General features: G+C 41.2%; 3 protein-coding genes across 3 annotated transcripts; 1 reads left to right on the top strand and 2 right to left on the bottom strand.

Moving 5' to 3' along the window:
• The first annotated feature begins 13,889 nt into the window (after positions 1-13,889).
• Positions 13,890-29,412, top strand: st7l (suppression of tumorigenicity 7 like). The gene is made up of 15 exons (XM_070845423.1): positions 13,890-14,061; positions 14,504-14,586; positions 15,187-15,346; positions 15,431-15,485; positions 15,690-15,805; positions 16,005-16,083; positions 16,427-16,515; positions 16,943-17,043; positions 17,169-17,283; positions 17,407-17,479; positions 17,685-17,787; positions 24,605-24,755; positions 25,249-25,341; positions 25,503-25,642; positions 27,280-29,412. Exons 1-15 carry the CDS (start codon positions 13,893-13,895, stop codon positions 27,373-27,375), a joined length of 1,623 nt encoding a protein of 540 aa, XP_070701524.1. The 5' UTR covers positions 13,890-13,892; the 3' UTR covers positions 27,376-29,412.
• A 7,013-nt stretch (positions 29,413-36,425) lies between these two features.
• On the bottom strand, positions 36,426-46,238 carry LOC139208759 (protein Wnt-2b-A-like). Its single transcript, XM_070838500.1, has 5 exons — positions 45,773-46,238; positions 42,699-42,919; positions 41,579-41,856; positions 40,172-40,436; positions 36,426-37,374 (listed from the first exon to the last, which is right to left on the bottom strand). The coding sequence occupies exons 1-5, from the start codon at positions 45,949-45,951 to the stop codon at positions 37,145-37,147; spliced, it is 1,173 nt and encodes a 390-aa protein (XP_070694601.1). The 5' UTR covers positions 45,952-46,238; the 3' UTR covers positions 36,426-37,144.
• A 7,384-nt stretch (positions 46,239-53,622) lies between these two features.
• Positions 53,623-69,956, bottom strand: cttnbp2nla (CTTNBP2 N-terminal like a). Its single transcript, XM_070846330.1, has 7 exons — positions 69,887-69,956; positions 66,899-67,003; positions 57,793-58,026; positions 56,516-56,623; positions 55,853-56,041; positions 55,585-55,755; positions 53,623-55,410 (listed from the first exon to the last, which is right to left on the bottom strand). Exons 1-7 carry the CDS (start codon positions 69,923-69,925, stop codon positions 54,466-54,468), a joined length of 1,791 nt encoding a protein of 596 aa, XP_070702431.1. The 5' UTR covers positions 69,926-69,956; the 3' UTR covers positions 53,623-54,465.
• Positions 69,957-72,089: the final 2,133 nt, after the last annotated feature.

Below are 72,089 nucleotides of genomic sequence, written 5' to 3'. Positions count from 1 at the left end.
AAGTTTGATTTCTCACCTTTTATATTATTTTTAACTGACTGTACCCTTGAATAGTTTTTACAACTGGACGCATAACTGAGATATGAGGGGAACAACCTATCATTAAGCCACCCCAAACGTTTATGGCCCTGATATAAGAGACTGGAGAGGCCTTTATTCGTTGATCATATGACACTTGAATGTGAATATTTTATGATAAGGATATTTGCAATGTTATTTTTCAGAATTCAGTTGTCTCTGTCATGGACACTTATGGATGAATAGTGCATTCTGAGCACCCGTTTGTTAGGGCGATGTACTACTTTTTATGAGCAGACAAAAAAGTGACAGTGAGGTAATAATGTACCTAATTGCAAATCAGCGTGTTGCACCAATTTACTGACGGAGACACAATAAGTGGTAACTAATTAGTTATTGTTTTTGTGCCACCACCACCTTGCGCAGATTAATCAGAAAGGAAAGTTGGGAAATTTCTCAGTATGCAGATTTATTTGGCAAACATTAGACACCGGTCCATTAAAACAATATCCAACGGTTTGTTCTCAAGCAATTTATCATTATGTATTCAATGAGTCATTTAGGTTTGCTATCCATTTATTAAAATTTAGTTTAATTCCATTCCTTCATGCATCTGCTCAGGTGCAAATTTTATAAAATGCTCCAGAAATATTTTGCATGTTTGAAACGTGTAGGCTCCAAATCCTAATTGTTTTGTTGGCGGGGTCACCCATTTGTTTGCACTTGGATTAAACCTTTATGAAACACATTTGTATGTATTTCACAGGATCACTTTGAGGAGCATGTTGCATTGTTGTTGCGTTGTTACATAGTTTATTCTATCCTACTTTTTTCTCTTAGAGGGGCTTTCTCCTCAGTGAAAGTTACACCTGCACGTTGCCTCATTGATGAAAAAGATTGCAGATGAAGAGCAATGGACTCAAAAGAACTTATGTATAAATAAACCCACAGGAGGAGAAAGAAAAACATGACCAACCTTTGTTGAGCAGCCTTTCAGAAGTGAAGGGGTGAGTGTGTAATAAATTGTACATCAATGAGATATTTAGCTCTCAGCCACATCTTCGCACCAGGTTGTTGTTGGGCTGCTTGGAAATACTGAAACCAGATTTATAAGGACAAATGAATCAGACTTCTTCTTGTGTTTCATCTTGAGTTGTTGATTCTGAAAGATTAATATCGTAAACAGGCCTTTTAGCTTTATGTTTACACACACTGACTGCAGTAGGCAGATCTTTTGCGCTCTTTTTTGTAACAATCCAAGGTTGGTTGTACACACCGGTGAAAACAGTTGAATATAAATTCAAACACTGTGTCACAAGTCTTATTAATTAAAAAAAAACATCATTGAAATTGATTTTTTCATTTTTAGCCAATGCCAGTCCAAAAATATTTTCCTGAAATTCCTGAAAAGTTTTCACTATTGATTTGAAAAAGAGAGAGACCTGCATGCACAGAGAGAAAAATCTAAATCAATATATGTCTATTATAGGCTACAGCAGGAGACCTTTGAAAATCTATTTATACCAGGGAATAAGCTCCTGCCTCAGTGTGCGTCTGTGTGTGAGAGAATGGCCTTTCTTACTGTAAATCTCCAGGACATTGCACAGATCTCTCAGGCAGCCACAGCCAATCATCTTCATTCACTTGCAATGTACATCTGCCTTTGGTATGAATATGGCTGTCAGTCCCATAAAGACCATCATAATAGAACACACTCATTAGTATTGTGTTGCACTGTGCTTCAGCATCAAGCGCCTACCACCCTTGACTAATTTTCTGTTTGTATCGAGAAACAAAAGCTCTCCAAATCCCCCCGTGGGCTCCGGAGTGGCTTTACTGCACATCAAACTATGCTAATTACCTTTTGCATGATTAATTGGACCAATTAGAATTAGTAGAGGAAGAAAATGATTCTTGGCAAGGTGCAAAACATTAATTAGTCATAAAAAACGTTTATTAGTGTTCAAATTTAATCTCGCAGAACACAATGGGATTAAGAGGAAAAGACAGTTAATATGTGGCGTGTTCAATCACTCTCGGCTGCAGATGGAATAATGAGTGTCACTGCTTACATTGTACTCCATCACACACACACACACACACACACACACACACACAGAGCCTCCATCCCCTACTACAGTTACTGTACTGTTAGAAAACACCCATCTTCATCCATCATACAAAGTGGCAGTTGTAACACAAACATTCCAGCTCTGATTGATGAGTCAAGACCATACAAACGACTTATACACAGTAATCCCGTACAAGATTTATGGCCCGAAGGCGATGCATTACAAATTTGCAATAACAAAATCACCAACAATAGCAGCAGCGGCAGCACCAGCAGCTAATGGTGATTTAGCTGTGGCAGCATTTATAATGGTATGGTATGGAGTTGGTAATAACAACGGTGCATTACACTAGTTTACACACTGTGTCTGTAGCATGGGAAATGGCAGCCGCAGGGCAGCTGTTTATGATGGTGAAAAACATGCAGGTATAGTACGGGCAGTGGCAGTGAGTATGTGGGTGTTTTCTCACATTTTGCACATTCATGCAATAAAATAACACCAGGAGTGGCTTCACACTGAACAAAACCATGGCCTGTAAAAGTTAACTGCACACACACACACACACACACTCACACAGACACACTCACACAGACACATACATGCTGTGTGTGTGTGTGTGTGTGTGTGTGTGTGTGTGTGTGTGTGTGTGTGTGGTGATCACTGCTCCATGTAACATTGTTGCAGCAGATTAAGTGTATTAGAACATGGCTGCAGACATTTCTTCCTTTCCAAGTTGTTAAACAAAGTCTGTTGTAATCCTCTCTCTCTCTCTCTCTCTCTCTCTCCCTCCCTCCCTCTCTCTCGCTCAGAGTCACAGAGTTTTGTGCTTCGTTCCAGGGAAAACACCCAAACAAGAAATGAAAAACTGAGAGTTAGAGGTGAAATACGAAACTTAAAGAAAAAGAAAATCACACTTTTTTTGTTTTTCCACAACATAAACACAATCTAACAAGGCAGCTGTTTGCTGGCTTATAACCATAATGTGTTTATCAGCAGAGGTTTTGTGTGTTGCTTCACTTGTCTGCTGTATTACAGATGCATAATTTTCACACATTGATGAGGTGACAGTTGTGATGCTTTGCAGGTATGCATGCACTGTATACGTTGCTATTGGAAAAGATGCATTTTTAATCTAATTTGGCATTACAAACATGTGACCAGTCTTTTTACTGAATGTGGATATTGCAGACTTTAAATACGCCAAAGGGAAGTGGTTACTGTAAAACATCATAGAGACACTTGAAATCAGCCTCAATTTTATTATCAACTTAACAGGAACACATACGTTTTATTAATGTTAAGTCATCTTAAAAATTCAGAAATGCAACGAATGAATCAGCTGTTTTGTACTAAAATTCAATTTCTAAACAAACAAGATTAGCATATAAGCATACTTGCCAGCATGCGTGGTTTGAGGGTTAAAGCTTTCTTGGGTGCCATCTTTCTTATCGTTTGAAGAAAACAGACATGACAGAATCTTTCTGTTTTGTATTTTAATACATCTTAAGTTAAAAGCCCCCTCTACCCGAAAACATGTTTTGCTTATTGTTTCTTCGCTTGGATATTTGGACTTCACTGTGTAGAATGATGTGTGTGCAGAGTTTGACAGTTTGTCACATTGATCACCTTTAATCTGCTTTTGAGACGTGTGCGAACAATATTTTTGAGACATCACAGCTAGTTCGGAGGTCAGCCGTGGCTCAATGTGCATCATACCCATGTGTGCTGTGGAAACTCCCGACCACATTTACACTGAGAATAGACTTTTCAGTGAAGTAGAAGCAGTTACATGAGCAAATATTTGCATATTCATATATTATTCCATCTTTAGGGAGAAGGTGTAGATGTAATTTAAGGAACTTTCAGTTAAAACTCAAGGGAAAACCATATCAGACATAAATCATAATTCAAAGCAAAGTACTTTTATATCTCTTAAAACATGTCTGGAGGATATTTAAAACGTGCTTGTTTCCTCATAATGAAGGTTAACCTTCACCTCAGTCCTCACTGCTGATTTAACATGGTCACAGGCAGCAGCCTAATGTGTTTCTTCATCAGCTCGAGCACCGTTGTCTCAAAGTAAGAGCTGAGTATTCGAGCTGAGATTGTCAATGGAAAACAACTCTGGCCAAACATTTGTCATTATGAGCAAACAGTTGCCGATTGAACTTGTTTTCTCAGGTTCAGTGAACTTAACTTAGTTTGATTTGCACAGATTTTGCAATTTCAAGTTGACCCACCTTCATGTTTTATCACTTCACCACATAAGACACCTTTTCTTACCAATGGAGAAACTGTCGTGAAATCTAAATGTTCCTAAATTAATGTTAGTTTATTCTGGAATATGTTCAAAAACAGTCCAGCTACAGTGAATTTATTCTCTGAACATACCCATTATATTTTAAAACAAGACCACTCAAGTCATTTGGGTAATGTGCTGTTTCTCTGCTGTACATAAACAACCTGATTTTGAATCAATATGACAGAACCAACAGTGGCATAATTGAATACATGTACAGTTCAGAGCTTTCAGCAGAATGGATCTGAATGGTCAAATATTATTCCACACGAAGAAATCACAGGTGTAGCCAGCAAATCAGTTCTAAAATCTCATTTCTTTTTCTGTTTTATGTGACTTATATGAAAGTCTTTTAAGCAGAAGTGATATAGAAGAGCAATAATGTCCAGCACTAATTTAATACCTTATTACCATAAGCCTGGTGCAATGCATGCATAATAAATTGTTGTATCTTTTACACGGCTCAGGCATATGGTTGGGAGACCGGATTCTCTTCAAACTGCACCAAATTTGCATGATAGGATGTGAGAGTTGGATGGATTTGGGGATTATATGAAACACAGCTTCCATTTCCAGTCCATTGTACTAAGGAGAGGTATCACATTTACACAGATGGCAAGGAACTTGGAAATACAGGGCTTCCGTGAAACACAAAATGTGCATAGGAGAAAAAAAAAAACACTTCAAAGACGGAATCTATGCTGGGATTTTTTTTTTTTCCTCCAAAAGCAAATGTGTTTTTTAGCATTCTGTATTTTTTTTTTTTAAATGGGCTGCAGCCTTCTGCAGCTCAGATGGAGCTGATCAATGTTTTTAGTACTCTTTAAGCCGCATGGTCACAGTCTCACAATGTGTTTCATGGGAGGTTATAGAGACCCTGCCAGGACAATCATGATGTCTATTATAGTTAGATCATTGTAGAGGTCAGTCCAGGGAACACATTCCTACGTGGTTGACTGGCATCACTGTGGCAGCCTACAATCATCTTACTGTATTCTGACATTACAATGAACACTTATATTGCATTGTATAGGAACAGATAGCCTGGGGTGCTTCTTTAGGGTGGTCAAATTGTATGAATCCTTTTATTTTTAAGACTCTTTGGTTTGTGTTAAAACATTAAAATATAATGTAACTGTACTGTGTTTTTCAGCCACTATTTCAAATTACATAATTGCTTTGTTTGCCATTCTGCTGTCCATGTTGTCAATCATCTGATTTGAAGGAGGGGATCTGTCTTCTTATCATATGAAAAAAACACCGTCTTGTTTGTTTGCCAATCATCATGGGTTTTACTTTCAAATAGCAACTTTATTGTGGAATATGTTTTTATTACACCAAGGAAAAAGGGAGGGGAAATGGACTCAATTAGAGACTTCAAATAGATTTTTATCACTGGGCTCGAGGAGCATGATCTTTACCTTGCCCCAGATTTTAGTTTCATGTAAAAAAAAAAAGGCTCCAACAAATATGAAAGGTAACCTCTCTCCACCGTGCTGTCAGTTTGAATCTGGTTGTTCCTGACGTCTGACTCAGTATTCAACCACAAATACCAGTGGCGAGAGTAACGTTGATTTGTAGTGACGTCAGGGACGGAGGATTAGCCGTGTTAATCAGCACTGTTTTCTCCAGGTGACGCTAACATGTCTCGGTTCGCTGTAAAAGGTCAGGCACACAGCAGTGGAACTAGCTGTGGTTCAATTTAGTGTTTTGTTTTCCGTCAGTATCCAACAGCCCTTTCTTACAGTGTCCGCTGTGCTGACAATAAAGTGTCAGAGATGGTAGTGCTTTAGTTTAGCTACAATAACTAAATGAGAGAAATATATACAGCATTAACAATCTATGGTTCATCCCCCCCCTGTCTTTGTTTCTTTGTTTTTCTCTGCAGCTGGAGTCTATGGCAGCCCACAGGGGACATAATATTTTTATGAACAGTGCCACATTAAGGTCAGTCCAATAGAACATGACAATTTGTTGTCATCTGACATCTTCAGTACAAAGTTAAACTTGAGTTGTGTACCTTTAAACATTTTACCGTAAATGATAATGAATAAGTTTAATGCAGATAATGTTGGGGGTCAGCTGGTTGATTAAATCCAATTTTTCATGACTTTTTCACAACTTTTTCTTTACGGAGTCAACTGTTTGTCATTAGGAAAAAAACACATTATTATGTTGTGAGTAGACTAAAAAAGAAAACTACAACAGCCATAATATAGGTGATAGACTTTTAGATTTTAAAAGGATTCTCTGCAGAGCTGGAACAGTGTCCGTCTGTAGGCAACCCAAAAACAACGATCAGTATTTAATGTGTTTTTTTAGGATTTTGTCCTAAAAAATGTGTCTGATCACCCTAGTGAGTAGTAACTCACAGCTACAGTAGTTTAGTGTAGTAGCTGTTTATTCCTTGTGCACATTTTAGCACACACCCTTAGCTTGACTTGGTGAAACGTTTACTTTATTCAGCATGTATTTGCCTGTATAGCCTGACATGCCTAAAACAGGAACTGTGCTAAGTGTTTTTTTTTTAAACTTGTTTTTCTTTTATATAAAAATAAAGCATAAAATAAAGGCAAATTAGCCTTTATAGACAGCTTCACGATAAATCAATCACAAGTAAATGGATAGTAAACTAGCAGGTGATGTGTTACTTCATTTCTGTTTCCACTTTCAAACTTTACCTGAGATTCTTAAGCTTTGTCCTTCTCTCAGTCTGTTGTTTTGGGCAAAGCAACTCAAGAGTTTCCTGCAGCTAATAAAATGGTACTTCATGCTCAACACATGTAATTATGGTTAAATATTCACTGGTCCAGTCAACATCACAGGGATCCATAAACTGGCTCCAGATAAAAAAAACCTGTCACTTATGGGCCTCCTTATCAACATATTTACCATAATTTTAGGAATAAACTCTTAATTTTATTTTATTTTCGCTTTCAGTTATTCAAACTGCATTGTGGCTTTTTCATTTCACAGCTCCTCTACTTGCCATATGCGGTGGGGGAGGGGGTTGGTCTTTTTACATCTGTCTTGAATTACTGTCAGCAAAGGCCACACAAACCCACCAAAATCATCAAATTTCAAATTCTACATATGGGTGTAAAGTATATATAAAGTGTAGTAAAACCACTGAGCAGTCAGGAAACATGCAGTAGTGTAAATCATGTCAAACACATATAAATATTCAAAACTCACTTCGAAATTCAAGGCTGCCCCCCCCAACACACACACACACACCTTTTTTTCCACTGAGACTGAGCATGCGACTATCATTGTGTGCAGCAAGGGTCTATTTCTTTGTCTGTGTCACTCTGTTTCATGTTTTATAATTGTGTACTTCAAGGCCAATCTATAGCACAAAGCTCTCTAAAATTAGCTTGCCTATGAGTCATCTTTGAAACCATCCCATAAAGGTTACATGATTCTCAACAGCAGTGACTGCAATCAAGGTCTGTTGACTGTGATGGGGGACTTAAACCACAGAGACCTGCGTGCTGTCGTGTTCTTTCACATGTTCGAAGTCAAACCTCATCAGGTTCAGTGAATGGACTCAGGTGCCTTCAAGGAAATGTTGACGGTTTAAAATGAAAGTTTGTGAGTCGGTGTATCATTGTATCTATCATCCGATATTATTATCATTGTGATGTGTATAACATCACAGGGAAACTTCTGCAGAGGTGCCTGTTTTTAACCATGCTAGCAGCAGGGCTCTATGCGTGGCAATAATCAATCTCGACAATTGGGGAATGGATTGCTACGACATTTCGAGCAGGCATTCACGGTTCCCAGAGGATGAATCCTACTGAATTAAGTGTACCACTAACTTTTCATCTAACACCACAATTACACCACCTGACCTCACAGCCACTCACAACCTGTGGAACATTTGATGGATTGCCATGAAATTTGGTTTAGTCACTCACGTCCCCCGTAAGTTTAATTGCAATAACTTTGGTAATCCCTTAATTTTTCATCCAGCCATCAGCCATCATTTAGATTTGTTCAAAACATAACTTTATGACCAGATACAGTGGAAACCGCTTGTAGTGATAATGGTTAGAGTGATCAACTGCTTATATGGATCAAACAGCTCGGGGCAGAATCGTTGCTGTACAAATGCTGTTTAAACAATTTGCTCACAGTAATCAAGCAGTCCACTTACAGCGTTCATTTGGGGTCTCTTCATACATTAGAACATATGGAAAAACATCTTAAAACTACAGTAATTCTGTTTCTTATTTCTTTCCTCTCATGATAAGGGTCTCACAGTAACCGGTCTGTCTCTGGTTAGCTGCGTGCTGCTTGCATACTGAAAAAGTGACAAGGAAAAGAAATTTTATTTTCATGAAAAACACAGACACCTCAAAGCTTCTGACAAACTACCAAAAACAAGCCAACAAGATGAAGCAGTGAAGCCGGTTGTTCCTCATGCTACCATGTGTAGCCTTCTCAAACAACGAGAAACAGGCTGCCAGCGATTGAGACAGAAAACGAATGTTAACAGGGGGGAAAGTACCTGTGGTTGAAGCGGCCCTCGTCAAGTAGACTGATAGTGCCGGGTCACGTAATGCCCCCTTGAGCAGGCCCTCGATGAGTCAATAAGATTCAGTAAATAAATTCCTTTATATTCAATATACGAATGTCAGTCAGATATTAGTCTGCATAATACTGATGATTAACTCCCATCAGCCTCAGCTAGGTTTCATGTTTAGTGAAACCTAGGAAACACCCCATGCTAACACACTGAACAAGGTAGAACTGCCACATTACTGATGCTAGCCTTAGCATTTAGCTCAAATAGTTTCAGTAGGACTAAGTCAACTTCAGTGTTACAACAGCCCATAAAAAGACACAGACAGGGGCGAGAGGTGTCAGAGAGAGGGCAAGTAGGCTTGACAAGTTATGTTTAACTGACTCACAAAAGCCCCAATCTTGACCTTAATTATCTGTGTTTGCAATCTGAAGAGGAAACTGTTTAACTTACTGTACAGTAATTCAAAATACAGGTGTTATTCTTTTGAGAGTGTGCATTGTGTTTCTATTAACACATTGACTCATCAAGAGCTCATTTGAGGATGAAAACATGTCTCTGTGTAATGTTTTGCTTTTGATTTGTGTATTTGTGTATTGCTATTTGGGCTCCACTTTTGTTTATGTCGGGACTATGGATTTGAATGTTCGCCATGTGCCCATATCTGCTTCCTTAACACTGAAAGGCAAAACAACCATCCTATTGAGTTTAGAGAATCTATCCTTTTAAAGAAAACAGTCGGGGAAAAAACAGAAAGAATGTGAACACAGTGACTCCACTTGCCAATGACGTCAGACATGTCCTCTCACAGTACAAACACAAGCAACCAAGCTTATTATCATTAAAAGGCCGTTTTTCCTGGTGGATCCACGCAGCTGTATTTCTTTAGTGCACAAAGACGTTCTCACTCTTGTTGTTTGCAGTTACACACTATTTAACACCTTTCTGAAAGTACTGTAACACCTTTCAAGCCCCTGCAACTATTGACGTGCTGTTGTTCACTCACAATACCTGTGGTTTTTATCTGTGTACCTTGCCTCTTATTTTACTGTTACTAAAAATGATGTTCTTGCAGCAGAGGGGAGTGGAAAAAATACCCTGCATGAAGGTAATTTATATGTATTATTCATCTCTGCCTCTTCCATTTATACTTACAGTTGGCTGGAGTTGTACACGTTGAAAAGGCCAGCGTACACACTGGATGAGAGCCTGCTCGCTGCTGTTATTCCATGCTTTGCATTTTCATTCCTATGTTGCTTGTGCTTGTACCGATAACAATGACGATTACGCTTTATGTTCTGTGGGTTTAACTTGACATTCAAAGAGGCTTAAAACATTATATTTCTTACCATTAAAATGAGGACTTTGCAGCCATCATATAGGATGTTTTTTTAAAAAAAAAGGTCAAAAGAAATATTTCCTGCTGTGAGAAGACAGCACACCCATCAACAGGTGAATGTTAAGTGTTGCATGATATGCATCTTCCTTGCTGCAGTTGAAGTGGTAGATATCTTCTCTGCTTGTGCGTGATGTGGTGTTAATTAGTCATTATTGTAGTTATGAAACAGGAGCAGAACATGTCCACTCATCCTCACAGGTTTACAGAGAAAAGGGGTGAAATGTTGCTCCATGGTCTCTCAGCCTGTCATGGAGGAAGTCATTTTTCTGCGGCACCATTACTTTCAGATGTGGTCAAACGGCACGGCCTCCTGATGCAAAAAAAGAACACACATTTTCTGAAAATGAAGTGTTTTGAGAGAAATGAGTTGTGGAGGGAGAGTCCCTTCGTGGAGACAAGTAATATAAACTCACGGAGAGAAAGCAGTGTGGGAGACGAGAAGCAGTCTCATAAAGTTTGAAGTTTTCCATCAGCAAGGACCACCAAATACAGGGCTGACAAACGACCAGCCAGATAATATACACACATACATTGCGCTATAGGACACACAGCAAACTTTGTTACTTGCATTGTATTGAAACCTCTGCTCAGATTATACAAAATACTTCACTGACAAAGCAATGTAAATCAAATCTTTATGTGAAGTTATACAATGGTGCCATTAGCCTGAACAATCCAATATATGAATACATATTTTGTATACTTTTAGTTTTATAAATCCTCATTCATTTAAACAGCTGGCTTTGTGAACAATATGATCTACAGAACGCCTGGCATTTCCGAGCCTTAAAGAGCAGCCTCTTAAGTAATAATGAGAGTGAGAAATGCAGTGCATTTAAGTGAAAACCCCGTTAATTATGTATGATTAGAGGACTCTTAAAAGCTTTGGGGAGAGAAAAGAAAGAAACTACATAAACAGAACATGAAGTCCAGAATGGCTGGATGGATACCAGACGTGAAATTGTAAATGAACCTTAAGTATACAGGTGACTGCGGAATGATGAGAGATATTGCTTCTGCATGGCTGGACACCGGCTGACCGTTTGTGTACAGGTCATGTCACACTTTGTATTAGAGTAACGTCCGCCGTTCACAATTTTTATATCAAGGTTGTGTTTTATATTTGCAATACCGTATGTAAAAGTCAGCCTTTGTTAGTGGCGCTGAATTAACACTCCTGAATGATTTTTAAATTAAGTTTTGTGATTACGAGGCATACGGAATTGTACAAATGTCCTTGTCCCTTCATTTAAATGTAGATTTTGTTTGACCTCTGCAGATATTCAACTGATGTAAGTGGCGCGGTCTAGATACAAGAGAAGATAACACTGTTTACAAGGTATATTTTCGGAGGCTACATGTATGTTTTATCAAAGAATGAGTCACTGAGCAGAGGTCATTTGGAAATATCATTTCGGCTGAAAATACATTCAGACATGCAGGTCATGCTACACACTCCAGATAACTTCTACTGATCTGTTCCCCCTTCCCTCCTCTTTTATTCTTTCTGTCTTTGCCCCACTCTCCCTCCCTGTCAGTGGCATCATGCATGTTTTCACCTCTAAAGTGATTGTACCTGATTTATATGACAGGCCTTTAACCCTGCGTGTGCTTGTCCATCAGCATCAGGCAGAAAACACCCAAGGGCATGTGTGAGCAGGACCAAATCTGGCTCTCTGTCATTCAGCGGCTGTAACCTCCAACTAGAATGCGCTCCAACAAATCACATTTATTCCTGCACTGTGTGAGTCAATCACACAAGGTGAGAAGTGCTGCGGGTTGTAAACATCCAAAAAATATTCTTCTACCATATCACAACAATGTTATTGAATTGTTTCTTTTAACAAAGAATACACACCCATGGGTATGGAAACCATGGGAATAGAGAAGTACTCCGGATGTACAATGGCTGGCAGTTTGAACAAAGCCATACCATTTGGATCCACTTCTTTATCGTGTGCTGTGATTAATCTGAAGTAAATATGAAAAGAGTGCAGTTGCATGCATGAAAACACGAATTTGTTTAATATTGTAGTGAATTCAGAGACTACTAGGTGGTAAACAAAAGTGAACGCTGTCTCCACCTCCAGTCGGACGATTGCAACAGGAGTGACGGTATTAATGTTGTAATGGCCCCTCTTACTGGTCAGAAACAGTAGTACAGGCTGAAATGAACAGAGATGAGCCTGTGAAGGTCCTGGCTTCCTCACATTTTCAGCTGATATGACAAATGTTAGCAATTATCCCCAAGAGCCCAAGACCCATTATTTATCAAGCACGTGGTTTACTCGAGGGGAGATGAATACAGCTTTCGAATAATACCCTGCGTATAATTTAGATTTCATAGATAAGGTCTATTTGATTTTATTTTGAAAAAATCTAATTATTTACCATCACCTTATTAAAAACCACTCTTTGCCCACTGGAACATTACAGACCTCCATCACTGTATAAATATCATATTATATCAAGGAGTGTTGAAATAATCAGTCAATTCAATAATCAGTTCATTGTTATTTAATCAGTTATTAGTTGAACTATTTTCCTATTGTCCCGATCTGTTGTATATCTGGTATCTGTTATAGTTGCACCAAACAAAGACATCACCTAAGGCTCTGGGAAACCATTTTTAGTGATTTCTTAGATTTTACAAGCTAAATAATTACTTGTTTAATCAAAAAACAATCATGAAAAAATTGAGATAATTGTCAGTTGGAGTCTTAATAATAGAGGAGTGGTGGAAGAAGTTCTCAGTACTCTTACTCAAGTACAGCAAAAACAAAATGTAATTTCTACAACGAAAATCTTCTATTGCCAAAGTACAGGAGTACCAGCTAAAAATATTTAAAGTATCAGTAGTAAAAGTACTCATTATGGCACCATGAAATGCCACCTCCTCAGAATTTAAGAGTCATTTCAACATTGTACCAGGTAGAGGTGGGTTCATACTGCAATTATAGTTTATATCCTCTGATATTTTAATTTACACAAATGCATCATAATTTATAAGCTGATTATGATTTTTGTACACTCCATAGTATTCACAGTAACTAGTAACTATGGAGTCATAGATGTGGGGTAAAAAGTACAATACTGTACACTTTGTAGGCTATTACAGGTATAAAGTAGCACAAAATGGATCCACTCAGTCACTCAAGTGCAGCAGGCTCCTTAAATTGCCTCACTGATTAAGAGTTAGATAAATTGTTTTAATTTCGATTACTAAATCTACTATAATGGGTCCCTATGCAACTAATATCTATTTGTATGCTTATGATTTAAATGATTTTTCGCCATATTTTTTCACTCACTTAGTCTTTAAGGACAGATATGCGCTCTGATTTAAATTAAACTCAGCCGCAAGACGCCTGAATTAAACCGACTGACTATATTATAGTGTGTGTGTGTGTGTGTGTGTGTGTATATATATATATATATATATGTGTGTGTGTGTGTGTGTGTAGATATATTGCTTTTGTCTTCCCCGGAAATGGAATTTGCAGAGATTTCAAAATAGAAGTCATCTTACTTCGTGATCACGTGACCCCTCTGTTTACAGGCATCCGGAGAAACATGGAGGACACCGCTGGCAGTAATCCCCAATCTCTTGGATTTACAGAGAAATTAAAGTCTTGGCTGTCTTGGTCATGGACTTACGTGTGCTTCATTTGGTTCGGCATGGTGCTGATCATGATATACGTGCTGTGGAGCCCGCTGAAACTGCAGGAAACTCTTACCTCAGGTGCTTTAATGCAATGCTAGCTAGCTATTGTTAGCCTTCGGGTTTAGCTGGCAGCAAGCGGGAGCTGTAGGTTTGACAGTTCGTTGTCCGACTGATTCACGCGCACATTGAGGCAACTTTTAGGTTAGATTCAAGCCGGGTTTTTAAGATATCTATTGCCAGCTCCTGGTCGTGTTATTTTCCAACAGCAGCGTGTGGTGCATGTTGTAAATTCAGTAGTTTATTGCTGTGTTACCAAGTGTGCTGCTTGGTTATAGTTGGTCACATATCATAGAGGTAGTGTGTGTGGCTGCATGTCACCTGTCTGTCCTGTTTGCATGTCAGCCAGGATTTAGGGCATGGTTTCTTTTAATTGCATGGTCACATCAGAGCACAGCAACATTTCACAGCTCTGGTTGGTTTCTTGGTGCTGATCTACACTGACCGTGTCCTCTTCTTTCAGCCTCAGTGTTTTTAAACACACTGACCCCCAAATTCTACGTGGCTCTGACCGGAACCTCCTCCCTCATCTCTGGACTCATCCTGGTCAGTTACTGCTCACACTGTAAAATGCACAGCAGATAGTCACGGTATTTGATTGTAGGTCACTTTGTGGGCACAGATAGGAATAACCTTGTCCTAAAATCCAAATTCTTTTTCAGGAAACCACGATTAGATGCGCGCCTGTAAGCCTATTACATGCAATGCTGTAATGAAATATAATTCTGGTACACCTATGGATATCAGTACCAGCCCTTAAGTCTGGTGCAGCAGTTCCTAAACTACAAGTAAAGCCTTTGCAAGGGGGAATAAGATATGGAGCGTAAACAACGAGTGGATCTGATTCATTTGGGAGCAATAGACAAACAGCAGTGCTCTTATTCCAGCAAGGCTGTTAGATTCAGGTTTGCAATACAGCTGCAGACAGAAATGTCAGCCTGTCTTGCTGTCAAGTTAATTGTCATTACAGTGACAGAGCTTTTGTCAATTTGGGCTTTGAGTTTTCGTTGCATGAGTTAAGTGATTTTAATGAGTATGGCATGACAGGAAAAACCACTGTTCTACTGATAGGATACTAAGGGATACCTGAGTAATGGTTTTCTTATCGTATACTTGATATTGTCACCATATGTGTTCTCACGACAGATATTTGAGTGGTGGTATTTTCGTAAATACGGGACGTCGTTCATCGAGCAAGTGTCAGTGAGTCACCTGCGTCCTCTGCTGGGCGGGATGGAGAGCAGTTCCACGACTGGTCTGTTCGCGTCCGTCAATGGAGAGGCAGAGCCCAGGCCCAGTGTTTCAGGTACATTTGGATGTAACTCAAGCTACAACAGCAATACTTCTAAGGCAATACCACTAGCACTAATAACAATAATATTCCTTTTAGAGTGCAAGGTCTGGAGGAACCCTTTGAATCTGTTCAGAGGAGCAGAATACAACAGGTGTGTGTGGGTTTTATAGGCGTAATTCAGGTTTGGCTGTGTAGAATGGATCCAACAGTACTTTAAAAGGATGGTTCATAAATCAAAACTGTTTATATAGAAACGCATACCTTGAAAAGCATACGGTGTCTTTGGTGCGAGAAGGTTAATTCAAGTTTGATTGTATTTGATGACTTCATTTGATTCACTGTGGATCATACACAGGTACACCTGGGTAACAGGGAAGGAACCCTTAACATACTATGATATGAACCTGTCTGCTCAAGACCATCAGACCTTCTTCACAGGAGACACTCCGCAGTTAAGGCCAGAAGACGCTGGTGAGTTTTAATGATATAAAGACTGCTTGCATATTTCATATTTTTGAACATCTTTCTCTGTTTCCTTGTAAACGGTCAGATGGAAGTGCTTTTTGTTTTTTTTTTCTTGTGGAGCTTTTGACTTGGATACACGCGATTAAATATTTCAGGACTGTGAGGTCACATCTGTAATAAGCATGAGTTCATCATCTCATTACAGTGATGCAGAAAGCCTGGAGAGAGAGAAATCCTCAAGCCAGGATCAGAGCAGCTTACCAGGCAATAGAAATGAACCATGAGTGAGTCCCACTCTTACCGCAACTTTCCTCAAATACTGCATCTATAAACATAATACTGTGTCTCCTAAATAGTATCTACAGTTGTAATGCAGTTCAAATGGGAGTCCTCAAAGTCTCCATGAGTGTGCTCGCTTCAGTGAAGAGTGTGAATGCATTAATATAACCATATTATGACATTTTAATGGGCATTTTCGCACTCAAATTATTGCCCTGACTGTGTGAAGCTTTTAGTGTTCATGCAAACATAACTATTGCCTTCATTTGTATGAAGATATAATGATGATGGGCTGTTGGAAATCAGTCCCTTTGTGTCTTACATTTGTGTGTGTGTGTGTGTGTGCAGATGTGCTGCAGCCTATGTGCTCTTAGCAGAGGAAGAAGCTACAACTATCACAGAAGCTGAACGCCTCTTCAAAAAAGCACTAAGTATCGGTAAGAATGCATTTAAATATGAATAAATACTATACTCATACACTGTAAACCCTGAGGCACAGTAGCAGGAAGATACCTAACTAATTAATGAGTAACTACACCCAGTTTTTAATCCTGCTGGAGCAACAGGCTCTGCCACACAATGTGCAGCACTTCAGAATGCACTCTTGTACAACACCACATCACAGATTAACACGGTTATAAGTAGGACAGACCACATCTGTCCGCGACCACTTGTGATGATGGATGCAGTAACAAGTGCAATATTTCATCAGCGCATCAATGCTTTTTCTCTGCACAACATCACAGGACGTGGTGTGAAACTGCTCTTTAGGTCCGAAGCCTATTTATCTATCCATGTTATCCATATAGACTTAGAAGTGTTTTGTTTATTTGATGTCTCATATTTTCTGTTTGCCGTCCACAGCTGGAAAAGATATCAATTTACTGGTGTATATTAAACGCAGACTGGCAATGTGTGCACGCAAACTGGGACGGATTAAAGAAGCAGTAAAAATGATGAGAGATGTGAGTTGGTGCTTATTGTTATATTGTACTGTGTACTGCCGAGCAACCAAGGCAACATGTTTACTATTCTTACAACAGGTCGTACTAACAAATATGTTAATGTGTGATATTACATCCCTTTACAGTTAATGAAGGAGTTCCCATTGTTGGGAATGTTAAATATACACGAAAACCTCTTGGAGGCACTCCTAGAGCTTCAGGCATACGCTGATGTACAAGCAGTCCTTGCCAAATACGACGGTAAGATTGAATGCGATAAAAGTGTCATATTTCTTGAGTCATCATACTATGTTTGGACAGAAGTTATCTCCGTGCCAATTAATTAGTCTGTCACATGACCCCTGATTTCTTCTGCCATTGTAGACATCAGCTTGCCGAAGTCAGCCACTATATGCTACACATCTGCACTGTTGAAAGCACGGGCAGTATCAGATAAGTATGTTTTTTTTGTTGTGTTTTGGTTCGTATTGTTATTGATATCTTTTGAACTTTGTACACCTTTCAGTGTCAGTATCTGTTAAATCTATTTTATATTTATTTTTGTATTTATACGGCTGCACTACCCGCTTTGTGAGCAGCAGCAGCAGCAGCAGCAGCAGCAGCAGCAGCAGCAGTGTGTCATATGAGGTGTTCTGTCTCAGGTTTTCTCCAGAGGCTGCGTCAAGGCGAGGGCTCAGCACCGCAGAGATGAATGCTGTGGAGGCCATACACAGAGCTGTTGAGTTCAATCCACACGTGCCAAAGGTCAGTCATTCGACTAATGAATGTCACATAGACTCTGATTGACTGCTGTGGGCCACCATAAGCCCATTGATCAGCTAATGATCTGATGTTTTCAGTCCTCTCAGAAAACCTTCTTTTGCATGTGGCATTAACATGTTCATCTGTATTACATCCCTACATATGTGAATGTCAAATTTTGAAAGTGCTCCACTCTGGCTCTTCGTCTCTACTCGTACCGCTCCCTCTCCTGATTATTGGTGTTGTATGAAACTCAAAGTAAAGTCTTCACATGTTGTTCCTGTTCCCCAATTATTTTTGACTTTTGATTGCCTGTGCTGATGCATCCTGTCTGATTTTCACTCACTAACGGAATTTATGCGTTAAAGCACATTTTTATCCACGCAACTCTTGTTTCGCTGCAAGTGGTTTGGGCAGATTTTTTGTTCTAGATTTCATTAATTACATTTTTTTGTCTTTATTTAGCCTGATTACGTGTGTCTCACATGGCTGCTGTGTGAGAGGGTCACGCTCAAAATAAACACACAACGCAGGCAGACAGGTAAACTGTCGGACAGACAATCAGAGAGGTGGTACAACTTAGAAATGGAGCGCGTCCTCCTGCTACATACTGGCTCACCAGCAGGTGTCAGTGTAGGACTAAACAGTAGCTTTAAATTCACATGATCACATTTGTAATGTAGGATTAATACCCTAAATCTTGGTTTGTCTGTATATTTTCTCTTTCTTTCTCTATATCAGTGATTTAGGTCATTAACGTGTTTGTCATTAATCGATTCTATACAATTGAGTAGGACACTCGTATATATGATTGGCAAATGTGCACTAATCATCAACTACTGTTACAGGACTGTGCATTGTCTTTGGAATCTTTTACTGGTATTTTACTTTGAATTTCACACTTGAGAAAAACTGTAAACTCACAACAGATGGGTCACAATTTTGCATAATGGAGAACAGATCTTTAAACAGCTGAAGCAGGGTGAACATGGGACTACAACTGGAAACCTCTTTGGCCTTTCACATCAGTTCCCACAGGATTAGATGTCACACACACACAGTCATACACAACTAGTCGCAGCAGAGTTTTGTCTGAGTTTAGCCTTTGTAGTGTGGTGTTGTTTCATCTCGCGGGCTCCTTTCCTGCGAGAGAGAAAGAGAATCTGTGTGTGTGTGTGCGTGCGTGCATGTGCGTGTGTGTGTGTGCGTGAGTGTGTGTGTGTGGAAGGGCGTCAGCCAACACTTTGATCCAGCCTTTGATTTTAAAGTGAGGGCCCTCATCTTCAATGTCTTCCCAAACGCTCCCTCCCCACGGTGCCCAGAGGCAGCCGTGCTCTCTCCTCTCATCACATACCCTCATCCTGTTTCTTATCCTCTCATGTTTCCTCATCCCCTCTCACCACTGCCAGCTTTATCAAAATGACTTCTGTGAGTCTCGGCGAATAGCTTAACGACATTATGAAATTTGTAACACACCTTTCACAGAGGATTATTAGTAGGCTCATCTTTCAGCATTTGACTGTCGTCTTTGGGGAAGGAGGGTGGGTTGTTGCTTTGTGTTGTCTGGCATGTCTGAGTGATGAGTGCACCTGTGCCTGTGGCCTTTTTTAGACACAGGCTGACCTGCTGCCCCCTGAGGTAAGATCTGCAGAGGGCTTTCCCCCCAAAACTCTCTAGAGTTTAATTATCTATCAATGTGTAGATCTGACTCTAGAAACTTATGGGTGTTTTGCCAAAGCCTCTTATCCAAGAAAGTCATCAGCTGAAGAGAAGCACAATCACGTAATGATTTTTTTCATTAATGATTAATCTATTGGTATCCATCGCTTCACTGAGTATTAGATAAAATGTCGAAAATTGTGACAAATTGCAATCACAAATGATTTGAAAATGATTGAACATGGGCAACAACATAAACAGTGGTTGACTCTCAAGAGCTGTCATTAATGGATTGAGAAGGCGCTGCTTATTCTAATGAGCTACCCATAAATTGTCAATATCATGAACTGACTAACTGTTAATGTCAGTGAGAGAGTTTGACATTTTGGGAAATGCTCTTATTCGCGTTTTCCTGTTAGATAGTATTGATATCACTCTCATGTCTTTATGGTGAATATGAAGTTACTATCAGCAGCCAGTTAGCTTAGCATAAAGACCGGAACAAGATCTGAAGCTTATAAACAGCAGTGTGGGGAGGGTTTGTATGCCGGAAACTCACTACATGTTGCTTTTACACTTGATTAATTTCTAAAAGGACTGTTTAAGAAATGTATTTTACTTGTAGATGCAAAATAATAATTAAGCAAGATATTAATAAGTAAGCTCTATATGTGTTTCAGGTGGCAGGAGATGCATCAGAGGTGACTCAATAACGTGCGTGTTTGTGTTGCTATAGAGAGGCCATACCAGTGTTTCACTGAACTGGAGCAGGTGGTAGTAGTAGAGCAGCTTTGGCAAATCGGAGTCTGTGTGGATTTCACTTCATTTCTCAACCATCGTCACCAATGTACCAGTTGGCTGTAGAGGCCCAAAAGAAAAGAGAAATGAGCTTGTGACAGGATAGCCAGTTCTGTCCCTTGAACATCGAGATAAATCTGGGAATGGAAAAAGTGAAAAAAAGAAAGATTTCACTGCCCTATTACCAGCTCTGAGGTACCTTTAATTTCTCCAGTGAAACTGCTCAACAGTCGAGACTGTGGTTGTACTGGGGAGCCTCCAGCTGTGGCTGTGTGTTTCTGTGTGAGTGTTAGAACAGGGCATGTAACGTTACGTAAAAGTTGAAAGCAGCAACGCAATGGACAAATTGGACAAGTGGAGTAATGAAGGAACAATGTTAGGTCAAACACTAAGTGTGTGGGTGTGTTATCAGGCAAGCCAAGTAGATTTTATATGAATACCATGCGAGGCTACATCACATGAGTTTATTCAAACTGCTCAAACAGCCACACACACTCTAAACCCACATCCACACACACACACACACACATGCTTCAGTCTGTTTCAGTGCTGCCCTCCTCCCACATGACCCCTTTCTCTTTCCCTCAACAGCTCTCCATCTTGCCCCTATTTGCCTCCTCATCCCCTTTATTCCCTTCTAATTTCTGTTGTTTCTCCTCTATTTATCCTCCTCCTCTTCCTCCTCCTCCTCCTCCTCCTCCTCCTCCACCACCCTTTTCTCCATCTGTCTGTCCATTCCAATCAGTTTCTCTTCCAGGCAGTGGTTAAGAAACTGACAGTGCGGCGGAGGCCTGGATAGCTGATCAAGTGTTGCTGTTATGAATCTGCTGTGCATTTACATTTACCACCACTTTGGTCCATAGACGCTCATTTTGAAGCAGTCTGGGCGTCCCGATCCCATCTACCTTGCTAGTTTACTCCACTTTGGAAGGCTGTTCCTCATCTCACCCCATTCTGGTTGACATGTTCTCATCTGGATCGCCTGTCAAGGCTCAGAAATGTGGACCTTTGCTTAGTTTACCTCTGAAATTGGCTTTTTGGTTTGTAAATTGAGACAGAGCAGAGGTCCTGGGTTTGCTCTGAATTAAGATGGATGAGGTTTGATTCAGACAAGAAAAAGGAGGTAGTTAGGATTCGCCTAAGTCCACTTTGAAATACACGCTGTGAGTTTTCTGCCACTGTCCACACCCTCAGTAGAGGCAGGAGAAGCTTGTAACGGTGTTTACTGGCTGTATGAAATTCGTAATCTCTGTTTGCGTTTCGAAGCCCCAGCACCTGTTTGTCTTTATGTTCTTTCACTGTACACGTGGGTGTTTTGTCCGACCCTTTATAGAGCAACTACAAGGCTGATGTCATTGTTGCCTGTGTGTCCCATTGTGGGCGGCAAAGTGCTGCAGATTACAATCAGAAGGCAGCTTATGAGTTATGCTCTGGACTTATGACTGGCCAGGGATAAAAGGAGAACACATGAAACTCAATCCCTTCATCAAAGAGGCGACAGGGAGTGGAGAAGCAGACCGAAGAACGGAGGGGGGGGGTGGTAGGCCAGCACAGAGGACTGAGGTGTCACCAGGTCTAATGCTGTGGCATGCGAGGAGGGACAGCTGAGCAGCCAGCCTCTCTAAATGGTTAATCTTAAAACACAGAGGACCCAGACCTATGTGGGTGTCATATATTGGCCATTCATTATCAACAACAAAGGTAGAAATATGTGTGAAACTGTAAAATGAGTAAAACAAATTGTGTTGCTTCTAGATAATCAAAATGATCAAATGTGAAGTTTAAGATTGGGTCGCAAATTTGCGTAGCTTCCCTACTTCTTCATGCTGTCGTTAAGCGTTATATAAAATGATAGTATGTTATTTTATCAGTTATGGCGCTTGTGTTGGGCTGTACAACAGAGAAGTGGTTGAGAAGCTGGCGGGCTGCCTCAACACCAGTGCCGGGGGAACAGCAGATGGTGAAAGGTTTGTGCTCAGAAGAAAGGAGACCCAAATGGTGAGGAGGATGAAGGCACACAGTCAAATGTCTTGGCTGGAGCAGCGAGAGCTGATTTAAGTAAGTCAGACAGGATAAGTGAGAAGGGCGAACAAGCAGCTTCTGGGTGTCTCTAGCTGCCGGTCCTTGTAATGACTACAGAGGATGTTTGGATGGAGAGAGAAAAGTGATAGATAAAGAGATAGTCTACTGGAGTGGCCGAGTGAGGAGTAGAGGATGGTTGAAGTGGAGTGTTTACACCTTGTGGGTGGTTGTGTGCCTTTATCCATGAGGGCGAGAGGTTCGGGAGGTGCTGAGTGAGGAACAGACAACAGGCAACCAGCTAACTGCCCATGCAGTCTATAATATACCACAATATATGGTTAATATGGCTACGGTACATTGGTTAATTGTCCTGGTGTGCAAGGTTTGATTATCAGTATTCATTTGCCATGAGAATGTGCCATTGTGAGCGGAGAGGAGGAAGATGATGAGTTATTGTAGATTGGCATTAATGTAGGTTTGTTCAGCCAGTCAGGTGGGAAGTAGAGGTTGGTAGCTCTGTAAGGTTGTATGTAGGCACTGCGCAGTGCTTTGAGCTAAAGGCTAACATCAGCATGCTAACATGCTCTAAATCACATTACTAATATACTGATAAACGCAAAGTAAAGGATGATGGCTTGATATTTTTACAGGTACAGTATTTGGTCATAAAGTGAAGTATTAGACAAACTGAAATTGACCTGATGATGGTGCAAAAGGAAAAGCCAAGCGATCATCAAAGTTTTTATAATTTATTCTGAGCAGAACCTGAAACTGTGTACGAAATTTAATGGAAACACATCCGATATGTTGGGTAGAAATTTCAGGGCAATCCATCCAGTAGTCATTAAGACCGACCGACAGGCTGACATGGCCAGATAACCAGTCTGAGTCCTGGGACATGGGACCGCAGCTCATATCTTGCAAGCTAATGGAGAAAGAAAGACGGGGATGAGCCAGGTCGAGGAGCCTGGGCAGGCTGTGATCATGGGGGCGAGAGTGGAGAAAGAGGGTAAGGCAGGGGGAGATGGGCGAAGCAGCATGGTCTGGCTGGCTAGATGGATGGATGGCTGGCTGGCTGAGCCTGTGACCATGGAAGGGATTAGACAGGATTAGCTGTGGGGTAACCTTCCCAAAGTGTCAGTCTGTGATCCAGAGCGCTGTGAAGCTGGCCGCCTGGGAATCCAGCCCAGGGGGCCCCAGCCCCCCACATGGGTTTTGTTTAACACGGACCCCTGCCACACTGGGCACCACAGACATAAAATACAAAGAGTGGCAGGCTCATCAAAGGCAATATACACTTATTAATTACTTACCTATGGACAGAATTAGGCCTTAATTAAAAAATATATTGCAGAAAAGCACACTACACTCACGGTGTGATCCCTAGATGCTCGTTATCTGCTATTTCAGAAAGCACACCTTTTCTATAGGTTACAACTCTGTGATGTGGGCCTTTGTCAGAACGGTGAACCGACTGACTCGCTGGGACAAACTTACACATTAGGGAAAGAGAGGAGGGGTGAGCGGGGGATGTTACACATTCATGGAATGAATGTACTGTACTGTAACAATAACACACACTCAGAGAGCTTTGGAAAGCTTTTCCCTCCCACCTTGAACAATTGCAAAATAAGGCTGTCAACAAATACCTCACATGAAGAAAATATGTTTAAAGTCTGCAGGGAGTTAGCTAGAGGGGAATTGCACAATAGAATAGAATAAGCGAAGTGTTGACTGGGAAACAAGCCGAGGCTGCAAATGAAACCATTAGCCGCGGAACAGTTTCATACTTTGCATCAAGCACAAACAAAACATCACCCCATTTAAATTGCCTCTTTTTCACCACCTGGTGTTTTAGTTGTGGTTTGGTTTCTTTTACCTGCCAGATGTTTTGTTATTTTTTCTCCAGCATTTTATATTTATGTGATCAAATAAGTGTAAGAAGAGAGAGTAGGATGACGCGCAGCACATCTCCAAGTGGGTGCAAACAGTGTTACACTCACATGGTGATTACGAGTTTACATTCACTTACCTGTCTGTGGTTACATTATGTACGAGCTTCTCAGACTTAACCATATTGAGCTTTACTGAACTTGATAGAAATGTTCCAAAAAATTAAACGCCATCGGCTGCGGCTGACTGCTGATTTTATGAGGTCATGAATGCAGAGTTATAACAAGCAAGCAGGTAGAGCACAGATATACAGACTTTGGTACACTCTTGTTAAAATAGTTGAATCTAGACTTGACACTTGTGCTATGTTTTACCATGTTAAGGAGGTCAAGGTACTATAGCGTATACTTACTTGTCTTGTATTTCTCCTCTCTCTTCTTGTCTGTAGTACTTATTGGAGATGAAGAGCCTGATCTTGCCTCCAGAGCACATCTTGAAAAGGGGTGACAGCGAGGCAGTGGCATATGCTTTCTTCCACCTGCAGCACTGGAAGAGGGCAGAGGGAGCCTTAAACCTACTACACTGCACCTGGGAGGGCAGTACGTACCACTACTACTTGTATTCGACACCACTGCTTGGCATATGAAGTCAAATGTTTTGCTATCATTACAGTTTTGAAAAAAAAAACTTCAACTTTGTATGTGTGGTTCTGTTGAAAGTGAAAATACAGTATTTTGATAGAGCCACAGTGTCTTCCTTATGTGCTGCTCTTCAGTTTTTCCATTGTGGTGTCATAGGTCTTGTATGCACAGAACACCCACAAATACTCTCCTTGTGATTACACATGGGTGAGATCATTGCTCACATCAAGCACAGGGAGAATGTTATTGTTGTATTTTATCAGGGTGTTAGTGTCTCATCACTCTGTGTAATATTTAGCCTCTTAAATGACTTAGTGGAAATGGTGTCAGCCTCTTCTAGCCATAATTTTAAATAGCAGTTATTCTGTAAAACATTGTACTGTTAAGTCATGCTCAGTGTGTTACTCATCTTAATTCAGTTCCCTGTTGGTGCCTTTGTCTGTCTTTACAGCCTTCCGGATAATTCCCTACCCACTTGAGAAGGGGCACCTGTTTTATCCTTACCCAGGATGCACAGAAACAGCAGATAGGGAACTACTGCCCTGTAAGTACAGACTCCTGCTCACCATGAATGTACCTACTTGTCCTAATTTGTGTAATGAATCATCCTCTCACTATTTTAACCCCACGTCTCTCTTGTTTGCCCACACTGGTTATGACTTTGTCTAGCCCTCCTTTTCTGACCGTTGTCGTTTTTTGCTCCAGCATTCCACGAGGTGTCTGTGTACCCAAAGAAAGAGCTGCCCTTCTTCATCCTCTTCACAGCCGGCCTTTGCTCCTTCACTGCCATGCTGGCCATGCTCACACATCAGTTCCCTGAGCTCATGGGTGTCTTTGCCAAAGCAGTGAGTGCTTTAACCACATAATTCAATTTCATTTAAAAAATAGCTGTTTTTTTTTAAATGTATGGATGCTGAATCCGATAGTCCACTTTTTATCATTGCACAAGTTTTGACTCAGACTTGTGTAAGTGTGTGTAAATTGGCTGACCGGTAACATCTTCAGTCAATCTCTGTTTGGGTCTATTTGTGTTTTAAATGCATGTTGCTTGTAACCTGAAACTTTTAATCCCACCGGTTATTGCTGCTTTCCATCACTGTCAGTAACACTGGAGGCTCATGGGAGTCGTAGGCCCGGTTTCCCGCCAAAACAAGCTGTAGTCCAACCTAAGATATCAGTAATTACAGCTGTATTATGCAAAAGCTTATCACCACAAAAAACATAACAGTGTAGCCTACAGCCTTAAAGATTTAGAAACATGAAATGTGTGCACGACTTCCTTTTACAGTTTATTTATAACAGAAGTGTTGTGTTATCTGTTTTTAGCCCGTTTGGCAAACTCCTTACTTTGGCTAATCCTTTGTTTATGGTGATCTTGTTTATTAGGGCCTGCTTTTACACAGAAACACAGACTTGTAGCAAAAACAAGGCCACAGAGAACATCTAGTGCTGCTTCTTTTGTTATGGGAAAGATCGAGTGCAGATAGGGTTTTTACAGCAGCCCCGGCGAGCCTGGTTTGTGTAACGTTCAGATGGAGTGCATGAAAACCATTGAGGGAGGAACACGGAGGTCCTCACTGAGCAAAAACAGATTTCTCAGAATATGCTGGTCTTGAACAGAAGATCCGAGCAAGGGCAAGACAGTGATGGCGGTGGTGGCCTTTATTTATGGATACCAGACATGTTCAGCATAGCAGATGAAAATGTTTCATATATGAAATTATTATTTATTAGATACTTCCACTTATGAGACTATTAAAGTGTCAAGTGTATCAAGCACACCTCAAGCAGGAGAGAAACCGTGTTGTAATATTTTAGAGGACAGTTCACTAGTTACTAGCTTACTATCTTACTCAAATCACTAACGTGCATTTTACATGTTCTATTATACACAAACCTAATATACTGTATCCTGCATCTTGGTCTTAGATCTAAGTGATACAAGTCCTGCTGGTAATCATAAAAACAAGTGCTTTAGTTGCTCCAGTGTGTATGAGGAGTATTTGATCAGTAATTTTATAGCATCCCAAAATTGTTATTGCTCCTATTTTACCATATAACTGACAGTAGAAGATAAAAAAAAAATTTATCTCAAAAGTAAAAAAAAAAAAAATGTGTTGCATAAGTACATTGAACCATCAGCACTGCATCTACAAACAAAATTTGAAAAATCTTAATACTTGGATAATGCTGGCTTGGCTTTCACTTCCGTGGATTTATGTAGAAATATGTTTAGCTGTGGACTGCCCTGCTAACAACAGGACAACAGCCTAAGGAGTCAAATGTATGTATCTTTTAAACCAGTGTGATCGGAGTGAGCTGGAAATGAGTATATACTACAGAATATATAAATTCAATAATGTTGTTTTGGTGAAATTGTGGATTTATTGAAGTATTTTGCTAAAACATTATCTAACAATGGGTGGGAAGAGGTTTTACTGACATTCATCTGAGAGCTCATTCTGCTTTCTTTCCCTTTCAGTTCTTCAGCACACTCTTTGCACCCCTGGGTTTCTTCGCAGACAAGATGGAAAGCTTCATGCCGTCCAGTTTTTGGCACCAGCTGACTCGGATCTGACCCCAGCTCGCACACGCACACACACACACGCACGCGCACACACACACACACACACACACACACACACACACACACACACACAAACCAATACCACTCCAAACCCTGAGACAAAAAGTGTTTGCTCTCCTGTCTTCAGCATTACTGTCCACTTGCTGCATTGTTACTGATTATGTTGGCTGAAGTTGTATCAACACGGCAATACCACTGTTAAGATGCTCTCCCACACTGTTCCAGCAGAGTTTTTCCAAGACCACATTTAGTGAATACTATATGCAATGACTTCACGGGGTCATTCATCCGTCAGTATGTTAGTACTGGGCAAACTAAAGTTTTAAAGTATCCCACAAAGCCTTGCTGTTGTTTTCTTGTACAAAAATGAAATTAGGAATTTGTCAGAGGCCCTCCTCTGTTCCAATACAATAATGAAAAAGGCCAAAACTGCATGTTTTTAATGCTCCTCTGATTACCCTCTATTCAGATGAGTTTGTTTTAACCAGCGTGACTGACAACAGGAAACAGAAACAACAAGATACAGTTTGTACATGAGTGATGTCTGATATGATCCCATCCCCTGTAATCAGTTATTTATGTCTATCAAAAAGATCCCATCGGGTATTCAGAAGAGGAACCTACGTGTCCTACGTGAACCCTCAGTGCCCCGCAGACATCCCGTGGGGCAGATTTAAAAGACCTCCTAAAAACAGAGCTGTGATTTACAGCCTCGAAGTGCCTGCAGTGTATACAATGCCTCTGCAGTTCAACAGTTGTTGCCATGGCGCGACACCTCAGCACTGCATCGCTGGGGCAACCGCAGCCCCCGCAACATCGAAGTGTAAATGGGATCATCACCGGTCCCAGGTCGGACTCTCATGGCACAACTCATTTCTGCCGGTTGCACCACAGAATGTTATAAGTTAGTCAGCTTCTCTTGTCACCAAAGGGCAATGAGAGGGACGCAGACTGCAGCAGTCTCAATGAGCAGCGTCATAAGACTGCAGTAGTTCAAAATACACTGTACTAGAGTTCTTCGATGAGCGATGTTAACTCTGATTTGGCAATAAATTAACAGACATGCACAGACATATTGGACAAAATCTATCTCTCTGCTTCTGTGTCTATTCATTTTGCCAGAAATGGTACACGTGTTGATTCAACTGTAACTGGTTCGGGTCTGACGTGTATTTTTTTTCCTCTGTGAAAGATTTACTGGTTTTATCAGACTAAGTAAGCTGAGATGCCAGTATTGTTGAAAAGTATCATGTAAAAACTGGCTGATAATGTAATAACCTGTCATAAACAAATGTGCCTAGTTCATAATTGTAATAGAGCCTGTAAATGTAATATATATTCCTGTTATCCATGAAAAATGTAATAATGGAAGTTTATTAACTAAGAAAACATTTGTCTTAGTCGTGGAAGATGATCATATAAAACTACATCATCTGTTTATTACATTAACAGTTTTATTACATTTTTAAACTACTTATGGCAGACATGTTTACTGCACTTTGTCAGATCATTCTAATTGATAGTTATTACATTATCGGCAGATACAACAATGTAGAGTTCCTTCCCCCGGATGTACTGTATTGAAAATTATACTGACAACTCCCCACGCCACATGTAATAAAAATGTGACTATATAGTCCGTACATCCCAGTTGATCGCCCAATGATTAATATTATTAGACATAGTAACTAAGTAACAGTAAACATACTTGTGAAAAAGTAGAAAAGGCCAAGCTGGTTATGATGTAATGGTACAAATGTGTTTGTACAAAATGTGTTTTATGACTGGATGTGGCAAATCAGGTTTATATTTCCAGTAACCCTGAGCTACTCTAAACTACAGAGATTCTATTTCACGTTTCACTCTGGTCTGTAATACTTGTCTGTTTAAATTTGTGACACTTGAAATGTGTAATTTTGTAGTGTGCAGCCAAAATGTAAGAGTACATGCTGAAGACAGGAGAATGTTTGAAGAAATGTAACTACCATTGGATGAGTTTGAAAGCAAAACTCACAATAAATTACTCTTTCAGTGCAAGTTTTTATTCTGAGATATTCTTCAGGTCTTCAGTTTTATTGTTTGAAAAAATGCTGAATCTGTATTCCCTAAATTAAAGGGATATTTTGCTGATTTTTAACTGTCCATGTACCATTACAGTGTGGGTAGTATATGCATATGAACAATTTGAAACTTTATTCTGTGTTGCCTGCAGCCAGAGCTCCCTGCTCGTCATTCAGCTTGTTTTTGCAGGATCTAGGGAACATTTACTGGCTCTAGGGCTGTTTTTTGATTGAATAACTGACTAAACAGTAAAATAACCACTAATTTTATTGTCAAGTTATTTATTCGATTGAACAACAGCCGTACAGCCAGTAAATGACAATGAGCTGGAAGTCGAGTGGTTAGCTCTCGATTCAGGTGACAGGGAGGAGAGTTAAACGTTGTTCATTTCCTACAAAGTATCCCTTTAATGTGATCTTACTAAGAAACATAAGAACAGGAAAATGTCTGATCAAAGACTCCACAACCTTTTCTACAGGCGTGGATAGACAAGTAATCTCCAAAGCAAACTATTTTCAACATTAAGTGGAAGACATTCAAACACTTTCCTTTTGTGTGGCGGATGTCATTTCCCTGCATCTCTTTATACCACTTCTGTATTGATAGGGAGTCGGTATCTTGTTCAAGGACAAACGACTCACTCTGTCACCCTGCTGCTGCTCCTGGACTATATAAAGCCAAGAGCCATCATGCCCGTCTTTATGATTACGCCACTCCACCACCATCAGCAGACGCTATTATGTGGCATGCTCCCAGTGAACCACTGGTGCCATAATCATACTTCATACACTCATGCTGAAGTGGTGAGCAGCAGTAATGAAAATCTCTGTCAAGGACTGTTGACGGGTGCTCAAGTGTTTGCTCTCAGTGCCAGAGCAAGGTTTCATGATGCATGTCGAAACATGAATTGCTCATTGACTTCTGTAGCAGGGTGCATCAAAGTCAGGGGAACGGAGCAAAAGAAAGAGCACGGAAACATTACAGTACAGTTTATAGGAGTTTTCTTTGATCCTCCTCACGTCCATTATAATAAGATCGGAGACGCCAGAAGCATTTATAACATTTCTGACCATAGTCAGTAGCCCTGATGAGTAAAATAAAACACTAAAATGACAAATCTCAAATAAAATCTCCAGAGGAATGATGCAGTCCTCACAGTCCCACTAAATTAGAGTTGTTATGTGCTAATACTCTGCTTCCAGCCCAGTAAGCTTACCAGCACAGTGAATTAATCAACTCGTGTGGCCTGAGATTTTTGCTAAGTGTGTCCCTGAAGGTCACACACACTATGAAATAATGAGAATCTGCCTCCGATATCAACAGGACATCCCAGTGTGTGTGTTACATCTGTCCATGGGTCTCACTCAGTGTGGTCAAAGTGATCCAGCCAAGAGCACGCTGCATGACTGTATGAATTATGACATTATAAGATTATTCACATCTAGTAGGATGTTTATAATTGCTGCTAACCACCCAGTGAGTTAATAATTGGCTGGCAGGCAACATTAGACTACAATGACCAGGTCGCAGCTGTCCATTTCTCTTCCTACCACTGTCCATCATATCTGCCATGCTTCAACTCCAAAGGAAGCTCATAAATCTTGAGCACTTAGCAGTGTTGGTCTGCGCAAAATGTAATATAGAAAACAGTGTCATAAAAAAACACACTGAAAGTGGGGGTGACAAATCCAAATGGAGGGAAATTGAGCTGAGTAGGCAAGATGAGGCAGTCCTGCTGTCATGTGACTCATCTCCTGCTGTCATGTGACACATCCGTACCAGCTGGAGCATAAATGTAATGCACCCTTTGTGATGAGGCGGGCTATTTAAACCACCGGTGCCCTGCCCACACCTTTCCCAGTCTGATGCTGCACTGCAGCTTATACTGCTGCTAATGTAGCATCTAGCTAGCATGGAGCTAATGCAGCAACCTTACCTGCTAACAGTCAAATCCTGTTTGGGTTTAAATGTAAGCTAGCAAATATGATCCTGTCCTTTGTGCTGCTCCTGCTGGAATCCATGCGGCGGGCCTCGGATACCATTTTAAAGCAGAGGATGTTTTGCTGTCACAGCAATCGCTGCACCATCTCTTCCTGAAGGACTTCACTGAGGCTGCTTCACTTCTCCAAGGTAAACGCTGTGATGTTTGGCTCTGCTTTGGTCGTCTCTGTGTTTGGCACTATTGATCCATGACACTGCTGATGCTGCTGGCTGTCCTGTTGCTTCTGTGCAAGTTCGCGTAAGAACAACTTTAACATTTCTCTTTATACGCTCCTTTTATTTACCTACTTTTTGGTAGTTGTTTGGCACAGCCAGTTCTGATGTTTTCATTCAGCAGTGGTCAACCATGTCAGTGGACAGATTTGTCAACGTGATAGCAAAACAACCGTGCAAGATGCAGTCACAAACTTAGTTTTTAGTTTAGTTGAGATCACAATGAAGGCAGAGTTTGAAGATGACCGATCAGAGCAAGGCCACTGGAAGCCGGGGGGGTAGGAAGTAAAGAAGGGGCCGTTCGCTCCTCCATTTTACGCCCCTGGCCGACATTTGTTTTTAGTCATGCGTCACTGTGTCCCATTTTCAATCAATTGGTGCCAAAAAATAATCTACAGATAGATACGAAGTGCACGAGGGAGGGAGAGCCTATCAGATCAAATCAAATCAGTACTAACAGAGGTTAATACAAGGATGGTTTGGCAAATTGTATAAATCTGGCACAGTTCACCTGTTCCACCAAACTTACTTTTCTCATGTCATGTGTCCATGAGCACTTTGTCTGCTCAGGCTCATTAATATGCATAGGCTTATAATTATTTGTTGCATAGCTGAGGTCTCGCTCGTCTTAAAGAGGAGCGTGTAGGATGTAGTGGCATCTAGCGGTGAGGTTGCAGATTGCGACCGACTGAAAACACCTCGGCTCACCTCTCCCTCTCCAAGTTTGTAGGAGAAGGATTCACGTTCCGTTTCTTTTTCTTGTGCAAAATCATGCGTAGGATCCTCGATTTGTCAAAAATCGGGCTTTTAAACTCCTCACAACACAAAATCATCTTCCTCTTTTTTTTCTTCTTCTTCGTCTTTCAACTGGTGCATTTCTGCCACCAAATTCAAGCGGCCACTTCGATGTAAAAACCTGAAAGATTCTGTTCGTCTGTTGTGGTCTGCTGTGTGAACGCAGCCGTGCAACATAGCGAGCCTTTATATCAGGGGGTTACACACTACTGTAGACATTACAATGAATATTATATTTCATTTCTGCCAACTGTAGCTCCCCCTAAATCCTACACACTGCACCTTTAAGCTTCTGTGCATCAGGTGGGTTGCTCATCTCAGTTCACAGTATGTAGGCCTATTCCTTTTGTGGTCTGTGTTGCCCAGCAGGAAAGTAGCCACACTGCAGCTGGTGCTTGTGGCCTATACAGAACAGATTCCACATAATGGCTGTGTATCTAATGTGGTTTATACAGGAAATAGTTATCACCACTCTGCCGTACTAATCTTGCTCTATGATTGCAGGGAGTTGATCAGCACCTAGGTGAGATATCAGATCTGTATATACTTTGCAGTTATGAATTAAGGAATATGCATTGATTATTCAGTATTCAATATGCAGCAATAGCTGTGTGCCCTGCTGAAGTATCCTTGAGCAAAACACTGGACCGTAATTATTTATTAGCATGTCATGCAATCTTTAGTTTGTGGAAGTCTTTACTTTTGTCAACGTAATATAGAAACATCCAGTATGTGAGATTTATAGCTGGATTTTACTCTTTCCCCCCAGTAACTAATGGATATAATGTCACTTGGCAAGGACAAACACTACACTATAGTAGCTATAGTCAAGCCCAATTTCATGTTCACATAAAGCTTTTAATTACTGCTGATAGGGTTATGAGGGCCATCTCCTCTCCCAAGAAAAACAGTGAAACTTGTGGGACATTTGGCCAAACATTTTCAACACGTTTCCTAAATGGTCTACAGAGCAACAATTTCACAATGTACACATATCAACATATTGTCCATATTGCTGTATATCATAGATAACAATCATATAATTTGGTGGAGTACAGTTTTCTGGACCGGAGGACGAGTCGGACAAGTTCAAGGAGAATATTATACATGTTTAGCGTTAAACTGACACAACACTGAATCGTTTTTGACACCACTGTAATTTGTAAGCACGGATTACAACATTTCTTTCCTGGTTTCCCTTAATGTGAAACATCCATGTAGACCACACTGTTAGTCTCTCCCCTGGGCCAATTTTAGCTCTGAAATGTTGTCAAATTGAGATGCCCATTTGATATCACTATGATGGCAGAGAATGTCTGCGATGCCGCTCCTGTTATTTTTACAGTGTGTAACAGAGTGCAACAGGACCACACATTGTGGAGGACAAAGCAGCACAGATACAATGACAGATTTGAAAGTACTATTACAAAGTGTGTGTACCGTTCAGCGAATTGCTTGACAAATGTTTACTTTGTAAAGAAAGTCCCCTGATTTTAAGATTCATTAAAGATGATGTTATATTTCAACTTTCAAAGTATGTGAAGCGTTTCTATATAAGCGTGCCATCTGCCAGTCCTGTTTTGCTTATGTAAAATATGCTCTGGCATTACCTGACATTGAACTGACTGAACTTGAAAACACCAACACCAAGTGCCGGGTGCATTATCTTTATCCTCCCCCTGCCATAACTGAATCAGGGCTAAAACACAGGAGACCATATAAGCTGGAAGAGAACGGAAGACCTCTAATAGGAGTGACAGAGGGTGGATCAACAAGGTTTAATATAGAGCCTGTAAGGTATTTTGGGACCTGCATTTCAAAGGTGGAAATACCTCCCTAGACAGTAATACAAACAGGACACTAAATGCTGACCAGAGAAACGGTTGACTTGGACGTTGAAATGTGGCATCAGCCTTAACTGAACAGTAAAACATTAATGGAATAGGTAACAGATAAAAAATTCAAATAATATAGGCGAATGCAGGCTCTGTGGTTTCCAATGTGGATTTGGGCATAGTATGTTAAATTTCATAATGGGCCAAAAGTGTGCTTATTACACTCAGTAGAACTGGGGAATTGAAATATGGGTTTTTGAGGACCAGGTCAAGCCCCGCTATGTGTGAACAGCTCTCACCTTTCTAATCTTTAAGAAAAACACAGCCAACATACTTTTCATTCACAATCAGAACAGGCTCTTTTGTTTGCAATTAACTTTTGACTTGTGACCGTTTGACACGGCGTGTCATTTGGCCTTGTTCAAAGCACTTTACTTTGGCTGCCCTCCTCATTACATGGGTTTGAAAAAATTTGTTGACTCTCAGCATCCCCAGCTTGTAGTCACATTCATTTAAATCTATAAACCCCTCTGAGGGCTGTGTCTCCAATGGCCTAACATGATGTCTGGCCGCGTTACCAGATGTTGAAAAGTCAAACTCGGGGTCTGTAGCTACTTCACTGCTCTTTCTGCAACATCTTGGCCCAGTGTCATGAAATACTTCACTTCTCACAAACCAGCCAGTGAATATGTGCACATAGGACCGAAAGCGCAGTTGCATAAGATTGCATTGGAAAAGTGTTCTGTCACAATACAATAACAGAACAGAAACTTGCTCTGCTGGCCTTTTCTAATGAAGACCAAGCGATGAGAAAAGCTGCACTCACAACCTTGGGATACAACTCACCACCGAGAAGCATACGCTGGAAACGGAGTGAGTAATGACCGCTCATGAACAGATGCTCACACAAATTTAAGCTACCATGATCGCTCCTTTCTATCCAGCCACAGTCCTCCACTAGCGTTGAATTACATAAAATCACAGCTTAATAAATACATGAAAATAATGTATGAAGAAGGCATTTCTCCTCATGAAAGTAACAACAGCAATTGTCAAACCAATGAGTATTTGTTTGGACAACATTATATTGACCAACCAATCGATCAGAGGATGTCAGCCCTAGTACGTACCTTGCTGTTCAGTTTTAGTTGGGATGTATGAAAATATAGCAGCATAGAAATGTTGTGACCTGTACGTTCTCAGGCCTTCTAGTTCGAGGCGAGTAGCATTATCATTATCAGCAGCGTTGGGGACACACAGCTGTGGTGTCTTGTGAAAACAGGCAGCAATGAGTGTGACGCTCATTAAATATGAGCTCCATTATTGGTGCACCACCATATTACTGACATCGTCAGCTCTCATCACAACTTAACAGAATGGCTTTTCAGATCAGTGAAATTTGAGTGTGCTGAAGACTGAGACACAAGGAAAACAGGACACGTTTACCTGAGCGAAAAGCTCCTGGACAGTGGTCCAAGGCAAAACGCAGAGTTCATGCCATATTATAAGCAGTTGACTGTTTCTTACCAGCAGTGATCCATACATTTATAGGCTAATTAGAACTTAGAAAAGCATCAATCAGGTGGACGAAAAGAGAAAGCAATAGGAACTAAATCTTGGTGCATAACACAGGCTGCATGATTGCTAATCAGGTGTTCAGCTGTGTCGGTGGGGGCATGTTGTATAATGTACTGGTCATATAAGATCTTGTCAGTTTGAAGGCTTGTCAGACACCAAATCACTGCACAGCAGTTTGTAATTCTATGACAATGGATTTGACAACTTTGGAAAGTCATCATTTCATCCACAGTAGAATTACAGTAGAATTTTGGCTTTCATGTTGAGTAACCAACATTTAATGTGGACTGTATTTTGCATGCATCTGAACATTTTGTAGCCTAATTGCAATAAATGATGGGGCTGTGTTGCCTATGCAAGCTGTCGATGTAGCACTGAAACACAAAACGGAAACAAAGACAAAGAACCAGAGGTAGAAATTGAAACGTTTTCCATAAGGCAACACAGTCAGAGTGTGTTAGACCAATTACAGACAGTCAAACGTGGTATATTGTTTGAAAACCCTTTCAGACAGCAGCCCAACATATGCAGAAGCTTCACATTCATCATTTAAGTGTGTTCTTTTTTTTCTCCCGCGAACTTGCCAAAGTTCAGCTCCGTAGCAAGTATGTTGTCACTTGAACTGGAAGTCGTCACTTGTTCTCCTGGTCCTCTGGGTTTACCGTGTGATTATCTGGACTTGTCTGAGTTTTCACAAGTTCCCTCTGACATTTTGTTCGGTCATTAGAGTTGCGCTAAATAGCAGCAACTGTCTTTGTATCTTGAATGATTTGTCGCAGTACCATATAATGACTCTTTGATATCATTTTAAATGATACAATGTCTGCGTTTTTACAACATCTCAAGTGGTTTCTCCATCTTTTTCTTTCTGTACCTGGCTCTCTTCAGGCTAAATATTACTGTTATTGTGATCATCAACTTGTCTTTACATACTGTAAAACAAGCAGACATGACCTCATATCTCTGCCTCAACCAAGGGTGAGTTTACAACAGAATAATATTCAGCCATTTCGTATCAAAGGTTCATAGCTTGTCTTACAAAAGCTCCACAGATTGTTCTTAAAAACACGTATTAAAGCAGCGCTCGATCAGCAACTGGGCCTGATTTCCAGTTTAGCATCAAGGTCTGTGAAGTCTCTGCTTCAGGAAGTGTCAAAGGATCAAAAGCCAGAGGTATTAGAGTTAAGAGATCCCAATTATATATCTCATAATAAAATGCAGTCATTGGTGCGCAGTTAAACAAGTCATTGGTAGCTGTCATTGGTCAGGTCTCCTCGTTAGGTTACATCCAACCAGTCAGGTCGCTTGTGGGGCTTGCAGGTGTGAACGTCCACCATGTCCTCGCAGTCTTTGCACTCCACAGCGCAGCACCACCTGAACTTGCACTCACACTTGGTGACACGTTTGACGCGCATGGTGTCGTAGCCCCGCCCACAGCACATGACCTCACAGCCGTCTGTGCCGCGTGAGGACTTGTTGCACACTCTGCCTGATGTGCCCAAGGAGCCTGAAAAGAAATGTATAGACTTGTTTTACAGAGGAAGCCATCATTTGAAATAATTTACATAATAATACAAATGAAATTAAATGAAAAATCTGTCATTTTTAAAAACATTAAACAAGACAAACTACATTTATAATCTTAGTGGCTGAAGGTTGAGCCACTAATGCCTGTTAGTGCTGTGAGCTCTTATAGCTCTGTTGGCGGAACAGCAGTCATCTGGTAATCTAAAGGCACTCAGGTCAATCCTGGCTTTTATACATATTCTATTCATTGATACTGTGTTTGTTGTGGTTTATTTTATATGTTGTAAAACTGCTTTGAGTGGAAAAATGTGAATTTACGATGTGACTTTTGGCTTTTACTGACAGAATTCAAATTGAAGTAGGGCATTTTCACTTTACACACAGCTCTATGATCCGATGAAAATAGAAAAATATTGATAGGTGCAGCTTTAAAGGAATTAGAACTCACTTCTATTTTTAGCGTGGCAAATACCTTTTCTGTTGCACGTACAGTAACTCTGTAGTCACTCTTTGTTCCTCAGTGATTGGTTACTGGTCGTCTTAATCACATATCAGCTCAACTAGATTCTATGTTTGAACACCGTCAGTGATGGCACACTGTAGCTAAATGTCCAGACCTGGTAATGTTGGCAGTGGACCATCTCTGATCACAAGTGGATAATATGATGCAGAAAATGTTTTTCCAAAGCAAAATATCACTTTTCCTACACTCTTCAGTGGGGTATTGGCTTCCAGACGCGCTGACAGAATAGTCTCAGAGCCAAACACAAAGGGGTCCATGTACTCAGGTGTAAAATCTAAGCCTGAGATCAGATGCCACGTCTAATAACAGAGCATCTCTGAAGTAAAGAGAAAAGGATGAGAGGAGATATTTCCCTCAGGCTCTAGGGAGTGGAGCTTAATACTGACCAAAGGAAGGATTTGAAAAATAAGCCTGCATGTATCCTTAGGCAGTGAATTCCTATACAATGGAGATTAGTGGTGAGGAGGGTCATAAGCTTATTTTAAGATCACCTTCTCCTTTGAGTCAACACACTTTGATTAGCCCTCTGTTGTCAAACTGCAACCAAGCTAAGAGCAGGGACGAGCGCGAGAATCTGAGAAGTTAGTCCCATTGTGTCCCCGGGACTTGTGCACTATGCCGTCTTACCTTTCCTATTAACAGTGAGTTAGTGAACTCCTACACACTCCATTGAAGGGGCCGGCTTGGAGGAGAAAGACATAGAGCTTAACAAGGTAAAGCAAACACTAGGAATTAAAGAAGATCTCAAAGGTCAAATCACTGAACTTTAAGCTGTGAAAGAATGCAGGCCGTCAGTGGACAAGTCTCTGATTCCCACATGTTTTGTAAAACTGACATGGAACCAAACACCTGTTTGACTTGTCTCACAACAATATGCTCAATTGTCTTTGGAACGAAAATTGGAAATTTTGTGTTCCAGTAATTTATATTAAAATCAGTGGACAATTTTAACACAAGCTTCAAGAAAAGCCTCACTGAATGTCAGAATGTAGATGATGTTGTTTTACTGACATGAAACCTGAATAAAATATAGGTACGTGTGAGGACTACTGAATCCTTCATTCTGAATTTTTGAATGGTTGGGTGTCTCTTAATGAAATGAAATAGTTTGGCCTGGACCTGCTCTTTTATAGAAAGTGTCTGGAGATAATGTTTGGTCTGAATTGCTGCTCTATAAATAAACTGATTGACTGAATAATTGTGAAATATTCCATATACTAAGTTTTTAATATTGGGCATCTGTTGATCCAGTCCAATACTTTTATTCGCCTAAATGCTGATTAAATATCTATCTGACACATTGAGGTCACCCAATAAATCTGGCATAACTTAGTTTTCATGGGCTGCTTCTTCTCGTTCCAAGAACTTGCAGCTGTGTTTCATATTGTTCAAAATTATGTCATGGATAAGCACAAATTACAGAGATGATATAAATGAAAGTTGGAGAATGCGACTCCTGAAATTGTTGTGACTTGATCAGCTAGCTTGTTAGAGGATAATTGTGGTATTTCTAAACCTGGGCCCTATTTTTTTTACAAAAAGTTTTGGATTTGGTCCAGTAGGTCATCTGGTAAAATGGCTGCAATGTAATCTTTTGGGGTAATTGAACCCGATCAAAGTATGTCCACTAAAACCAGAAACAACTGGTACGTCGCTCAGTTCTAAGCCACCGGACTCCGCTGACAAATGAAGAATGAAACTGACATGATTCTGGTGGAAAACTCGAACATACGACGTATTTGGTGATATCAGACATACTGTATGTAACTAAATTTCAGAACAAAAAATTAGAATTAAAAAGGGAGGTCATTTCATAGTTGATCCTCAAGAGAGCCCTTACAAATATCTTGCTCTGTGCAAATTTTGTTCACAATTCTTTCAAAATGAATTTAGCCGTTCCTAATCCAAAAATGTTTGTTTATTTGATGCGTTTGTGTAACAACAACGTAAATACGGGCAGATGCATATTTATTGGATTTTTAAGCTCACAAATATCTCAATATTTCAGCAAAATACTAAAAGGAACGCACAAGAAAATGATTGTGTGTGTGATTTGGATGAATAATTATCAGTGAAAAAGGGCGATGATCTCAGAATCTGTTGTTATATAGTGTTTGTGTCCCTCTGTTTACTCATGTGCATCTAAAGTATCAATACAAATGTTCACTCTTTGAAAGGAGCTCTTATTTTATTATTTCCCCGTCTTTAAAGACTTCTCAGTGACAAAACCCCAATTCTCCACTCACTCACTCACCTGCCGAGCGGTCCGTGAGGCAGTAGTCTGGCGAGTTCTCGACGTACACTAACTCATTCTTGGTGCTTCCCTTGAAGTCCTTGTCGGCCACCATAAAGCCCGTCCCGTCCTGGTTCATGGTCACCTCGATGGCTGTGTTGTACTTCTTGCGAAGGTAGTCTCCAGTTCGCCTGAAGTCAGACATGGCCAGCCAGCATGTTCTCAGAGAGCAGGAGCCACTGACCCCGTGACACTTGCACTCCAGCTTCATAAAGCGCTTCACTGCCTAGAGCAGAAGTCAAAGGTGAGAGGGTGTTAAGCCTATGATGTTGCCCGTGGCACGATGTCGGTGTGATCAGCTCTGCTAGCACGGTTGTTACTCTGACAGGATTTAACCTTAAGACATGTTCCTCCAGAGAGCGACGCAGCCTAAAACTAAATCTACTGCTAAAATCAAATTCATCATGTTTGCTGTTCTCACTTTGCTGCCTCTTGGACCGAGAAGGATATTTTAGTCTGTTTAAAAGATGATGATGGTGTTAGCTACATTATTATTATTTTTTTTTCTTCTAGAAATTCAACTGAGATTGGAGCCACAATAATCAGTCAGTTCATTGATTAGTCAATCAAAATCCAATCAGTGAGTAATGCCTGTTCTAGCTTCTCATATTAGATTTTTTTCCCTTTGTATTGTATTTGTTTCCCCATTACTGTAAACTGAATATCTTTAAAATCTTTTAGACTGTTGCACAAAACAAAACAAATACATTTTAAAGAAATGCTTGCAAGAATTTCTGAGGTTTTATGGACCAAACAATTAATAGACTAAATAATCTAAAGATGAATGGCTTATGAAAAGAATGGTTAGCTGTAATCCTAACTAAGAAATAGGTAAAATAACTTGTGGGAAATACGTATTTTTGTCTAAAAGCTTTTTCGCACCAAGCAGGTATTTTAATCCAAAAATTCACAGGTGGATTTTCCATATACCTGCGTCATTTTTTCATATTGCACTGATGAGAAAAGCCTTAATTCTGTAAAATAATTGTATGTAATAAATGTAGTTTATCATATTGATTGCCAGCGCTTTCACCTTTCTCAGTCTACATCAGCACAATGAGTTTATCTGATGAAAGCTTCAGAAAATCCTGGTAAAATACAATGCAATTTTTTATTTTTTTGCAAGATTGTCTACTGTACAATGGTCCAAACCTAAGTATTAAACTGTGTAGAAAAATCTCACAGTATCTGTTAAAGTTAATAACTAAATAATGGATAGTGTCTATTCGATAAGGAGGTAAACTGTGGTCAGATGTCTCTCATAGTCTCTTACAGTAGGCTGTAGGTTGAAATGTCCAGAGTTTACACTCACAGTGCGACACACACTGGTCCTAAAGCTCAGGCGTTAACATTAAAGCTGCTGCTCACCATCCGACCGCACCGGTTGTTGTGCAGGTTCATCAGTGCACGAGCGTCTTTCACCATCCTCTCTCGAGCATCTACGAAGGCCTTGGCAAATTTTATGCCATAGTTAATGTTGTCGCTGCATCCACCCCAGTCGAAATAGCCCCTGTCGTCGCTAGCTCGCCCTCGCTTGTGGGCATCGCAGTTGCAGATCTTCAGCTCCCCCTGACTGCAGGCCCTGGTGATGGCGTAGACCACGCCTGCTGAGGAGATGGCGTACACGAACGCTGCCTCTCGGCTGCCTGGGCGCACAGGGAAGAGAGGTGTTGCGATTAAATCCTTTAGAAAATAATTTATTATTGTCAATAGAAAATTGTTTTAACTGCTACGCTATTTGATAAAATGACCATGTTGTAAACATTGGTGGAAACCAACTGGCTTTGTTGCTTTCTTTGGTAAGATTCAAGATGTTCTTTCAGTGCCCAAGTTCACTGTGTTACTGCTCAGTAACGCAGCCTTTCTCAAGTTTATTCCAGACAGCAGCAGCAGCACAGAAATCAGTCCATTTATGGTGGATGGCCCAGACAGAGGTAGCAGCATGTCGGCTATAACATCACAGTCCAGCCGACTCTCCTTTCACCTTTTAATTTGCACAGATGGCAGCTTTCTCAGTCACTGGGCTGTGTTTTCATTTCAGACAAGAGGAGATTTTGGGGGTTATTTGGTCTGGCTTTCCCACCCGCCTCCCGTCCTCATTCCTGCTCACGCAATGAAGCAGAACACAGGCGATATGTCAGGGAGTAACGCTTTGTCTGGCTGCCAGAAACATCTACCCAAATATTTACATCTCCTATTACTGTTTATACATCGCCAGTGTGGTGATCTGCTACTTGTTTTCGGAGAACATCCACTTTCCCAATCTTCCCTCATTCCGGAGAAGGTAAAAGAAACACTTTCTCTTTCTGTTTGTATGCTAGGGCAAAGTTGATTTAATAAGACACCTATTAATCCTCTGCTTATCCGGTAACAGCAGAGACATTTACGAGGATGATTAACTCAAGTGTCACTTGCATAAACAGCCAGCGTCACGCACATACAAAGAACCACACAGATAGAGATCCCAGTCACACATATGCAGACTCACTTCGCAGCATCACTCTGCCAAACACGGTGTGGTCCCGGTCCAGCGTGCTGCAGTTCCAGCGGTGGTGTCTGAACTGGTGCTGGCACTCTTTGATCCACTCTTTGGCTCCCTCGCCGATGGACTGCATGAGATCCGGGTGCCGCTGGCACAGCTGACGCTGCTTATTCACCAGGCCGGGAATGTTGTCGCAGATCACCCGAGCACCCAGCGCTCCGATGTACCTGCAGACACAGATCCAACACAGCACTGGTGATGACAAGTTAAAGGGGCACTTCACCAATTTCATACATAAAGTTTACTCATCAGGAGGAGCAGCTTGTTGCAAGTTATGACTCTGGAAGAGTTTTGTTAAGTCTGAGGAAATAACACTTAATGATGACATGGTGATCTCAACTCTGGCTTGTCAGCAGAATGGAAACACTGAGTAAACCTTGTGTGATTCTACTTGACTCATTCCTGCATTTTCCAAGATGAGAACCACCAGTGCTAACGTTTCTTCACACCAATAGACTAAACTAGATATTTTAGTTGTGTTGTCTATTTCTAGTGGTTCATTAAATCCAGATTCAAGTGAATCCAGATGCAAAAAAACCTGAACACCTCAATTTTAAATAGCTGCATCAATTTTGTTAGCGATAATGTTCAATATAATGTAAGTGTAAATGTCAGCATTGTGAGTGGTTTGTTTGTAGTCCTTTTCACCAAGTGGGGGATATTTTACCTATGAAATTCCCAATATCTCCAACTCAGAAGTCGGCGATTGTCGTCAAAGTTTTCTCTGACTTGCCTCCTCGTCATTATTGTCAGAACAATGCGACATGAACACACCAGTGTTCCAGAGACTATAAATGCATAACACAAAGTTTGTGCTTATTCTAAAGCCCAATGATTAAAACCTTTGTATGCTCTTTGTTGAATGTGAATAATGCTGAAGTTTAAAAATGACAAATTGCTGTTTTAATGCGGGGGTCAATCACATAACCCCTGTAAAAAAATTTAAAATTTTTTTAAAAATAGAATAAAATAAAAAAAGACATTGGGACATTTTTAATGCTTTGGTTATTGTACAGACTAAACAAACAGGATACGGTGTGGAAGTGACCATTAAGCGGTGCTGGTAGGCAAATTCTGTTATTCCCAGATTCCAGTCTTTATGCTAAACTAAATTAGCCAGCTGCTGTTTTTAACTTCATATTTAGCTTGCAGACAAGAGAGTGGTATCAATGTTCTCATCTCAACTCTTGGCAAGAAAGCGCGTGTGTTTCCCAAAATGTCGAACTTCTCCTTCAAGTCTAGATTATTGATTGGATTCCTACCAGTGTGCTTATTTTTCTTCACATCCATAGTCCTTGTCTACTTGAGACTCAGATATTCAGGATGGAGAAGAGATTATTAAATTCCTCTCGTTCAGTGAAAAGCACCTCTTTCCCTGTGACAGGCCTTCGCCTCTTGCTCTATTCAGACATAATCCCTTACTTTGTAGCAACTCTTAAAAGGGCGGATCACATGCTGGTGGTATTGTGACACTGGGGGGCCTCTTATCAACAGGACATGAGGACAGTCATCTACAGTGCAAGTGACCGCTCAGGCCTTTCCCTTCCAGCCCCACAGATCAACCATACGCAGGAGCAGCCCCCCCCCCTTCCCTCTCTAAGCCTGCACGCTCCACTCTCCATCCGGATATCATTATAGTCCCTAATCGCAGCCACATTTGTGTCGCCTGGCCACCGAGACAGAAACGGACATAGCAGGCAGTTTCCACTCCCGTTATGGCTGTCCCAGTCCCGTTCTGACTGCCACTATCTGCCTGAGCAGTAAAGCAGAGCAGAAGCACTACTTGTGTTTATTGTGTGTTGTACATACCGGCTGTGCCAAAAGACCCCTGGCTGTCTTCAAGAGGACACACACATAGAAAGAAAGAGGGAAGGGAGTCCTGCGCAGCGAGACACATGGTGCTCATCTAAATTATCGCGACAGTTAAAAATAGGCTCTAACAATACAAACCAGGATTAAAGAAGCCTTAATCATCTGGACACATCTGGACACTTCCAGGCCTCTCCTGCTCTATGTCTCTTTCTCTGGTATTTCTCAGGGATTTAATCATGATTTTGCAAGTATTTGCATAAGGCAGCAAAGGGTTTACACACTGGCAAATAGGATAACATATGCGTTCGGACCTCTTGGGAAATAACCTTCCTAACATTATTTACAAAGGGTGCATTTTTAATCTAAATCCATCCATAGAATAGAGTGTAATTGTTGAGGGGGTGCAGGGCCATAATTCTAAGATAAAGGAAGAAAATGTAGACTTAGAGCCAATTCACTGTGATTAGTCAAACATCAGATACAGTTTATTTAAGTGCAGCCTGGCACATGAGAGCAACTGTTTCAGCTGGGGGTGCATACACCCCTGCATGTTTCATTATTATTTTTTTTTTCCTTCTCTCCTCCTGAGCGTTTAAAACCTCAAGAGAAATCATCAAGGGGCATTTATTCATGCACCAGCGCCTGCACCTGCCACTTACCCTGGGCAAGATGGATGGATAGGGGAGATTCCCCCAACACCATTAATCTTCATGAACACATGACACACACTGCTGTGCTGAACATCTCACTTTTCATTGATGTTAAAAGAAAATAACATCAGCACAAAAATTCCCATGCAGAGATGAGCTGAGATGAAAGTTCTCCATGGTTAAGTTTTATTGGATGGGACATTTTATGGTACAAGTGTGGACAGAAACCAAGTTGGTTTTTGTAGGTTTGTTGACTAAAACAAAATCAAAAGAGGGCTTCGTCAAGATGAAAAGTTTCGATCTTTTTTGCCAAATGGTTTTTTGGCTTCTGTCACAAGAGAATTTTTGATCTTTATTCCTGACAGACGAGCACAAGAGTCAATAAATCAAGTTAAAAAAATGTAGGTTTTGTATTGGTCTTGTTTGCATTAGAACATTTTTCTACTCTTGCATCTATAACTTCCCCAGAACTATAAGTTTTACAGACGTTTGTTAACTATTATAGCGCGATTGGAATTAAAAGCTGATCTAAACATCAGCAAATGCACTTCAACTCACCACCACGACGAATCCACTCTGGGCGTGAAAATGAGCAGGAGCAAAATAAAAATGATGTAGATTTTAGAGATGGGCTTGGAGTGATGTTGGATTTTTGTCCCAGTTCTGATCCCCATGGCCCTGCTGCTGTCTGAGAAGCTCCGAGATTTCACCAGACAAAACATGTTTTTTCCCCTCATGTATTGGCGAAAGCTGCACAATCAGGCGTAAAAGTCCGTGACGAGTGTCTGCTGTCCATTATTAGGGAACTAAAAGAACTTCAGAAGGAGGAAAACTGGCTTTAAACTCCATCAGTAAGCTGCTGCTAGTTTGACAATGCAATACAGAGTTTCTCTCAGTAAATCCATAATCTTCACTTGGCGCACTGGCGTCGGAGGCTGCTCTCGGATGTCCTGTATTATCACTGAATTCACCTTTTCTCCTCAGCCTTTGCGCACCGACTGTATTGTCATCACAGCTGCAGGAAGTTGTAACAAGAACAAAATCACAAGCTGCAACACAGCGGCGAAAGTGGTAAAAGTCGCTTAAAATCGCACACGAGTGGAGCTGAAGAGCTGTTTCTGAGGATGGATCAGACACTGCGCGCACCTTTCCCCCTGTAGCCCGAATGAAGATGCGCACCGGCACACGCAGCGCTCCGCTGCGGCGCGTCAGCTGTCTGTGAACCCCGTCACCCCCTCTCCTCCCCCACCCCCTTTGTCACAAACTTACACACAGCGGAATGTAGACCATCAGACAGCAGGAGAGGAGGTGTGTATATTTAGTTCAATTGAAAGTGATCCCTACCTGTGGTGGGTAAAAAATCAGGACAGCTTTTTTGCCATTTCAGAACGTCATTACAGCACAGCCAGTGATATTTCTGTGATATCCTAATAGTTTGACTTGTTGCCTCTGTTAAACCTTGACATTTTGTGTAGTTTATCAGTTCATTATGAGTGGGTGGGTCATTCTAGAGAAACATTCTAGAGAAATTAGTCTAAAATGAAAACATTGTGTATAATTCCTGCCCTAAAAACCAACCTTTATGTCCGGTTATGTCATTCAGGCAGATTGAGTTCAAAACCACTAAGGACTGATGTTTGGGGGCAATGCAACTCAAGCAAAGAGCATCCTGTGGCAATCATGCTAAATAAATCATTCGTTATTATTAATAGTATTGATATGCATGATGTTTTTTTTACTGATGCTGCTCTTCATTCATCAACATTATCAGACCAAACATCAGCGTTTCCAATGGATAAAAAGGAGGCTGGTGGGTCACTCGTGATGTCCATTTGTGTCATCAGTGTGGTGGAGAAAGTCTTGCTTGGGAGCCTTCAGCTATGAGGGTCAAGCGTTCATGCTTTGACACATCATTAAACAGGAACTTGGTGTCTCCATAGAGATAGGTAATCCTTCCCAGGGGGCATCTTAGACATTGTTTCATGTGCCTGCTGCTCTCGTGTGATTGGTCTTTTGCAGAATTAAACACATAAGAAAACATCTTTGGTGTTGCATGGACCTTTCTTCACTTGCGATGTCTAAGATGTGAACTGGTTCACATTCACATTCAAGAAAAACAGCCCAAAGGGAGTTTAAGGAATGTACATATGCACAGATTTCATTACAACAAATAAAACTTGAGAAGCTGCCTAAATGTGTCATCAGGCGGTTGTAATATTACTCAATTTTATATATACAGGCGAAAAGCACAAGTTATGAATTTGTCTCAAATAGCGTCTTTGTGGAAGAAATAGCAGCACTTGTCCTCAGATCATCTGTTTGAATGAGAAAAAAAACAAACTTTTAATCTAAAAAACAAACAAAACAGCAGGAGAGATTCCAGGGCAGACACACATGCAATAGATGTCACATGAAAACACAGAAATAATTACACTATGAGGCTGAATGACAAAATACAGTTAAGAGACTGCTAACATGAATGTCATGTATGTCAAGCAGCTTCCAGGTGCCACCAAAACTGGTAAGACTTGAACCACATCATCTCCTCTCCACCACGAACACCTGGAAAGAGGACTGGAAACACACACACACACACACACACACACACACACACACACACACACACACACACACACACACACACACACAACCTAAGGATACCATTCACACAGATGGAGAGGAGACGAGGGGTGAGGCTGTGTGTCCTCGAGAAGAAACATACAGATCCAAGATGTTTGGACTGAGGAATCACATTAGACATGAAGTAAGCAAATATTTTGCACAAAGCAAATAAAAACTTCTTTGAATAAATTAAATGTCCTCCAGGTGTAGTTGACAGTGGGAAAGGGTGGAGAATTTAATTTATGTCCCAAACTTTGGTTACTTGTCATCAGTTTGAGGAGACAACTCCACATACAGTAGAAGCAGCCTCTTACCTTTGCGGTGTGCTTGACTTTGACATGGCTTATATCTGTTCTGTGCTGTAATGCTTGGTTTTTCCAAGGGCCCCAATATATTCCTTTTCTGCAAGAAAATGATTAATAAGTTCTAAAAAAAAAAAAAATTGCCCTAATGCCATACAACTCAGAGTGGGAGAGTAAATGTCTTCCTCCCAGCTTTAAGCACTTGAACCTCTCCTGTTATGCCACCGGAGTGCATGTTTGTAATTCAGCTCATATCAACAGTCCCGATCCAGAAACAGGTTGGTCTCATCGAGCCAGTGTGGAAACATATGACCCACCTCAAGGACGTCTCTGGCTTGTATTCCTGCGACTTCACTGAGTCACTTGTTGCTTGCGTGTGTCCAGCAGGTAGTGAAAGACGCCGGCGAAACACTATGTGCACGCGGCGTGTATGAGGGTGTGAGGTCATTTTAATCAGTGCAAATCCAGGGGTGTTAGTTAGAGACCCACATAAAGGTCAGGAACAATGCAGCTTGCCTAAAAATACCACAGCGCAGACAGCAAATGTAATAGTGTGTTTGTGAATGTAAACGGTCATCTTGGAGCTTAGTGGGATTTTCTAAATTACACATTTTCCTGTCAGGACTTTTTTTTTTTTTTCCAAAGCAAAACAAACAAATGCACAAAACACTGTGCATGCTTCAAGCCTGTGTCCTTTCCGTCACTGGATGTTCTCCCTTATTATTCTGCATCACACACATAGACAGAAACACACACATAGCCCAGCTGTTTGTCCTTCAGTTATGTCATATCTGGATTTGGAGCGACACTCGGATCCTCATTACATGTGACCCTGTCTTTCTTTACCCCAGGACAAGCTATGGATTTTACAGTGACAACTCTATAACAAATTGCTTTACAGGGAGCAGGTGATGGTGGCGATAACACTCGTCATCCGGCCCTCCCTCTCCTTCTGTCTCGCTTTGAGACAGCTCCAGCTGTGGTCTTTAAGAGGCTCAGTGTGGGGGCCCGAGCTCCTATTCTAGGCCCATCTCATGGTCTGGGCTAATTTTGGACGGGAGAAGAGGGGACGAGAGGGAGGAAAGAAAACGAGAGCAAGAGGATAAGAAACAGATTGAGCCTCGACAAGCTACAGCACAGATGCCAGTGATTATAGTGTTGTTGTGATGGCAGTGCGGTGATAGCAGTCATCACCGATACAGACAAGAAAATGGAGGGCTAGTCAGACTGCATTTTGCTTTTGTGCAACAGGTCTGAAACGAGAAGGTCGTAAATTTGTGGTTTAACTCCTGACAGGTTACGCGCTCCCTCCTTGACCCCCGTTTCGTCGTCTCGTTCACACAACATGACGCTGCAGCCATGAGCCCATGTGTCTTATTGTATGTCTTCTTTTTGTGCACCACAGTCATAAAGTACAGCACTTACCAGGTCCGCCCCAGGAGGGACATGTGGCTGCAGCAGTGTTTTTCAAGTTCAAGTTCAAGTTCAAGTTCATTCATTTAAATATATATATGAAGTGGTTTATCAGAAGTACGTCCTACAGAGAAGGCATCCAACAAATCAGCAACAATTTGCAACAACATAAAATTTTTATGTCCACTCCAGGAAAAAGGATTTGCCAACTTTCTGAGGTTGGGCACTTAGGAAGAAATGTAATCTACTGCTCTGAGATTTATTCTGAGAGAAAAAAAAAAAGTTAATTATTACCCCTCTTGTCATGTGGAATCCTAACAGAAGGAGAGCCAAGATCCATTTTGGGTCATGACCCATAGCTTGAATAAAAGTTTTTATACATTGTTTTCTATCATAAAGTCATGCAGCCCAAAACCTGAAGTCAGAGTTGGAATATTAATGAATGAAAAGACATTTCAGGTCAAGGCATCTATGCAAGACATCCAAGTTTTGAAAGCAAGGCGTAAGTACTGTTCAAACAAAGCCAAAAAAAAAAACAAGAATATGTGCACTGTGCAAGCTATCTTTGACGTTTATTTCACTAAATTCCAGTGGTTTTGGGATGACTCACAACAATCGCACAAGGTTTCAAAATACAGACTATTATGTCTTCTGCTCAGTGTTGTTGCTGTTCCCTCAGCAGAGGACAACAGTCAAGTACAGAGGCACAGAGGGAGCAGCCATGCTGGCAGGGACAGCAGCGAGGACGAGGCCCCTCACAGCTCATCAACCTGAGCCCGTGTTTATGGAGGCTGAGAAAGATGGGGCTTTGCTGGAGGAGCAGGCATGCCTGTGCTGGATTTGGGATGCAGCCCTGCTGTCCTGCACTGGAATGTTAATTAGGTGAGCTGAGCAGAGAAGAGATGACCCGTCCAGCCAACCCTTCCCCGACAACCAAGAGGGGGATTTACTGTGATGGAAAGCCCAGTCAGCTTGTGCTCTACATATGTCTGTTGCCCATGATGTCAGGCTGACTGATTGAGAGCGCCTGTGTGTATGAGAGACGAGACACCATACATATATACAGTGGGTACGGAAAGTATTCAGACCCCTTCACTTTTTCCACATTTTGTTATGTTACAGCCTTATTCCAAAATGGATTCAATTCTTTTTTTCCCTTATCGATCTACACTTAATACCCCATAATGACAAAGTGAAAAAAGTTTTTTAGAAATTTTTGCAAATGTATTAAAAATAAAAAACTGAAATATCACATGTACATAAGTATTCACACCCTTTATTCAGTACTTTGTTGAGGCACCTTTGGCAGCGATTACAGCCTCAAGTCTTCTTGGGTATGATGCTACAAGCTTGGCACACCTGCATTTGGGGTATTTTCCCCATTCTTCTCTGCAGGTCCTCTCAAGCTCTGTCAGGTTAGATGGGGAGCGTCGCTGCACAGCTATTTTCAGGTCTTTCCAGAGATGTTCAATGGGGTTCAAGTCTGGACTCTGGCTGGGCCACTCAAGGACATTCACAGACTTGTCCCGAAGCCACTCCTTCGTTATCTTGGCTGTGTGCTTCGGGTCGTTGTCCTGTTGGAAGGTGAACCGTCGCCCCAGTCTGAGATCCTGAGCGCTCTGGAGCAGGTTTTCATCCAGGATGTCTCTCTACTTTGCTGCATTCATCTTTCCCTCTATCCTGACTAGTCTCCCAGTTCCTGCCGCTGAAAAACATCCCCAGAGCATGATGCTGTCACCACCATGCTTCACCGTAGGGATGGTATTTGCCAGGTGATGAGCGGTGCCTGGTTTCCTCCAGACGTGACGCTTGGCATTCAGGCCAAATAGTTCTATCTTGGTTTCATCAGACCAGAGAATCTTGTTTCTCATGGTCTGAGAGTCGTTTAGGTGCCTTTTGGCAAACTCCAAGCGGGCTGTCATGTGCCTTTTACTGAGGAGAGGCTTCCGTCTGGCCACTCTACCATAAAGGCCTGATTGGTGGAGTGCTGCAGAGATGGTTGTCCTTCTGGAAGGTTCTCCCATTTCCTCAGAGTAACGCTGGAGCTCTGTCAGAGTGACCATCGGGTTCTTGGTCACCTCCCTGACCAAGGCCCTTCTCCCCCAATTGCTCAGTTTGGACGGGCGGCCAGTTCTAGGAAGAGTCCTGGTGGTTCTGAACTTCTTCCATTTACGAATGATGGAGGCCACTGTGCTCTTCGGGACCTTCAATGCTGCAGAAATTTTTCTGTACCCTTCCCCAGATCTGTGCCTCGATACAATCCTGTCTCGGAGGTCTACAGAATATTCCTTTGACTTCATGGCTTGGTTTCTGCTCTGACATGCACTGTCAGCTGTGGGACCTTATATAGACAGGTGTGTGCCTTTCCAAATCAATTCCAATCAATTGAATTTACCACAGGTGGACTCCAGTCAAGTTGTAGAAACATCTCAAGGACGATCAGTGGAAACAGGATGCACCTGAGCTCAGTTTTGAGTGTCATAGCAAAGGGTGTGAATACTTATGTACATGTGATATTTCAGTTTTTTATTTTGAATACATTTGCAAAAATTTCTAAAAAACTTTTTTTCACTTTGTCATTATGGCACATTATGTCACAGCACATGTGTGTGTGTGTGTGTATATATATATATATATATGACATTATAAAACATAGAGATGGTATTTGTCAAGCATCCATCTGTATTTTCTGTGCACTTGTGCAATTGCAAAGTCATCACCACCACTCAGCTCCTCTCATAAGTTGCATCACTTAAACAAGATATCACTAGAATCACAACTGTTTACAGCTGACGCAACCCAGGGCGCAAAATAACAAACTGTTCGGTCCACTTAAGGGCTTCGTTTCATAACTCATCATCCCAAATCAACCAGGAGCAAAAGGGAACATCCTCCTTTTTTCTGCATCTGAAGGTAGTCAAAGACCACATAGACACGAATGGAAGGAAATGTGAGACACACACACACACACACACACACACACACACACACACACACACACACACACACACACACACACACACACAGTGCATATGAACGTCACCAACATGGCACTAACTCCATATGGTATGTTTATATACTCTTTCACCATAATAAGGCATTACATGTTATCTCTACATGAAACTAACATACCTGAAATCTTCAGACATTTCAGTGATTCACAAATAAATCCACAGTACGAAATGATGAAGTATATAAACACGGGAAATTTCCTACTGCTGCATTTATTTTCACATATTTTCCAGCCCGCAGTAAGATAGTTATTTTACTATAACCACTTATCAAATACTGACCTCTAGAGGACACTCTATTTAAGTACAGTGTTAGAAACACTAAACGACACTGTACATCTGTACTAGAGATTATTAGTGTGATTCTGAACATGACACAATAAGCAAGTTGGTGTCATCAATATGTAAGTCAATATCTGCAGGTAATTAATTGAAACAAGAGCTGCCTCATAATCTTTCTATTCCAATGCATTTAATTGTTTGTAAGAGATTCATTTCATAGTTGCACAAAAACTCTCATGAAGCCACTTTATCATTATCTATTGAACCAATTTCATGAGGCAGGACAAAATGTAATGCTTCTTATGGTCATCAATAATGTTTACTAATGCTTGGAATCTTAGTTGTACTGGCTAAGTATGAAATACAATACCATAACTCTACTAAATTAGAGCAGCTAAGATTAGTTGAATGATCAGTTAGCAATTTTTATGACAAAAATTACAAACCCAATTCCCTGCTTCCAGCTCCTCAAATCTGATCATTTTATGTTTTTTTTTGTTTCATATACGGAATGTCAGTCAACTGAATGTCTTTAGGTTTTGAGCATTTGTGAGAAGTTTTAACAGACATTTTTCACTATTTTCTGACATCCTCTATGCCTGATGATGATGATGATAATTATGATTATTACCATTATTATGGTCAGTTGTAGCTGTACACTAGATTAATGCTACTGTTGGCATTAATACTTACACCACTGCCTACTGGCAACGTTTAAGTCCTGAGAATATAAAGAAAGAGATGAATACATGACGATCTTTGGGATTCATTTATTAAATCGGTCTCTTTCCAACATATACAGTACTGCAAAGGACCTGATAAAAGGAGAGATAACCAACACGGCAGTTGTGTTTATGATATTAATCAAAGCCATTTTTGACCATAAAGTACTTGTATGTTTTATAATGGTTTCAAAGGCATGACCTTCATCAGAATCACTAAATTTAAACAAGATATTGTACAAAGGTGCCTGCATATAATCTGAGCCTATTGGATTATTGTTACTATGTAACATTTAAGTAATACATGAGCATGAATCAGAGTATCTGCTGTGTAAAACAATTATACATTAATAACTAAGAATATTTATAAAATGAACAGTACATTTTTATAAAAAACAGCTACGTTCTTATGAGTGCACACTGAAATAACTGTGTAAAATACATTGGTCCAAGGCCTACTTACATTTGGTCTGAGGATTTACATTTCTGTAGTTCTGTTGAGGCAAAGTATGGGGAACAAATAACTTCAGGCAAGAAATGGATTTGTATTCTTTGGAAATATGACCCCATAAAAAAGACAAACTGTAACGGTACGATGTGCCCAACATACAATATTGGCACATTTGAAACTACAGTTGTCAGTGGTAACTGCTCATTAGTACCAGCCCCTTAACCACTACCTAAAATAGTCCCTCAGCATATATAAAAAAAAAAAAAAAAAACGATAATAAATACAATTATAACAGTGTTTGAAGGGACCTCTGTTCAAATAAACATAGGATATAAAATCCAGTCATATACAAAATACTATCTCAATTATAGTTATGAGATGTGGATTAAACCATCATGTCATGAGCAGAGCAGCAGCTGACTAATTTATAGACAAATCAAAATTTCAGTTAATTAGAAGAAACCACCATGTCCAGTTCTTTGACTCCCTCCTGGCTCGAGGTGAGGCCACAGCTGCCTGAGAGGGGGCTGTCAGAGTAATGGCTGGCAGACCTGGGAACCGCTGCCGGGGAGGGTGGGGCCTGGGCAAGGCCGGGCTTCTTAGGGGGGATGGGTGGTGGGTTGCCTCTGTCTGCCCTGGGGATGGTGGGTGATCTGATCCCCTGTGGAAGTGCCGCAGCGGCCCTTCCGGTGACCGGAGACAAGGGCGCCGCCAGGCTGCGGTAGTCTGTGCCGAAGGGTGAATTGTTTGGTGCTGCGAGCTTCGGCGCGGCACTCTGCTGGACGGTGGTGAAGCGAGACAGGACTTGAGTGACTGTGCTCCGGGCCATCTGCTTGACGGGGCTGGATTCTGAGGAGGAGGTGCTGGTCACGGGGGAGACGTCCTTTGGCGAGAGAGGAGCCTGTACGGCCTGGGACTGAGGCTCTGGGTCATTGGTACCCTGGAACTTATGACGAGCTGCGTGGAAGCGCTGGTTGATCCCGGCCTGGTAGGGAGACTGGTAGCCGCCGGGGCTCGTGCTGCCTGGCAGGCGTTTGGCAAGGACGGGCGAGGCGCAGGGGGAGGAAGGAGGGAGAGTGGAGAATGGTGTCTGGCTCTGATGAACTGGAGAATTTTCATTCTCATTCTGTAGGCAGATCTTCTCTGAGAGGGCACTGCTTGGATCATGGTGCCCGTTGGTCTCCATCAGACAGTGGTGACCGTTGACTTTTGGCTGCATAGGTTGCTGGTTTCTGTCTTCCTCAATGTCCTCCACCTTAATAGTGTCTACTGCTGTCTTTCCTGGAGAAACTTTAGTTGCCCACTCCTTCCTCCCTGCTTCCACTGGAGCTGTGACTACCTCCCCATCTCTCATCACATTCGCCTCCTCCAGTTTCCTGTTCAGCTCTTCTACCTGATCACAAAATGGGAAAAAGATGAATGTTAAGCAGAAATTTGGCTGTGCGATGCAAGCATCACAAATTGTCTCCTGTCACAGTAAGATTAAATGAAATAACCTAAGGTAGTTATAGTATGCAACATCTGCAATCTACTGCCGCCAGCATGAGTGCTGTTCAAATGCTCGCACCTTTTGCTGTAGCTGATAACAGTGAGCTTCCTCCTTCTTCAAACGTGAGCGGAGCTGCTCTCGCTCTGTGTCAAACTCAGCCAGCTGCTCCTCCACCCTCGCCTCCATTCTCAGGGCTCTCCTCCTCTCATCCTCCAGCTCCTTCCTCAGAACCTGACAAGCTTCCTTTTCCTGCATGGCAAAAAAGCGTGTTCACCCAGAGTGGCCGACACATGTGTAACAACCAAAAGAGCAAAACTTGACTAACTTGAATTCAAAATGTTAATACCTTGTCGAGTTTACGGCTCAGCTCACTCAGCCGGTGGCCCTCCTCCAGAGCCCTGGCACTTGCCCACTTGCACTCTTTGGCCAAAGCGCAGGAGAGCTGTTTGTGCTGAGCCCGTTCGTCTTCTAGCTGGTCAGTAATCCGCCGCTGTTCTTTTTCCAACCGCCGGACCTGGCTCCGCTCAAAGTCCAGCTACAAAGACGAGACACTCGTCAGAGGGAGTAAACATTGTCTTGTGTAGATCGTGTGAATGGTTACACTTTACTTCAAAGCTTTTAAGATCAGCGGCCTGTTGGGTAAAAATCGCAACTAAAACTGTGTGTATGCACCATTGTAAAGCAATGGTTAATTCATAGCGCTCATATTGTTAGATATGATATGATGATATATATATAATAATGCGATCTGTGAAAATGGCAAATAAGACAACAAATGTCTATCTAATGGCCACCTCGTCATGGTACCCACAGTTAGGTCTGTAAAGCCGTGTGGACGCAGTATGTGTGAGGTGTGCACATTCTTACTGCACAAACACTTAACACACTATAAACACCAGTTATTTCTGCATCTGACCACCAATCACTTATTAACTCCTGTTTCATTTATACAGTACATTCTACACAAATATTGCCAGAGCAGTCCACGTGGCTTCAAATTAAAGAGCACCTGCTGCTGTAAGCGCTCCCTCTCCTTCTCCAGGATGTAAGTGACATCATCCCCCTCTGCTGTGTCCTCCGCATGCCTCCTCTTCTCCTCCTCCAGATCTGCAATGACCTGAAGCGAACACAGCGGGGAGACACCGAGTCAGCAACGAAATGATCTCACAGTAGTTTGCTCTGCTTATTACAGCCAATAACAGTTATTTTGACTTGAGCAATATGATCCCCACATTGTAAGCAAAAATGCTGATGGCAGTTTTGCTAAACAACTACACAGTTAAGCTCAACGAAATAAGTATCACGTTGAGCCCTGCCTGTGGAGAAAAATATAGTCTTCACTCTGTGGTTTCTCAAAGCCTAAGATGATGGAGTGCTTTGTGTTTGTTCAGTTCCAAAAGATGCAATAGAAATCATTACTTGCAATAGAAATTTAAATACTACAGTGGAATACCAACACAATAAAAGGCATTAAGACTTTTTAGATTAAACACTTCAGGCATGTGTATTTACCTCATAATGAAATCAGGATACAATGACCTGTTGCACTAATAATGGTGTGTTCACACACTGAGCTCAAGCTCACGCCAAACAACTAGAAACGTGACAACAGTGTGCAGGTATTTTATTTCTTTTTGTTTGTGTCTGTCACCCTGCACCTGTGACATACTTCTGAATGTGCGCATGCCTCTTGGAAATAGTTGATGCTGAGAACACTGCTGTGTTTAATTTGTTATTCTGCTATCCCCGAAAAAAACATGTTGCAAACAAAAGGTTTTAATGAAGCAGGGTGATTTAATCAAATTAGTTTTGGGTACCAACGTTTTGTTGCCAGCTGTTTTTATACGAGCTATATCTTTCTTGTCTCTGAGTAGTTCAGGCTCTGTTTGCATCTGCGTATTTTCACTGCTTTTATCATTGATTAGATTTCAAATGCTTTAGATTCTTAACGTTTATGGTTTCAGCTATTGCCTGCGCAGGAACTACACATGAAAATGAACCTGTTTGTCTTACTGTGGCATGTTTTCAGAAAAATCATAAATGATCAGTGTCCCTGTCGAACAAAGTTTTATACATAATATATTATAAACATGTATACAATTATAAATAAATCCTCACTACACTTTACTGGTTACCTTCTCCATACATGTTCTTAAATATACTTTCCACCACTGAGGCCAGCTTTCATCCTTTACGTTTCTCAACTGATTTTTTAAAAATCCATATAACCAGTTAACCAGTTAATTTCTACTTCCCTTAATTATAGAAACACACATCCACACCCACCCTTCTGTGCCTGCTCTCTGCTGCAGCCAGCTGGGCCAACATCTTCTCCTGCATCCTCCTGCAGTGGCTCACCACCAGTTTGAGAACAACCAGGGGGTTGGAGGTGGGGGATGAGCAGCCCGGGTCCTTGTTCTGGCCCCCGACAGCCTCACTGTCTCTCTGCAGGGCCAGGAAGGGGTCGCTGAGGTTGTACCTGCCATAGCGCTCCTGGATAAACAGCTCTTTCCGCTGGGCCTGAATAGATGAATAGAGGAGAGAGGAGAGGGGTGAGAGGAAGCACTGAGAGAGGCAGTGAACCGGTTACAGCATGTTTGTGCTCTGAAAGTTATGTGGTAGGAAACGTTAATGAGTAGAATTGCTTTGCTCATTTATGCTTTTGCACAAATGTCCATGTTTACAGAAGGATTGTGACTTGGCTGTAACATGTAAATCTTCTCTTGGATCCCTTTTCTGGCTTCTCAAAAACTTGTCCAAGTCTCAGCAGTTACTGGAATCTGATCCCTGTCTATACATTTTCAAAGAGACCTTGGCATGTGAGCAGCATGGCTTTAGGGAAGACACTGACAGTCCAACACTTCGGTCCAGAATAATATATCTCAACAACTGAGTGCAAGGCCATGAAATCTGGTACAGACATTCATGTTCCCCCCATGGATTTATCCTAATAACTTTTCAGTACTTGTATTATTAATGTGTGTCACATGTATTATTAATGTCTCTATCTTAATTGTGTTTACTTATGTCTGATGTTGTTATCTTTTTACTATCCACAAAGTATGTCTGGTTAGGAAACAAGTCTGTAAGACTTTTCATTCATCCTTGATCATTATCAAGGGAAAAAAATTATGGTAAATATGACTCTTGTGCAACATTGGGATGTTAGCATGCAAACATTAGAATTAAGCTCAGTGTAGCTGTGTCCAGCTAAGTACAGCTTAACAGAGCCACTAGCATAGTTACACACCTTTTCTTCTCTCGGTCTAGCTTCTGCCTCCAGTTGCAACCTATGACTAGGCACCAGTGTATATATGTAAAATGATCCTCAAAGTTTTCGATTGGTCAAATCTAACTTTCATTACAGTAAACGTGAACAGGCGTAATCATTCACCAAAAACTGTGAGGTTAGCATGATATGGTTTGACCATTCAAACAGGAAATCAAACACTGCGTTCGACACGTCATGATCCACATCTCTAATCTAAGAATAGTAAATGAGCAGTAGATAAAGGAAGGGGAAGAGAGGAAGGAAATGCACAAAATACATGAGAAATAGCACAAGCAGGAGGAAGGCGCAACAGATGGTGTGTGTCTGTCTATCTTTAGTGGGACAGCTGCTCTGGACTGGGCCTTGGCCAAGGCAGACCTGTTCTCTGTTTAACTCATGACAAAGGAGGGATAATAGCAGTAAGACATTTCAGGTTCAGCAGATGCCTTCGGGCCTGCCGTGAAAAGGGGCTGAAGTGTGAGGGGGAAGAGGAGGGCTACAGCAGAGCTGGCAATGTGTCTTAGTGAGGTTTCAACAAAAGAGGATCAAGAGATTAGAAAGAACAGTATCCTCTCTAGCAGAGTGAGGACAGGGCTCCTGATGACTGATACTGAGATTACTTGAGAAATTTAAAGTGTAGTCAAGAGTGTAGATCTGCTTGCAGAGAAATATTTAATCGATTCACTGCTCTTACAGAGCATTTAACTGCTGACTGTGCGCTGCACAACATTAGAGTAGAAAAACATATGACCATTCTAACCAAGTAAGCATGTATCCAATAGTATCAGCCAATACAGTGGCTCCTGTGGCAATCCTGTGACTGAAAAACTGATAACTGAACTGATAAAGGAAACACTGAACTTTAAGAAAGAAATTTAAGAAAAGAAATTAGATGCGAAGTGGATCCGTGGAGCATCATGGCTGCTATGCCATTTGCTTAATAAGCTGTGTGTTTGATCGATGCATCCCTACATTATTGTCAAGAGAAATAATTTACAAATAATTGCCTCATTAAATTGATTCAATAGTCCAACATTTGCAGCAGTGATCAAGGCACTCTGACACTTGCATGCAAGGACAGACTTATGTGAAATAACTGGAAGCAGAATTTGGAAAGAAACACAAGACATGCAGACGACTAATCCGTAGAACTTTAGGATGCTTTATCAAAGCAAATTAATTGTTTTTCCAATTAAATCTGTTTAGAAACGTACAGGGATTGATGATGGATAACGACAGAAAACTGGTTCAAACTGTATTCCATATCACAGGCTCCGTGATTGTCATCTTCAACAATACTGCCTCATCTGGCACAAAGAGAGGAGAGCAAGGCTGCGAGGCTTTGCTGCTGTTATTTGATCCAGTCCATTGAGGACTGTGTGAAGGCGGATCAAACGGCATGGAGGGGTGAAACAGGAAAACATAGGGCGCCCAGGAGAATTCAAAAATGCCTCTCAAATGGGGAAGCTATCTTAGGCCCAACGACCACACAGCACCTGAGCTAAAGTCTTGCGTGCAATCTAGAATATCTTATGAATGTGGCACATGGTCCTTGTCCTCACTATGTTTATACGATCCAAATTTTTACATCTAATTGACTAAGAGAGACCATAACACTTACATGCATGGCCATCTTTCTTGAACGCATACTTGTGATTCAATTAATACTAAAGCTAAAAACAGAATACCTGAGCACGATTTTTCTTTCTGTTCATTTCTTTTGGGGTCGGTTTCATCTAAAATTCAAATATCCAGGTTTGAGGAGAACTCTGTGTACAGACTTGGCCCACAGCCAAACTCTGTTCCCATCAATGACTGTCTCCTCCAATGTGTCACTTTACAGTCGAAGATTAAATTTGCTTGGTTCAGGTTTTCCATTCTTGACACTCCCATTGTTCAAGGATATATAACAGAAAAAAAGATTTGTAAACCATTGCTCATACTGGAGGAAACATTTTGAAACATACAAATAAAACACAAACTTAATGTAGATTTTTGTGAAGTTTCTGAAGTGAGAGTTAATTGTTTTCTTATTTTCTATTTATTTGGTCAGCACTCATTTCCATAACCCGATAATTGGCCTTAAAATCCTCCGTTTTTTTTTTCTAATTCACAGGATCCCTGTTATACAAAAGTTCACTCATAAACACAGACTCTCTTTCTCAGCTCCCTCCCCGGCCCTTCAATGCACACACAGACGTGCACTTCCACAGCACAAAGGGAGGCTGTTTCCTCTGCATCAATCCGCTGCTGCCGAGAGGGTGGAGGAAGTGAAAAGAGGGATTACAGGAAAAGCATTTCGAACATTACTTAATACTTAACACCCAAATCTACCAGAGCTTATTCATTACATTATACTGCACATGTACAATACCCATAAACATTCAGAGCATGTCTGATAAGCATCACAGTCTACCTCCATTATTCAAGCTTTTGTCAGTTGGCTACAGTTCTTGGCAACCCATGTGCTTTTGCTTGGGAAGCCGTCTTTGTGCTATGGTTGCACTGGTTCCAATCCAGCTTATCTTTTGCTGACACATGCCTGGAGTCTTTTAGTCGTGCAGTGTTGGCGACAAGATCTGTATAATACTGAGGGAAGGTGATATATAAACTTCTTACCCTGGAGTCCTATATGTTTCAGCAGATCGCTTAATACCACGAAATGTTCATGCATGCATTTCATATTCTCTGCAAAGGAAAAGGATATCTAAAGAATGCCATCCATCATAATCATGTGATTTGGGATGAAATGCAATGAATGTTACGACTGACACTGAACCCAATCAGTTGATGTATCTTGGAGCTAGAAACAAGGCTATTTTTCCCCATTTCAGTGCAGCCCCATTACCAAAGAACAAACAAGGTAAACCTTTTTGAAGCATGTCCACTTGGACGCTCTAGTCAACCACACTATGTGAACTCAACGGTTAATTAAAAGGCTCATTTCCATATTTGAGTCCCCTTTTAACTTTAAGACTCCTATTCCTTTCCCAAAGCAAAGGGAGTGCTGGATCACTGTTGGGCTTTGTGTGCCAAACATGAGCGTTGCCAGAGACTAACTTCCTTTTGAAAGCCACAGCGTGAGCAGCTGCAGAAGTGAGTCACAAGGGGGAAAATGCAGCGGATAGTTAGAATGCCATTGCTAGTTCTGCATAATTAAATATAGAGGACCACAGAAAAACCACATCATTAACCTCACATCCTGTACTTATTCCATATCCTGTAGAAAATCACTGATAAGAATGTAAAATTTGTAAAACGGTGAGAATGGGGACTACACGTGAAAACTTGCCATTTCCCTCCCTACTCTTAACCAGGTGAGCGAAGGCATGAAAAGCACAGAAGTGAACACTGGTGTTATTACCATGGTGACACTAAACATTTCTCACATGACACTCAATGTAGCACTTACATCACTTAAGCCAACATGACTGGACCTACTTCTCTAATTACTGTAGCTGCATGTGCAAAGACTTTTAGCAAAATGCTAATCAGCATCAGCATGCTACTCAGCGTGCTCACAATGGCAACACTAACATGCTGATCTCTAGCAGGTTTGACCCTCGCCATATTACCGCCATCCTCCTTCAGTGTTAACATGCTAACAGTTGACACATATTGACACAAAGTGCAGCTGAGGACGATGAGAATGTCCTAAAACCAAGTACCAGACAAGTTGAAAGATTGGACCTGACGATGGTGGTGCTCCGTAAAAGGTGTCACATAAGTAGAATTCTTTGGGGACCATTAATGTCTGTGCAAAAATTCCATGGCAACTCCTCCAATAGTTGTTGAGATATTTCAGTCTGAACCACTGAGGTGGACAAACGGACCAGCACTTCCATGCATAGAGCCGTGCTGCTGGGATGGGAGAGCAAACGAATTATGATGTTTGACTGATATCAATCAATTTTCATGCAAGGACAAGAACCAAGATTCCACATCGCCAAAACTTTAAGAGTAGAATAGCAGAAAGGTATGAAGTCACATGGAGGTCAGAGATCAGTTTTCACTTACTCCCTCAAATTGATTTCCAACTGTTTGATGATTATACCCTTGAATAAAGCTCTGTAAGAGCTAACACTACAGCACTGATCCAATCCTAGACCTGAATGTGTTAACAGTTTGTGCTGGTGGAGCCATGAAACACTCGCAGCCATATTCCCCTCAAGCTCCAGTTAAGGCCAATGTTTATTTGTTCACTCCTACTCTCGCTCACATTGAGTCATCGGGCACCCAGCGTGCTGTAACTCTTCTTGCCTTAGATGGCCAGATCCCAGGAGAGATGTAGGAATGTGGTCTAGACACAACACATGAACATTGGGCAACAGGCCCTGTTAGACGGCTGCTCTCTAGTTCACCGGCTGCCTCTCCAGTTTGCTCTTTCGATGGTGCTTTTTACACCTGGAAAGTGAACAGCATTCCAACAGAGTTACGGCTGTAAAGCTCAAACTTTAATAGGGAGAATAAAGTCCGCAGTGTTGTTGTTTCAGAATTGCACTGTGTGGGCATTTTTTGCGGCGATACTCCACCATTAAGTTGCTTATTCACTGCCACAATCTTTCATTTGTGGTTTATTAACAGATCCACAGCGCTGCAGTGTTACTGAAGTATGTTTATGACTGCTTTGAATGACAAAACATCCTTAAGGCCAGTGAAACCTTAAGCATGTGACCCGGCAGGACACAGCACAGCAAAGAGCGCAGTGTGGGAAAATAGCCTTAAAATCCTTTAATTGAACCGCAGCAATAATCCTGCTAAAGTAAGACATCCTAAAGTTAGAACTAGCCGCACTCTACCCAGCTGCACTATTTCTCATACACTGATTTATTTGTGGCTGCTACAACAAAATCAAAAATACTATCACATATTGATTTTCTATTTTTTTACTGTTGGTAAAATGGGTAAAACCCTAAATCTTATTATAGAGTAGAGCTGCACACACTGATTCGCTCAGCCACTGCTTACCCCACACTCTCTCTCACACAAAGACGGGTTTGGGTCATGGTGACACCAGTCAGTTTACTAGTTTTGTCGAGATTGTGAGCCATGGATTACACAATTTGTGACCTTATTTTTATTAAAAAGCTGAACAACAAAAGTCATGCTGGGGTGTGAGGAGTCTACAGTCCCTGACAAAAGTCTTGTCGCTTACCGAAGTTGTTGGAACAACAAATAATAACTTGACTTATAGTTGATCAATTGGAATCTGAAATGGCTTATATGAAAGGCAAAGGCCTCTGGATTATGTGTATTGTATCAAAATAAGGTTTTGTATCATTCATTGAGTTTTATCATTTAATTAGAACAGAAAGGTCAGATTTGGCTTGGACAAAAGTCTTGTCGTGCCTTTAAATGATTCAACCAATCACAGATTAGAGCTTCACCTGTGACAAATACTGTCATTAACACATTCCCAGGTGTTTATAAAAAGAACCCCAGCACACCAGACCTTCATCTGAAGTGCAACCTGACCTCTCACAACATGCCAAAGATTCAACCACAGATCAAAGTGCTGATCATCAAGAACCTGAAGACCAAGTCTGCTGCTGAGGTGGCAGACATCTTCAGTGTATCCAAACGTCAAGTGGAGAGGATAAGAAAACAATTTGAAGAAACTGCTGAAGTTCATGACAAGCCCAGGTCAGACAGACCCCGTAAGACGACTGTTCGAGAGGACTGTTTGTTGCTTCGACAGTCCAGGGCCAGCCCTTTTTCAACTGCAGCAGAGATGCATGAGAAGTGGTCACCAGAAACCCCTGTATCTCGAAGAACAGTTTGTCGAATTCTCTCATGCAGTGGTCTCCATGGCCAAATTAGTGCTCAGAAGCCAGCATTAAACAGAAGGCAACTAAAAAATTGTGTTGCATTTGCAAAGGCCCACAGCTTGGTGAAAGGATGGACAGAGGAAAAGTGGCACGAATCATCCATTGAACTGCATCCCAAACGCAGCAAATACTGCAGAAGACCCGTTGGAACCCGCATGGACCCAAGATTCACCCAGAAAACAGTCAAGTTTGGTGGAGGAAAAATCATAGTTTGGGGTTACATCCAGTATGGGGGTGTGCGAGAGATCTGCAGAGTGGATGGCAACATCAACAGCCTGAAATATCAACAAATTCTTGCTGCCCACTACATTCGAAACCACAAGAGAGGGCAAATTCTTCAGCAGGATGGCGCTCCTCCTCATACTTCAGCCTCCACATCAAAGTTTCTGAAAGCGAAGAAGGTCAAGTTGCTCCAGGATTGGCCAACCCAGTCACCAGACATGAACATTATTGAGCATGTCTGGGGTAAGATGAAGGAGGAGGCTTGGAAGATGAAACCAAAGAATCTTGATGAACTCTGGGAGTCCTGCAAGACTGCTTTCTTTGCCATTCCAGATGACTTCATCAATACATTATTTGAGGCGTATGGATGCAGTCCTCCAAGCTCATGGGGGTCATACACGATATTAATTCTTTTTCCCAAGGGACCATAGCTTTATGCTGTGATGTTATTGTAGCATGTTCGTGTACATTTCTACCGTACATTTTTTTTTGTATACAAGACTTTTGTCCAAGCCAAATCTGACCTTTCTGTTCTAATTAAATGATAAAACTCAATGAATGATACAAAACCTTATTTTGATACAATACACATAATCCAGAGGCCTTTGCCTTTCATATAAACTGTTTCAGATTCCAATTGATCAACCACAAGTCAAGTTATTATTTGTTGTTCCAACAACTTCGGTAAGCGACAAGACTTTTGTCAGGGACTGTACACTCCAGTAATAGTAGACTAAAGTACACAGGGGTGTTGAGCATCCACCGTTCACGTTGACTTTAACGATTTTATGGTCACAATTTGGTAAAAACTGACGATTGTACTGCATAAAACCAGAAAAGGAACAAAAAAGCAAACAAACCAGGGAAATGGAGATCCATCCAAGGTTTTAAATAAAAGTGACATCCTCTGTTGTTACTAGACTAGACATGACAGAAGCTTCTTTTAACCTGGCTGGATCACCATGGTAACTCAATTCATTATATCTTCTCATTTCTTAATTTCAATACTTTATATACAAAGTTGCTAACAATCGTCAAATAAATAAATAATGCTATCGAACAAATAGAAGGTGCTTCAAATAGACCTCATGATCAATGCTCGGTATCAACCTCCAGCCAACGGTGATCTGCTCAAAAAAATCCTGAACGGAGCACCTTTATATAAAATATAGAACATGAACAAATATGAACAGCATGCAATAGTTCCTGAATTCCTGAATGAGAAGTTCATGTCAGCTCCCACCAAAAATAGAATCTAATACTGTGAGAAACACTCAACTGTGTTTGAGTGTGTACTCTGCATTGTGACCATTTCTAATTGAGTTTATGTTCAGATTCACTGGAATGCATCAACTCCTTTAAACTTGTGAAAAGGTTGAGTAATGAGACAAAGCCTCAAAAGACTCACTCCATTCTTCAGAGACACAGTCACTAGTTTGCTGGGAACAAAGTGGGTAGTTTCAGAGGAATATTACCGTCACAGATACGTTGGTTTGTTATTTCCATATAGAGGACTTGTTTCACAGGAAATGCTTGGGTTGCATAGAAAATCCGAATACTTTAACTAATTGTTTCTCCTCATTTTGTTGCCAGATCCACACTTATGTACCTTAGGTCTAATAACATCAAAACTATATTGTATGTCCAGGCTGTAGGCTTCACTATTGAAAGAACAAACTAACAAAGTTTGGTAGTTTGTTCTTTCATAGAGAAAGAATCAAAATGTCCACGGTAACCCCCTGAACAAAGGCTGCAGCATAATCTGTGTCTGTTCTGTCCTGATTTTTGTTTGTCACGTACAGTGCAACAACGTTTTCTTTTGTGTATCGTGAGTGACCAAGGGAAGAAGCTTTGTAAGCACAGTACAAAAGGAAACATGCAGTGCTGTGTAATATGCTACAGCCGTGGTTTGACAAGTTTCTCCTGACATTTCGATACTTTTCCCCTGCTGGGAAAACTTGTCACCATTGAATCTCAAAAGGGGGTGAGCATTTAATATTGAAAATACAGATTTTGTGCAGAGAATCACTTGAATTGTTTTACTTATGTCACCAGCTCCTTTGATAGATACCTTTAGGGCATCAATGACCAGGTCCCGGGCCTCCAGCTCTCCCTCCAGGATGCTGAAAAGCATCAGCAACTCTGGTTTGGTCAAACTCTCCATATTCAGCTTGGACTGTGAGGACAGAAGAACAAAGAGAGGAACTTGACTCAAATTGCAAATTGACATGTATGGTAGTTCATATTACTCTTATTCATAAAAGTAACTACATAACCTGTACTGCTATTTTATAATGGGATTATTATTCTACTGCAAACTAGGAAACACTGAGAAACTAAACTAGGACAATTGCTTTCCCACAATAATTTCATTCTGTCTTGAAACAAAGCCAGGTGCTTTTCAGTTCCCCCAGAATCAGACATCTAGACGTGCAGACATCTGATCTCGCCCACTGATTTATGAGCTTTGTGTGGATATGTGGTTATTATCTTGGGAGGGAATAATTTTGCAGTGCAGGGTCGGTGTATATGCAGTAACATTTTTCACTGTATGAAAAGAAACCAGGCATTTTATTTTGGATGAAGGTCATAGGTGCACACTGCATAGCAAATCCATTGAAGTACTAGTAGTGTGTGGTGTAGCTCACGCAAAATGAGCAAATATCACCAAAAAATTAAACATTAAATTAGAGGACTTCTTACGCAATTTACAAGCGGTACAACTAAGATATGAGGGCTAAACTTTTTTGCTCATGTTCACCAGGCACAGATGGATCACACATGAAATAACCGTCTGCTTCCAGCATCCGAGCTGCTCCATCATCTGCCGTAAAGCTGACTAACTCATAACGTTTCAGTTCAGCACAGAAAATAATATCAAAATCACTTTGTTTAGTTTCTCCGCTGCATGTTTCATCCATAACAGGTGCAGTGACAGTTAGTTATTTAGCGTTGGAGACGTGATGTGGTCTCTTTGTAGTGTCTCTGCACTCTAATCTCACAGCTGTGTTGGTTCTGCTGACAGGCCCTGCGGTGTCCACACCTCAAACATCCAACCGCACTCTGGCGAAGGGAACGTATGCAAAGACATATGCCTTTGAAATAAGATCAAAGCTGTTGATGTATTACACTAAGCATCCCTTTTCAGATGACAATCATCATGTGGGACATGAAGGGTGGATGTTCACTGCTTTGGCTGACAACTAAATAACAGAAGTCTTGTCCGGTTTACATCGTAAAAAAATCTTCTTTTGTGGCTGGAGCATCTGAAAAATGTCACTCGCTGCCGTTTACCGGACTGCCATCCGCACCTGAACTAGCATTCATTCAGCAGGCCTGCTCTGCTCTGAGCTCCCTGTGGTCACCGCAACTTTCCACATCATGAAGTCATTCGGAGGGGGTGGGCTGAGCTGATGGAGTGCTGCGTTGCATAATGAGAGACGGGAGCCTTTCATATCAAGAGCTAGTGGCTGCAGTATTTCCCAGGCAACTTCGAAAGACAAATTAGAATAAGACAGTTGTGACAGGGCGTATTTACAGCATTTAAATACATGTATATACTGTAAAGGAAGCAGCTATGGCCCTGATGAAGTGCTCTTACAGCCTGGTCCCTACAGCAGCGTCCTCTCACAAAGAAGGCCCACAGTGTTGTAGCTCTGCCCTCACCATCACTCATGGTCTGTGGCTTAACCACAGGGGTAAAATGCTAATTAAACTACAGCGTACACACCTACTTCAGTTTGGTTTTACAGGCTTGCTTGCTAATTTCACAGGCTGCTGTAATCACTGTGAGAAGAGTGTGCACTGTGTTATGAGAAATGTCTGGCCCAGCGGGAGGCTGCGTGTGTCATCCCGCTTGTTTAGATCCTCATCATTTTGATATTATTTCACCTAATCCCCCTGAGTTAGAGTCAGTAATCATGAGGGTATACAAACACTAAGAGATAGCATGGGAAATGCAAATATTCCCACACGTTCTTGCAGCTCCACTTCCGATGACGAAATCCCAGCGTCCATAATCCTTTTTATCCGTGTTGTTTTAAGCCTGGTCAGCCATGTGCCTCGTCTGCAACACTGTAAACTCATTATAAGCAAGCAGCGGCTTTGTAAAGCAGTGTTTTTTGCAGTAAAAGAGACCCTCAGGTTTGTGAGTGGCCGCTTGTGACTCTTGATGTGCACAGTAGAAGTGGAAAATAAACCTCCTCCACTCGAATCATAATCCACTTTTCTTAGTCTCAGCCTCTAAGTCAGCAGCTGATGTTGAATCACTGCTACGTTACACTAGCCAGCGTGCACAGTATTTCAGGTTACATGGGAAACTTTTTCAGAGTATGAAACTTTTCATCTGCCAGCTGGTTTTACTAGAAATGGAGGTTAAAAAAAAAAAAAAGATGTGTGAATTAATGCACGCCACAGACTGTGAAGCCTCTGAGGCCCATAAACTTTAATATGATTTGAGGGTCAAATGAGGGGAAGCACAGACTGAGAGGTCTGCTGAATTTCCTTGTTGCTTTAATCAGGATGTCTGACCAGATGCAGCATGTCTGGATGCTAAATTGGATTTGGTAGCCAACCTATTTTTTGTTTAGGTCACTTTACTTACTTACTCAGCTGCTTAATGTCTGGACTGGCTATGGTGCAGCCAAGTCTTCAACACACACACACACACACACACACACACACACACACACACACACACATATATATAAACCGAATAAATTAAACTGGAGCCACTATAAATGAATTCAATCAGCACTGTGATGAGGATCAAACGGTCATGACATGTCAGGGTCGCTTTTCTTCTTCTGGTGAGTCCACATATTTGGTCTAAATGTATTTTTGCATGAATAAAAAAATATCTTCGTGCCATTTACTCTCGAGGGGATGCAATCCGAGCGCTTCGGCCTGTAGCCTTGAACCACTTCTGCTACATCTCTTCTTTTTTTTTTTTTTTCCTTTACTTTTGGCCCGAAAGTGTAAACACGGTTAAAAACTCGGCAACTTATCGTCTTCAGCTCCACACCGCCGACACAAACACGCTTTCTGTAGGTGTTCTTACCTTCATATGTCCCCCTGAGGTCTTTGAAAACTCCAGCATGAACTTTTCTGCTGTCAGAAAATTGATTTGCGTCCTCTGATCCCGACGCAGCGGAACACTGAGCGGCCGAGCACGGCTCTGAGTGACAGCTGAGCGGGCCAATAGACGAAGCGGAGCTCTGGGCGCTGACCAATGAGAGGCGAGCTTCTGGGGAAAAGGGGCAGGAGCAGTGACGTCCCGCCTCTTGGATTTTGGTTGGATTTCTTTGTTTAGCGTTTCTTCAGTGTCTGCCTCCTCTGCAAGAATTTCTCATGGGCACGTAAAGACTTTCAGCAAGCAGCTTTAATGGCTTAACAGGCGTTTTGCTGCACGGAATGTTAAAGGGTCATTTGTGTTTCGCTTGTCGTGTTATCGTGCGATGTAATGACTCTAAAGTGACTTCTTGCGCTTTTGTCCAGTATTATAATGATCTACAATGGTATTCCTCTTCAATGTGTCTGTAATAATTCCGTAAAATCAGTTCTATTAATGCTGTTTGGGTTTTTTATTGTCATTTCCTTGTAGTATCCAATAGGATGCAGTAGTGGAATAAGTACTCACAACTTTACTTTATATACCTGAGGCAAAATATACTATTATTTCACATAATAATACCTTTGACAATAATTTAGCACAACTTAACATTATTTGAATATTATTGATTAAACGAATGAGCACAATTTGTATGTTTACTGCTAAATATGAGGTTACTGCCTTATATACTGTTAGGTTTATGAATATTTGAGCATGCTTTGGAATTCTGAAAGGTTTTAACTACAGATTTTAGGACGGATTTTTAAAAAATAGTAATATTTGCCTCAGAAGTAGTAGTATAAAGTATATAAGAATACTCAAGTAAAGTATAAGTGCCTCCAAATTGTACTTACAGCATTTGATCAAAGATACTTAGTGTCGTACTTGTTATCGATAGCCCGCAACATAAACAGTGTCAACAACAATATGCATAAAAGTGAGGCAAGACACGGTATGAAAACAAAACTCCCAAGCATGGACCTTGGGAGTTTTGTTTTTATGCCGTGTCATTTTGTCTCAGACATAATGAAAGATGCATTAAATGTTTTTAATGCATTTTAATGTAATCCATCTATTGATCATTTATATGAATCATCCCAGCAGAATTAATTATTCCAGCGAAAACATGCCTTGCATTGATTCCTGGATTTGTGGGATTACAGTATTGTTGACTGCCATCTGGTGGTGTAGAAAGAGCCAGAGTGGCCGGTCTGCAAGACGTCTGTGTGCTGGAGAAATGTCAGTGGGTTCACCTGGGGAATCAAAAGATTTCGACTGTGGTTGAGCTAATGTGGTAGCCAGTTAAAACTACCTTTGATAGGAGGGACTGCAACTGGAGCCGTTCCTGTAATGCATAATAGCTGCCAGTAGAGTGCAATGCTAACACAACTGAAGTCAAAATTACAGTAGCCACTGTAGTTTTATTACCCTCTATACATGCAGTGAAAATACAGGCTTTTCCTCGTAAGTGTGGGGGAGGATAGCGGACAAGCCAACACTGTTACTGTTACAAGATAAGTCATGTCAAATGTGATCATCAGCCAAATACTCAGGCTGTGACTGAAGATACAATACTGCAATCTTAGTGCTGGAAGAGCGCAAATACACAAGTGCACTTTGGTGTAGCAATTTGGCTTGAAGTTACAAGACAGACCACCTTGTGTCAGCGCTAAATTGGCACCACACGCACAAATGAGCCTCCTATCTATGACTATGCAGCATCTTTTGTGCTATTTGGTAATTGTGTCCCTTTTTTTTCTCACTCTGCTATCTTGAGGGTATACAGAGAGCAAAGTCAGAGAATTGTCTCTCCTGATAGGTTGCTTGTGCAGGGAGCCTCTTCAGCCCTAATAGAGAGTCTCTATTTCAGGCTCTTCAATTAAGCTGCTCAGTTCAGCCTGCTGACTGGCTGCTGTGAAAAATCTGTGTCCTCAGAGTCCTCGTCCTGTGTCCTCGTCTTCTTTAGCCAAACAATTTAAAGTGAAGAGTTTCCCATTTACTTTGGTTTAGTCCGGAAAAAAAGCAGATACCATGGTGAGTGCCTTGAAAAATGTACAACCTAGAAGGATTTTCTCAGTTGGCTGGAAAAAAAGCAAAAAAAAAAAAAAAAAGCTGTTTTCTTGGAGTCAGCAAGGCTGTCAAAAATAGTTTT

This window comes from Pempheris klunzingeri, chromosome 2 (assembly GCF_042242105.1).
Source record: "Pempheris klunzingeri isolate RE-2024b chromosome 2, fPemKlu1.hap1, whole genome shotgun sequence".
Taxonomy (NCBI): domain Eukaryota; kingdom Metazoa; phylum Chordata; class Actinopteri; order Acropomatiformes; family Pempheridae; genus Pempheris; species Pempheris klunzingeri.
This window is presented reverse-complemented; position numbering and strand designations above follow the sequence as displayed.

Coding starts and splice junctions, on each gene's coding strand:
- cttnbp2nla (XM_070846330.1), bottom strand. CDS start 69,925: ATGCTGGAGTTTTCAAAGACCTCAGGGGGACATATGAAG. Junction 67,004..69,886: donor CCTCAGGGGGACATATGAAG/GTAAGAACACCT, acceptor CTGTCCTCACAG/TCCAAGCTGAATATGGAGAG. Junction 55,756..55,852: donor TGAGCCGTAAACTCGACAAG/GTATTAACATTT, acceptor TTTGCCATGCAG/GAAAAGGAAGCTTGTCAGGT.
- st7l (XM_070845423.1), top strand. CDS start 13,893: ATGGAGGACACCGCTGGCAGTAATCCCCAATCTCTTGGATTTACAGAG. Junction 15,347..15,430: donor GCCCAGGCCCAGTGTTTCAG/GTACATTTGGAT, acceptor TATTCCTTTTAG/AGTGCAAGGTCTGGAGGAAC. Junction 24,756..25,248: donor ACACTGCACCTGGGAGGGCA/GTACGTACCACT, acceptor CTGTCTTTACAG/CCTTCCGGATAATTCCCTAC.
- LOC139208759 (XM_070838500.1), bottom strand. CDS start 45,951: ATGAGGGGAAAAAACATGTTTTGTCTGGTGAAATCTCGGAGCTTCTCA. Junction 41,857..42,698: donor TGGCAGAGTGATGCTGCGAA/GTGAGTCTGCAT, acceptor CTGTGCGCCCAG/GCAGCCGAGAGGCAGCGTTC. Junction 40,437..41,578: donor ACAACCGGTGCGGTCGGATG/GTGAGCAGCAGC, acceptor CTTCTGCTCTAG/GCAGTGAAGCGCTTTATGAA.